Source organism: Metopolophium dirhodum, chromosome 5 (assembly GCF_019925205.1).
Source record: "Metopolophium dirhodum isolate CAU chromosome 5, ASM1992520v1, whole genome shotgun sequence".
Lineage (NCBI taxonomy): Eukaryota > Metazoa > Arthropoda > Insecta > Hemiptera > Aphididae > Metopolophium > Metopolophium dirhodum.
The window spans coordinates 12,910,806-12,971,753 of NC_083564.1; the positions used below are offsets into that span (position 1 = coordinate 12,910,806).

Consider the following 60,948-nt stretch of genomic DNA (forward strand, 5'->3'; position numbering starts at 1 on the left):
ATTCATATTGTACATACATATATATTATGTTGCACGAACCTGTGCGATTATATATAGCTGCTATTTGTGTTTCCAATTTTTATAAATATTTAATAATATATATTATATTGGTACGCAACGATTTATATTTAATTTCCAGTAATTCATGATTCATAACACAACATACCGGTCATATGGATTATGATTTATGATTAAAATAACATTGTTCATTTTAATACTTATTTTTTATTTTTATTTTTTTCATTAAATTGGTTAAGCAAATTTAAATAATATGACATATATTATAATAATATTGGTACCTACATATTAACACAGGGAGTGTTTAGTCCCACTAAAAAAATTGGGTTTTTTGCAAACTACGCACCCGGACGAACTTGACATTATATTGGATAGCATTTAAAGCCAATTTATTATTGTAGGTTACTTTAACAGTTTTGCAAGTCAATCTAAGAAAATGTCGAGTACTATACACAAAAATAATGATATAGGTAGTTTTGTTCAGGACTCAACACTCTGGGTCATGTATAAGAATGTATCAAAAGTATATAAAGAGTATAAAAATACACGCCCTGTGGGATTTAAAACCCACGACTACTCGTCAAACTCAGTTAGGTAACATATAATTCTGAACTGTCCGTTCCAGAAGAAACTGTCTGATTTCGGAATTCTCGTTTATTTATTTTTTGTTTTCTTATACTTCGTAAGTCGTAATCACCACTCCAATTTGTACAGACGTGTGCATACAAAAACGAATATGAATAATAAATAAATATAAACAAATTTATTTATTGCATCGATTACATTATGCTCATGACTATATATAGGTATACCCATTAATATTTTGTTAAAATAAATACCCACGTAAAATCAAAGTCTTTGCATGCTTAATTTCCCGTGTAAATTAATAACAAATTACCCTCATTTATTTGTCCCAATATAAATCGTTTGCGGTCTCGTTACGGTACAATAATACAATTAATACAGGTAAAGCGTTATTCTTGATAACATAATATATTAATATATGTATACAGCCCATAGATCGTCTCTACAGTAACCCACCTCTTCAATTCATTATTAGGATAAAAATATAGGTACACCCGGTGGAGGAGGGTTTACAAAATTTAAATATTAGTATACCAATTTACAGTGTCAATTGGTTTATATTATTATTCGTCGATAGTCGTTATTTCAGAGGTGAAAAGGGGTATAGAAACAAGACTTACATCTGCTATTATATTAGAGTGGGTGCATAAGTATACCTATGCAACAATTGCACCCTCTGCAGAAGTGAACATAAATGTAAAGACCAAAATTCTTACAACTGTTTAAAATATATATTTTTAGAAAATAACTATGAGGGGGGGGGGTGGTTTTGGGGCGCTTAGTTCTCTCAAGTCTCAGGAGAAAAATAATGAATCTCAGAATTTCGTGTTTGGTACTTTTAGCCCACTCCCCATCTCAAATGTAAGCTCTAGCTACACATATGGCCTGCTATAGGTACTTCCTGTATGTATCTGACTTTAGGTATACATTATGGGCTGCAACACATACGATTATTTTTAATTTAAGATATTAAACTTATACTGCTACCAATCGAATATTCGATCATTTTTACTGCCATCTGTGATCGATAATTAATTTATATTAGGTGGGTTAAAATTTAAAAACTATATATATATATGTGTGTTTTCGTTGTGCGCAAACGAGTTACAAGTCATCATTTTCAGGTAAAAAGTTTTGTGTGCAAACGAGTTGCACCAACTTTGTGTTAATATCTGCTTTGCTAAATGTCGAGGTGATTTCTCAGTTCACTGACACCCAATTTTCCGTTAGCTATATCGGTCAATGTCGATACCTATTAATAGACATAGATATTTATATAATTTACAAACAAAGTTGATTTAACTGATGTTCCATTAGAGTGCTTAACCTTTTTTTTATTTTAACTAAATATTATACATACTTATGTATTTTACTCCGCAATTATTTAATTAATGCACATTCGTTTTAAAGACGTAGGTACACGTTTGAGTAGGAGTCTGGGTAGGTTCATATATATATAAAATATATTTTACCTAACTGAAAATAACCACAAACATATTTAAATTATTATATTGTAGTATTAATATTAGATACCTATTATTATTTATCATAGTATACGTATACACTATACGTATTTAAGTGTATTACCATTGATTATAGACTATTATAGACTATATAGTACCTACCTACTTATTGGTATAACAAAATAATGACCTTAAATTGCATACTCAAAGCGCCGTCTTAAATTTTTATTTTTTTTTTATTTGAGCTATAACAGTGTTTCAACGACAAATCGTTATTTTTTTAAACTATTTTAATTAAATAATTTAATTTTTTGAATGATAATTGATAATTATTGTTCGCGTATTATGTAAGTAATTTAAATTATCGTACAAATCATATTATTATCTTATCACATGTGGCGAGTAACTCGTTGCAGTTTATAGAATATTTTCGATATGTTTACCATTGAAAATATTTCGCAATTTGTATACCTGCATGAGAAGTAACGTTCGATAATTTTCTTGATCGATTGAACGGTCAATAAATAGTCTTGCAACTTATAACTTATAAGTTATAAGGAAGTCTATCAACACAAAATAAAATCTATTTTATCCTAAACATCATATCAGAAGCTCATACAATCCATCATAGGACCCGTGTTTATCAGACGATCCACGGTGCAGACAACATTGTATGAAGAGCTATATAGTTATCAAGTTGGAAGAAATACGATCTACACGTACACCACCTTATGAGCCATGAACAAAATAATCGTATTCGGTGTGCAACGAGGTCAAATTCAGGGTGAGTTAACCCGAGAATTTATAAATGCGTTAAAGAAATTAGCTGCAATTTTTTGTAATTTTGATTCCATCGTTCACCGAGTTTGCCTTATTATTGCTCAGCCGTATGGAACTAGGCAATGAATCGTGGCAACGTATCAATAACTTGGAGAAGACTGCAGAATCAAGGAAAATACCAGTCGGCATCTCACACGGAAGTAAAACTGAAACCTTGAGGCAACAACCAGACATAATATTCCTTTCTAAAAAAATTTCAACAGACAAAAAACATTGTAAATTCCAAAAAAAAAAATGGCAGATTTTAGTTTTAGGGTACCTACAACGTATGCTCGTATAGATTAATGCTATAACTTTTAATAATGAGTTGAAGAAGCAATAAAAACTAGTTAGGACGTATCTTGTTGCACCGTACTTAAATATTTTTTGGACATATCTTGTTGTTGCACCAAAATTAAATTTTTATTTAATATGTATTTTTCTGGACATATCTTGTTGTTGCACAACAAAACAACAAGACATGTCCATTTTTTATTATAACTTCATACATAAAAGTCGGACATGTCTGGTTGTTACACCAATCGATGCAGGTTTTTTTTTATTTTATGACGTGAAATAGTGATTTTGGCCAAAACATAGACATGTCTCGTCATTGCCCCAAGGTCTTCAAATGCACTTACCTGTCAAAAGTGCGATCAGTGCTATCGTTGTGGGAGGGACGGATGTCCGTTCGGGTTCAACTAAAGAGTGGGAGTGTTTCTTATGTATAGGATGACATAGGTAAAAAATTTCGGTATTAGGGAGCACTATTGGACATTTTTTTCTCATTTTTATACACACGTAATACGTAGTACCTATAATATAGAATAATAATATTATAGTAAAAACCAAATTTTAAGATATTTAATTTAAATTTCAAATAATCAACATTTAAAAATGTCTTAAATTTTAAATATTTAAACAAAATGTATAGTTAGATGTGGAGTTTAAGAACAAAAATTAAAAAAATTGGGGTGATCGATCACAAGTAGTCATACCTATATTAACAAATTCAAATTAGTTTTCGTATAAATCTAAAAACAACGTTTCAACATTGAATCCAAATCAGGAACAAACCGAACATGACCCATCATTGCTTGATGATTTGATTGAGGATTTTAATATTTTAATCCGATCATAATATTTTAATAAAATGTTACCTACATCAAGAAAAAGATTAAATGCTTAAATACTAGGTGGATTTAACTATACTTTAAAGTGAGTACCTACGTATAATAATATATATCTTACCTAGGTGTATAATATATATTCTTATTTATTATTTGATAAGACGTAGAGCGCTATATAATGCTTTTTGTGAGCAACGAATATAATTAAGATTATACTTATCATTTCCTGATATATTATACAGTAGGTATACAGAATAGGTACACGTTTTTTTTCTTTTTATAATCGTTGATTAAAGATAAGTTAAAAGTTTAAACTCTAAAATGCAACATTTATCTACCATTACACGGTCAGGCTTGTAGGTATTGAAAGTTGAGAGTTATAATACATATCCATCAGATTTATTATTTAAAATTTATAATACCTACACAAAAGTTTGCAAATAATATATTATGTTCACCTTTTCACTGCTACGGACGTACCTACTATTACGTCATGCGCAAGTATACCGTTATAATAATAGTAAAATATAAAAAACCTAAGGTTTTACCATCTAAATGAAACCTTTTAAATTTTTAAAATTTAGATGAAAGAACAAGGAAATAAAAAATGTAAATAGGTACTATTTTTACATGTTGGCACGACGGCACATCGTCTAAATCCGTAATAATACTTACTCAGTTCAATAGTTCATAGACGATAATTTATAATAATTATTATCCATGATTTAATTTAGAACTGAAATCATAAAGGATAAAATACTCTTGTCTCCATGACCAAAGTATTGAATTCATAACATTTAAGAAGAACCCTGCACGCATTTGTCTCCGTCTTACAGACGCACCTAAATTGACCTATTATCAAATTAAAAAGTAAGAATAAAATGATCTAGTGAATCCGATAGGTTTTTTTTTTAAATTTTAGTGTTAAAGCGGGTTATGAACATTTTAAATGCTCATAAAGTCATAATTAGCTTTTAAAATTAAATATTAAATAAGTGGGTACCACGCTGCTGTACAGTAGTAAGTTGTTGAACATATTATCACTGTGTTATATATTTTGAATTCAACGATAACTCGTTGCCTGCGAAAAACGATTCTGAGTGGAGAGTTGTATCCTTCTATAAATAATCAAATTTGATAGTTAAAATAAAAATCGAAAATATCTAAATAGCGTAATTTTTTTGTGAACTTTTTTTTGATAAAATTTGAAAAACTTGTAGGGAATCTTCTATTGAAATTTCCAATGTAAGCTCAAAGGAGTCAAAATAGTTTGAAAATTTACCATGTATGGAAAAGCCTAATATAAATATCAAATATTTGGTGAAAATTTCAAGTGCATAATATTATTATTTGTTTTTGAATTACAACAAAATATCAAAAAACGATAGATGGAAATTTGTTAATTTACCTGGGAAAATCTAATACTTATTGTAAAAATTTTAAATTTAATCACTCATAAAAAATGAATGTTACTTTCAGGTAAACTTTTTTAGATTCTGAGTGGAGCGATAAATGTATTAATTTTTAATTTTTGTGTCTGTCGTCACGGTTTGGAGCAGTACAACTTCTTCGATTTTCTTCAACAGTATCTTGTTCGATGGGAAAGTGAATCTAGTTGGTCTAGTTCAAATAGTCAATAGTTTTTAAAAGCGCCGGGAAATACAACATACAAATTAAGGAAAACCATAATTTTTACGCAAAATCGATTTTGGTTTTTGGTGTAACTTTAAAACAAATGAACGTATATACATGAAATGTTCACTGGTTGTTTATATTTACATTTTATATACACGATAAAAATTTAAAAATATTTTGATTTGTTTTGAACTGATTAGGAACATTTTCAGTTTCCAATTTTATTAGTATTTTTTTCTATGGATATCAATAAAACTTTATTTGTTGGGTAAAAAAGCTTGACAATTTAAAAAAATTTAAAAGGCTCCTACTATATTGTTACAGTGATATTTGAATAATATTAAAAATCCTTAGTCACAGTTTTTATTTATAAGTATTTAAAGTTCAAATCTGGACAAAATACGGAAAAATCACGAAAATTAGCAAATTATTTTGAGTTGAGAATTTATAAAAATTTTTCTTTTTAAATCTAAGATTTTAAAATGTAATACAAGTTTATTCATAAGTTTGTCTATCTTTATTAAAAAAAAAAAAATGTCTCCAAGCAAATCAAATTAAATTATTATGAGCGTTTGAAGTTCATATTCTTAAAATATTGGATATTCACTCGATTTCTCATGTAGGTACAGTGATTTTGTTATTTTGTTGTTATTCAAAAACGAATAACTGCAGATATATGAGAATTTTACTGAATGTTTGTATTTTCATTTTCTACAAACCATATAATTTTGAAAATATTTTAACTCTTTTTGAGCTGTTTACGGACATTGTCAGTTTTCAATTTTTTTAGTTTATTTTCTATAAATATCAATAAAATTGATAAAAAAAAATTGTATTTGTTGGGTAGAAAAACGTAACAATTTAATGCAAGGCTCCTGGTACATTGTTAAAATAGAAGTTACATAGGCACAATTTTTTTTATAAGCACTTAAAGTTCAAATTTTGACAAAATGTATCACATTTAAAATTTAATAATTATTTTGTAGTTAAAAATTTATAAAATGTTCAACTTTTATAGCTAAGGATTGAATATTTAAAACAAGATTCCCCGTAAATAGGTTATATATAAATTACTTTATTCGCCTTAATATCATCAAATATACTTTGTAATATCATAGGCTGACTGACCGTTTTCACTCAGAATCGTTTTTTTCTTATATAATGATATTATATCTTTGAATTCAAAATTAACACCATCCATTACAGTGACCCATTTATAACCTACTGTACAGCAGAGTGACATCCACTTACCCACTTTTTTTGTTGTTGTTTAAGGTAGAACATTTTTTTAAATTTCTAACCGAAAAATAATTTGCAGTTTTTGGGATTTTGTCAACATTTGAACTTTAAATGCATATAATATGCTTATGTATCATTAATATTTTTGAACTGCTATTAAAGTATCTTATGAGTACCTTTGCATTACGTTATCCAGATTTTTACTGAGTGAAAAAGTTTGATCGACAATAATTTAATACAAATTTACAAAATTCGAAAAAAATTTTCAAAGCTATGAATTACTCAAAAAGAGTCAAAATATTTCGAAAATGTTACCATAGGCACCTATTATGGAAAATGCAAAATAAAAATATTTGGTGAAAATTTCAATTTTCTATGGTTATTTGTTTTTAAATCACACCAAATTCCCATTATTCCTTTGAATATTGACGCTTTCAATAACTACAGGGAGTTTTCAATTTTGAACTCCTGACCTACACAGTGGACCTAAATTTATTGACTTTTCTATAAAAAAAAACGCTTGCCAAGTCAGGGATCGGCATGTAAACTTTCATGATTTTTAGTTTTTAGAAATTTATTAACTGATATCACACCCAAGCGGAATAACAATTTGAATCCAGAAAAATGTCGGCGTGACAGCCCCACAAAAAAATATTTTCATTTTCATTTAGTGAGATAGATCTCCAAAATCGGAGAGTGGATTTCGTTGTTTGAGGTCTTGTTAGATTCACATTGGTTAGGAGAAGTGCAGTGAAGATTTTCAGAACTTTATCTTAAATAGTTAATTCACTACAGTACTTTAAAATAATTAAAACAAATTTTATTAGGCATTTTTTTATGTTTTTCAGCTTTACAGCTTTGTAGTGAACTAACAATTGGAGATAAAATTCTGGAAATCTTCAAAGCACTTTTCCTAGCCAATGTGAATCTAACAAGACCCCAAACAATAAAATCCGTTCTCCAGTTTCGGAAATCTACCTCGCTAAATGAAAATTTAGCGAAAAATAACTCTTTTTTTATCCGTGAAAAATTAAGTAATTTTTTTTTTTAAATTTTAATTCCACATTTAGTAACTGCTTGATAGTACCTTTTTAATGAGTTATCAACCAACTTTCTAGCTATTATAGTTTAGTAGAAGTATAAAAAAAAGATATTTTGGGACTGTTTAAGCCGACGTTTTTATGAATTCAAGTGGTTATACCGCTTGAGTGTGATATCAAATCCCTCTCTTTAATATTGTATATTATTATAGCTAGCTAAATTACCCACCTACTTATCATTACTGAACTACATATTTATTATTTTCCTATTTAACACAAATTCTTGAAGTTTTCAAAATTCAGACATTTTTCATTTCAATTACATTACCAAACTTACTTGATTAAAAATCAAGAAAGTAAAATATGCTGATTTTTCGACGTATTTTTACTACCACAAATGTTGATGACAAAAAAAAACATTTTTGTAAATACAATACATTCGTGAATTCATGATTCATTTGCTACGCTCAGAAATCAGAATCTAATATAATTAATACGAACCTTATTTTTAGGATTTTTTGAAACGACAGTGAACATCGGTGTCGAAGGTAAAAACGTTTATATTCGTTTCGGAAACGATAATTTATCCTTATCAACCGACTGATAATTTAATCACGTTTAGGTTGATAACGACGACATGGAATTTAAAAAGAGCACAATAATTTTTAAGACTATTTTATCGTAATCGTTTTCTTATTACTTCACAGTTCACTGTTGCAATGGTGTCCAACAATTACACTATTCTTCTGGTATGGATCGTGTTCATTCGATTGGTTTTTAATTATCATTTAAAATTATGTGTGTAAACAGTTAACGTTCACAAATGTTATTCAGTGTACATTTTCGTTTTCAGTTGGATTAACGATGGTTTTCATCAGAGCCTATTCAAATCGTAGTTGTAATGCTCTGTCCGTGGCGAGTACGCACTGTCCTCTGTTGAAAGCGTACTTGGATAGTCGTAGAAATCAAAAATGCCTAAAGTATTCAACCAGCACCGGTGCTTTGCCGAAAAACTGCAAAGTCGCGATCTGCGGAGGTGGAGTCATGGGAGCATCTGTCGCCTATCATTTAGCTCAACTAGGATGGGGTCCACAGACCATAGTCATCGAACAAGACAAGTAAACAATATTGTGACTATGCTTTTAGGTACCTATATAATATTATATAACGTATCACTAATATTTGTTTCATTCCCAGGTTAGGTGGCGGAGAGAATTCTTTTTCGTCAGACCTAGTTGGTGTGTTCAAACCCACACTGAGTCAAGTCAGACTCTGTCAATCCAGTGTCAAGCTCTACCAAGAATTAGAATCTCAAGGTCTCCAAACAGGCTGGAAGCAATGCGGTAGCCTTTGTGTTGCCAGAACTAGAGATCGCATGACTGTTTTTAGAAGAATGAAATCCCAATCTGTGTAAGATGATCAATTTTTATTTTCAATTAGTTTCGCTGTTTCATAATTAATTATAATACTATTTTTACACCTACTAGTTCTTGGGGCATTAAATGTGAAATAGTTGATCCTCAAAAAGCGAAAGAACTCTGTCCACTTATTAGAATCGACGACATTAAAGGCGCCTTGTGGATACCTGAGGATGGTGTTGCAGATTCTTACAAGATATGTCTCTCTCTATTAGAAGCTGCAAAACAAAAAGGTGCTTGGAAATTTTCTGATTTTAGATATGCATTATCTAGATTTAACCTATCTTTATCGATCTGTTCTTAGAAACAAAATTTATTTTTTTTTTTGCTGCAAAATTTATAAAATCTTTAAAATAAATAGTAAATTGTTTTGTCAATGTTGAGTATTTTTTAGTTTATAAATTTAACTAAAGTTAATTGTGTTTTTTAAAAAAAAAAAATAACAATTTCTTAAGTATACCCATTGTAAGAAAATTAACAATATTTAATTTATAATTTGTAGGTGTTGTTGTACTTGAAAATTGTAAATTATTGGAAGTAGTCTGTGATAATGGTAAAGTTGTTGCCATTGACACATCAATGGGATCAGTTGATTGTGATTATTATGTAAACTGTGGTGGTTTTTGGGCACGAAAAATTGGACAACGTAGCAATCCTTCAGTCAAAATACCTCTTCACCCAGTTGAACATTATTATCTCCGCACAAATGCAATTTCAAATCTTGACTCTCTAACACCAGGTGAATATAAATAACTTAGCATTTATAAATTAAAGTAACTGACCTCATAACAGTTAAATTATTTATTAATTTGTCTAGTTGTCCGAGATCAAGATGGCTCTATATATTTTAGAGAATTAAATGGATGTATTCTAGCTGGCGGATTTCAACTCGAAGCTAAACCTGCATTTGAAAATGCAAAATGTCCAGGTAATTTGAAATATTGTTCAAATAATTAAAGGAATTTGCTATAATTGATGGTTTTATTAAGGCTGTTGGAGCACACCGTAGTTTTTGTAGTTTTAGACCAATAAGCGGAAGATTAGTTTATGTACTTCCCAATGTCCAATTATTATTTTAAAAATTTGTATGAACTCATAATCTTTTTCTAGGTTATGTATTTTTGATTTTTGTATTCAATAAGGCTAAAAATGTGTTAAAATTTAAAAAAATTATAAAAATATTTTTATTTTATACATTTACATTCAGTTTTAAAACATCAATTATTTTTCTTACATAACCTAGTAAAGGGGATGATGACATCGTACATATTTTTAAAATAATAATCGGACATCAGGAAGTACATAAACTAATATTCCGCTTATAGCTATTTTGTACCGATTTTAACGGTGTTTTTACGATAACACAATAATGACCCAGATAATGGATTACACACACTAAGGTTCATTTACTACTCACACAATGACAAATATTTGCCAATAATATTTTTGCACAATTTCCTAAATTGTACTACTTTAATCATTCTATGCTCCAACAGCCTTAACTAAAATAACTAAAAATTAAAGTAAACCAAAATGTACAAGGACAGATTTTTATTTTTAATTTGTAAAACCTGCTTAACGAATATTGCCGCATATGGTAAATAATTATCCCAGACATATTAATCATTTATTTTAAAGATAATTTCATAAAACATCTTGATATTCTTCTGTTTCAGTAGTTTCAATTAGTACACTTATAAACATAAGTTTTCTGGTTTCTCATTATTAGTGTATGCTGTCAGCTAGAGTATTACAAGTTATGAACATCATACTTTGAACATTATCCACCTTACTCATTACCTATTTTTTGTTCCTACTTTAGTTTACAAAAGCAGTTTTTAAGGAATTGTAATGCAAAGTATTATGTATTAAGTCATTAATTAAATATTAAGTATATTTAATCAATGATTAAGTTATAAATATTCTTTTATATGGTTACTGGTTACAGATAATTCAGCTGGAAGACAGTTGCTGGCAGACTGGGATCACTTCCATGTGTTACTCGAACAACTATTACATAGAGTGCCATCATTAGCAAATGCTTCACTCGACAGCTTAGTAAATATTGCTGAAACATTTACCCCAGACTGTAAATGGATTGTTGGTCAAGCACCTGAAGTAAGTATTAATAGTTCTAAACATTTACTGATAGCAGGTTAAAGTAGTTATAACTTATAATAGAAAATAACTAATAATGATCAATTTTCATATGACTCATCACAAATCTCAAACAAAATTATTATATTACATTAATTGTTTTTTTATTTAAAAAAAACCTAAGGCAAACAATAACATTGTGAGTCATACAATTTGGTCAACAGATTTTCCACAATAATTTATGATATTTTATTTTTCCAACATTAATTGACCATTAAATTCAAAACATTGATATCCTATAACTAAAATATTATTAAAAATGTATATGATTCAGTATCTATTGCATAAAAAAATTAATTAATGTAATTGCGGGTCTTCTAAAAAAAATATATTAATCTTAAATCACTAATTACTATTTTCAAACAGTTTTACCTATACGGCTATACTGCCTGCTTATAATTGTATATACATTGCTCTCATAGTAAGTAAATAATAAAAACAACACAATAATGTAAACAATTGAAAACATTTTGTGAAATCAGTTATTAAATTCAAACTGATGTTGAAAATATTGACCTTTGTTGTGCAAACATAATTTTAATTATAAAAACAATATTTAAAATGTATAACTAATGGCTATACAATTTAAATTATAGATTGCAAACTATTATGTTGCTGCTGGTATGAAGACTGTTGGTATATCAGCTGCAGGTGGTGTAGGCCAAGGAGTTGCTCAAACCATCGTTAATGGCTATTCGCAATATGATTTGTACGAATTAGAAATGAGCCGTTTCTTAGGATTACATAATAACAGAAGGTTCCTTAGAGACAGAGTAAGAGAAGTACCTGGTATGTTTTTTTTTCTTAGAAGCAAACATTTTAATTAATCCTAAAAATATTGAGCTTTTTAATATTATGTAACTTGTTCAATCACAAAAACACGATTAATTTATACATAGACAATTTAATTTCCAGGCAGACACTATAGCCTACAGTATCCAAACAATGAGTTTATAACTGGACGTAATCTAAGAATGTCTCCAATATATCCAAAGTTGAAAGAAGCCGGTGCTGTGTTTGAACAAGTCATGGGATATGAGAGGCCCACTTGGTTTGAACCGGATCTGTTAAAAGGTATGAACATACAGTAGAATGTAGATATGAAATACCTTTTTTTGTTTCGATTGGATGCTAGTAAATTTTTATAATATACTGGTAAAGCACACAAAACCCAAAAAATGAGCATCTAAGAAATATAAAGGTAAAATCTATCTATTACTGTATGTTTAATATATGTTCATTAAATAAAATGTATTGATAATTCAATAACTGTTCGACATACTATTATATTCTATATACTAATGTTTTAAAAACTTTTTAGTACATTTACATAGTTACACCAATACGAGAAAGTTTATTACGGCTAAAACTAATACGTTTGGAAAACCTGATTGGTTTGACATTGTTGAGGCTGAATATGAAGCTTGTAGAGAAAATGTTAGTCTTTTGGATTATTCTTCTTTCACCAAATTGGATATACAAGTAAATAATATATACATTTTAATTTTTACAGTTAATTAAATATATTAATATAAAATATAAATACTAAATAGTAAATAATATTATGCATAGAAATTTTTTTGAAAACTCAAGTTTAAATTTGATGAAAAAAATTCAGAATTTGAGGCATACTATAAGGTTCTTAATTTCCATATTATTTTCTTGTCATGTTTTATTTACATTATTTTTAAATTTAAATTTAACACATTTCATGTCATGTTCTCGCATAATGAGAAATTAAATGCATTGACATTGATATTTTAAAATAAATTCCACTTGAGAACTATAGAATATTGTAGTTAATACTCATTAATAGAATTATCTAAATATAAATTCTAAAATTGAGTATCTAATATTTTCTGTTATATCAAGGTGAATGGTAACTCTTGGTATAACCCTTTAACCTCAACATTTTTACAATATTGCACCTATATATAATTAATAAAACATTCAAATGCTTTTAAATGTATTTTTCATTTAAGAAGTAGTTCTATTATTCTATAATTTTTAGTTATCTATTGAAAACTATTTTTATAAAACACATATTGAAGTTGATTAAATTTTTTCGCATGCATATGAAGTTTAATTATGTAAAACAATACTAAATAGTATCTAAAACGTTGTCTTTGATTATTTAACCTGTAATAAATCATTTAGGTTAGTTTGTATCTCACGGTTAATATAATTCTATAAATAATATATTAAAAACTCACAGTTCACAATATTTTTATTTTATTTTTTCAAACATATGTCTTTTAATAACTTTTGGTCTATGGATTTTAAAAAACATACAAATTGTCTGGCATGAGTGGTGTATATTGTTAGGATATTATGTTTTCTAAACAAAACACAACACTACAACAACTGAGTGTGTAGAACGATTATCCAAAAATCAATCAGCATAATATATTTTTGTGATAAAGTTTATAAAATGTATTTGTTTTTATATCCACCGACATGGTCAAAATATCGACACTCAGAAATATTACTGAACATCATATTTTTTTTCTAACGATATCAAAATCCGAATATGTATAATCGCTAATGCTTTTTTCGTTCTTCAATTCCAACTTATCGATGCGGCTAGCCGGACTTCCGATGTCTCGCAACCACACTGTCATCTCGGCGACTTTGTCTGACGGTCCTTGTATTGTGCCAATCACTGTGCCTTCTGGCGTGTTTCGACACCAACCCCTTAAGCCTAATTGTTTACCATGTTCCTGGGTGCATTTTCGAAAGAAAACTTTCTGCACACGTCCGTACACCTCGAAGTCGACGGTTTTAAGACTAGTCGACATGCTTTTCAATGAGCTGAAAATATGAATTTAATCTACTGTAACAGTATTAGTTTGAGGTTTGAAAGTCTTAGTATACTTTGGTGGGTTTCAGCCGCGTTCTTTGGTTTCTGCAACTCGGTCTACCGTCTCTGTCCACTGATAAATAATAATTGATAATAATATTATTATTTTAATCCAATCACTATCAATATTCAACCGCTCTAAAAGTTTATAATCGTACTGTAACCACGGTAACTAAGTATATGGATATTAGAATATCGTATCATACAGCTGGTTTCGAATTTAAATATTTCCGCGGGAAAATTAATTAATAAAGTAATAACTAATATTCTTCCGTAAAAGGTAGTTTCTAATATAGGCATATAGCTATTTCAATTTGACGCACTTCTTGCACTAAGTGCAAAACCTTATTCGAACTGACCAATATTCAGTGAACTGGTGCAGTAATTTGTATTCGATTTAATTGCACTGACAACATTCGTGTGCACTTTCTGCACCTCCTATTTTGTGAATGCTCATACTATTATGAACTATTCTCCATTACGTGGTCAAATTTAGTTTTATATTAAATTTAATAAAAACTGATACAGAACTAGTGCAAGTTTCATGGAGTTGTTGAATATACTGGGTGCACTTGTGAATTGTCAATTAGAAAACGCTATTAGTTTCGTTAAAGTGTAACATTAGATAGAATTAATTTTTGATTAGCACATTTTATTTTTAGTCCAAAGGCCGAGAAGTGGTTGACTTGTTACAATACCTTTGTTCAAATGACGTTGACGTTCCAATTGGCAGTATTATTCACACAGGCATGCAAAACGTTCGTGGTGGTTACGAAAACGACTGTAGTCTCATCAGACTGTCGGAAAATCAGTAAGTCTTTTAACACTTTGTTTTGTCTATATTTGGTTTAATAGTGACTTTGTTCTGTATTAGTTACATGATGATTGCACCGACGATCCAACAGACGCGTTGCAAGATTTGGATCCAACGTCATTTGCCAAGCGATAATTCTGTTTCCTTGACCGACGTTACTTCCATGTTCACTGCCATTTGTCTCATGGGTCCTTTTACAAGACACCTATTGTCTGAAATGACAGAAACTGATTTAAGTCCTAAATCGTTTCCATTTTTCACCTACAAAGAACTAGACGTAGGCCTAGCCAACGGCATTAGGGCTTTAAATCTCACTCACACTGGAGAGCTTGGCTATGTTCTGTACATACCAAATGAGGTACCTATAATGTTATCATGGTTATTCAAACCTATCATATTTATATTGTATTTAGTACAATCTCAGCATAACGTATTGTGTTGTCTTTATTTTTCACACATTTTCATTAAATCAAAACCATTATTAATTAATAATAACAGCTTTTTTTTAATATTCTAACTATTGAAAAAAAATCCATGTAAGGCACTACATTAACACTTGCTAAGTAAGCGTTGTAAATTGTAATAATTTATGCTCACCTAAATTGTACATTTTGGCTTTAAAATGAGTTATACAAATATTGGTTTTGTTAAATGATAAGTAAAAATAACAAATTATATACTGACATCTTCTTGCAATGTTACATAATAAGTAATGATAATTTAAATAATTATAGCTAATAATTTGTAATAGATATCAAATATTAAAATAATTGAACAACATTTATTTTCATCTAACGTTATTAAATACTACCTTATTCCAATAAATTGAAAAAATAATTATTATTTATTAAAACTTTCAACTACTTTACTTATTGATAAAAACTTCAAATTACTAAAAAAATAATGTTATTCTATTTTGAAAGTATAATAAACAAAATAACATTATAACAGATAATGAACATTCAGTTATGAATAAAATCAGAAATAAAATTATTAATTAATATTAAAACAATTTTTGTTAGATACCACTGACTGAAAAATGCTATATTTTCATAATATTTTTTTAGTGGAGTAATAATAGTTCTAAGTGGTTGGTGTTTTAGTTATACATTATATTAGAAAAATATTAAAATTTCATACCTTTTACTCTTATTGAATAAATTATTGAATTTCGCACAGATTATTTATGATGAACATTTTTATAGTTTGCTTTACATGTTTACAACTCATTAATTGAAGCTGGGAAAAAGTATAATTTGAAACATGCTGGCTGTTACGCAATGAAAGCGTTGAGAGTGGAAAAATTCTATGCATTTTGGGGCCAAGATTTGGATACATCGACTACGCCATTAGAATGTGGTCGATCGTGGAGAGTGAAGTTTGATGTGAGCCTTATGATATATTAATGATGATTATTAATTTATTATATATGTATGTGTATTATACATTTTTTTGTCATATTCAGAAAGGAATAAATTTCATTGGACGAGATGCTCTGTTACGTCAACAGGAAGAGGGGATAAAACGAATATATGTTCAATTACTGTTGAATGATCATGATCCAGACACTGAATTGTGGTCTTGGGGTGGTGAGCCGATATTTAGGGACAAGAAATATGTTGGTGCAACAACAACGACTAGTTATGGGTTCACATTTAAAAAACAAGTAATTTCCATGAATAGTATAATATAGTTTATTGTTTTGCTGGTTATGTTTAATATGAAAATTACTAATTAAAAATATTTGTTAGGTATGTTTAGGATTCGTTCAAAACTTAGATAAAAACGGCAATGCTCTACCTTTGACAAACGAGTATGTAATGTCTGGAGAATATGAAGTAGAAATAGCGGGCACACGATACCCAGCAAAAGTAAATATTAACAGTCCAAATTTGCCAACAAAATATCCAGACAAGGAACGCGAATCGTATCTTGCCACCAGGGATAAAATGGTATCTGAACCATTGTTGAGAAACAATTGACAAGTTTATGCAACAAATTAAATTCATCCATCCCCGAGTTTTCCTAAATATTTAAACAAGTTTGAGTTTCCTATTTTTACTTATCTCACCAATTATCTAGATCTTATATTGTTTTGATTTTATTATCAAAAAAAAGATAAAAAAAAAACGAAAGTATTACAGGCGTACTTGTAGCATCAATCGATGTAAGTGGTATAAATTATTCGAATAACCCAATGAGTAGATATTTTTTGATTCCCAGCTATTGTAATAGAGCTTGCGTTGGTAGTGTCACATGTAGATGATGTAGTAAAAAGCGTACAAAAATTTAATTTATTATAGATTTGTATTGTAAATCTTAAAAATTAATGAAAAAATTACACATGTAGTTTATATTCAATGAGATTCCCACAGGTTATTTATTTATCAATTATCAAGATTCTGTACAACATTTATTATTATAATATTATTATAACTGTAAATGCAAACTCTAGTCTTTATGTAATTCGTTGTCAACTTGTTTATATTACTATTATAGATGTTTACAAAATATTTTTAAATTGTAACAGTGAATATGAATCATTATGTTTCTTGTAAATTCTATAAACTGTTCAATTAGTGAATTTGGACTTAATGGTAATTATGTATAACAATAAACAGTATACATGATATTATATAAACATCTATATTTATTAATTATTTACATCACGTTACTTAACAAAAATGTTATAATTATATAACAATTTTTTAGTGTCATCATAGATAATGTTTGTAAAATGAACAGATTTAAATTGATGTATTTTTTTTTTATCTGACAACAATGGGTATCAAAGTGCATGTCCAACATAGGTATACCATATTAGTTTGAAAAATCAACAGTACATTAGTTATTCTATTTATTAGACTTGTATTATAGTATACACAGGAAACTTTACGACATGATTATTGACTGTTCTATACCCACCCTTGCAAACATATTAAAATATGCATTACCAGTCTAATACTTTAATGGGAATACTATTTAGTTTTTAATTAGTTTTAAATTAATTACACTTGAATAAGTTATATAAATATTATTGAAAAAAAATTTGACAGTTCTATTTCTAGTACAGTAATATTATGTTAATGAAATTATTATAATAAGCATTGATTAAATATACAATAGTATATTTAATCAATGCAATAAGTAAGCAATTGTTTTGTTTCATTCTATAAAAAAGTACAAATAAGAAATTTAATATCATCATTAAACAAATCCGGTCTGTTTAGTGTAAAATAATATCATTATCAGCGATTCTCTGCATTTTCTCACGTCAATCAGTAAAGTTTTAGATTCTGAGCAAAGCAATGAATTTATTTATTTGACAAAACACTTATTTTGTGTGTATATGTACATTATTTATAGTAGAACATTTTTCCTAAGTATTTGCTTTATTCTAAAATTCCAAATCTTTTCATGTAGGGAAGTGAATCTATTAGGAACTTTTAGGAGGTCAACTTAAAGATACTTTCCTGACATTTGTTAACTAGGTAACTGGTTTTGTGAAACATCGCTATCCTGTTATCCAAGTCCACCAAAATTCGCCACATTCCTTTTATCTCACTGTCTTTTATTTTTTTTTTTTACATGAGTTCTATGTTGTATAGTGTTATAATATGTATACAATTTAAAATTGTTATATGTTGATATAAATGTTAGAAAATTAAGTTTTGTTACAATGATAAATAGAATTTATACAAACATGAAATGTTTTTTGGTAAAAATGATTCGTTGGTACCTAATTAATAATTATCTGTAGGAATAAATTTGATTTTGATAGTTTTTAAAATTCCGGTGAATTTATATTCCTTTATGGCTTTACTTTTAGTGGCACATGTTTTTAGTTGATGAAGCGGAGTTGCTAACTCCTGTTGTTTTTTGTTCTGCCGTTTTACTAGTCCCCAAAGACATTCTATGTTTTGAGTGCTCCACTCATAGGTGGAGATTCGATTGAATTTTAGAGGGGCTTAAATATTTCTTTACGAAATCAGAATTTGGAGCTTTGAAAAATGTCCAATAATTTTAGGGGAGGATATGTCTCCTACCCACAAGCACCCCTCAATCAACGCCTATGGCTACTTTGAGGACATATACAAAGTTTATGCACTCAAATGTTTAAAACCCATTTTTTCATGTCCACAAGAGTTGTATGCCCGCCAATAATATAAATAAATGTTAATAATAATTATGTATTACCTATGTGGCTATATGTACTTCCAGTAATTTTTTTTATTTAAGGTATTAGTTACTATTATATTTTAACAAATATATATTTTAATGCCGGGTACAGATATTTTTATTTTCCCACTAGCTACTAGGTATATACAATTAATGGTTACTTATTAATAAATATTTATAATTCATACATTTTATTCGAAGTGGAAAATATTGATTATAGCGTGCTACGTATGTTTTTTTAATATTAAACATTGTAGTATAAAACCATTTAAAACTATTGCAAATTGAAATTGAAATATAAGTAGGTATGTACGTACGACGTATACGGTATACCTTAAAAATAATTAAATTTTTTTTTAACCGATATTTTGCGTAACGCTTTGCTTATCGCCATAGAAACGAATCAAATATAATAATTACCTAATTTCCACTATGTATATAACAATTAATATGGTTACTTATTAACACATATTAATTATGATTCATATCAAGTAGCGTGCTATATGTTTCAATGTTTGTCAATTTTTTTTTACAACATAATATTATATAAATTCTAATAGTAAGTACACGAAAATGCAAATTTTTCTTCCAAATATATGGAATATAAGTATAATAATTTTACATTTTTACCACCGCAGCTGTTATTCTAACGGATACGGAAGTCTAACCTTCATTCAAATATTGGCGTAATCGGTCATTTTAAATGTTGGCGAAAAGCCCGTTATCAATACGGTGTGTTATAAAAGCCACACTAGTCGATTTACCCCGATCTAATTAGTAGCGATAAAAAAAATGGTAAGGTTAGAATAAAATCAAGAAAAGACGAAAGGGATCAACTCAAAATCATTTTGCGATCGACCTGTTGGCTCACCCCGGGTGTGAAATACACAATGCAGGGCGTAACAACCAACAGGAAGGCCTGGAAAAAAAAACTGTGCTACTTAAACGTATGACAAAAATTGTAAAAACGATATGGTTAATAAATAATTTAAGAAATATACTCATATCATAAAATTCCCAAAAATAATATTTTGAAAGAAATTATTACGTTTTAAATTAATTTACTCGAAAAAATATTGATATTATAAAAAATTCTAAAACATAAGCTACTTGACTTAAATAAATATTTTTACCATCAAAATTGTTCTTACAATTAGATTTACATATTGGCTATTTTGAATTTTTCCAAAAGAATTTAATTCAATTTAATTTTTTATATTATATACGTGTAACGCAAGTGACTATATAATAAATATTATATAAAAAGTTATTTCATCTGTCAGGTCTTTCTGTTACACCCTGATAGTCTGATAGAGGTATAAAAGGGATCTTAGTGTAAGTGGCTTAACCGACACTGGTCAACACCTCAGACTGCGCTTTTCACGAGGACGCAGCTACGTAATACGTACCTATATACGTATATAATATGTCCGCGTTCTGAAATTAACGTTTTTACCCGACCGTACAAAATGTCCGCGTTATACATTATCAATTATACAATTGATCGTACAAAGTGACTGTTTACCACTAAGAACAGCAAGCATAAGGATCGAAAGACTTGTGGAATAAAGAAAAAGACCCCTAAGAATGCAATATAATAAAGGCATATAGCGGTACAAAGATGTTAAGTCCTATATGTATATATAGTAGTACATTATATTATTAAATAATAATATAATATCCGTTTTATAGTCGCCGATTATTATATTATTGTAAAAAAGTGAATTACTAATTTCAAAATGTTAAGGTTGCATATTAATGAAAAAAATTACTAATATTAAATTGGAAGTCAACTAGTAAATGAAAACAATTATTATTAACACGTTTAATATTTTCGCCTGCGAAAAATGCCTAAACGGTGTTTATAATCGATTAATTATATGATTTTATTGCATGATATGATAATCAACGATGAAATGAAACGCCTGGGAAATATTGACGGATGCGACCCTGCCCTTGGACGGAATCCGAGAGCGCGGAAAAGCTGTAAGCGGTGAACACGGCGGCCACGGTTCGAATTAAATAATATTATATTATTATGTGGAGCGATGCAAAAAGCGCGGCAAAATGTAATTCGAAATTGCCGGTGATATTCCGTGGCGCGCACGTTGCCGCAACTGCGCGTGACGGATTGCCATCGTAACTATACGACTCGTAAGGCGGTAAACCAAACGTATTATATTGTAATATTGTATGCCCCATTATAACTTCCACGTTTCGTCCACGAGACGACTGCACATAACCTAACAAACGCCGACGGACGGGAATTCCCTTTGGCCCTGTCCCGGTGGCCACGTCCAAAAGTGGCGCGGTGGACAGCCAAAAAAAAAATGGGTACCCCACAATATGATCACTAAGGTACCAGGCACGGCCTGCCCAGGTGGCCATCAACCACATGGATGGCCGCGTAGACGTCTGGGGGGGACGCACGCGCGCCGGCCACGCGAGACGACGTCAGGACGTACGCGGTAAAGACTGTTACCGCGGTCGAAACGAGCTTACGGTCATCGCGGTGCCGTGCGCCAAAGTAAACGGGGAAAATACTGTATAAAATATCGTGGGCCGCGGCCCCCTTGGCCCCGTCATCACTGTTCGCGCCGCGCTCCGACCGCGGTTGCGTGCGCGAGCGAGTGTGAGCCGGCCTGCCTGCCATAGTACCGTCGCCCGCCCGCCCGCTCCCGCCTTCAATGGTTAAACGTGTGCGCCGCTGCTGATCTGGCCCGTTTCGCGTGTTTTCTTTTCTTTTTACCGTTTTCGTTCTTTTACTCTCACCCCGCCAGCACGTCCGGACGTATTGTTTTCCGCACACGTCGAACACCGCGGTATCGTATTATCGCTACTGATCGCCGTGCACGGTCTATTAATATCGCCCGTTTGATATAAATCGATTATCGTGTCCATCCCGCCGCTGTCGTCGACCGTACGAGTGTACGACAACGCCGACAACTCTCCTTCTGCTGCTGTCAGACCGTCATATTATTATATATTATTATAATCTCCTAGTCGCCATGTCCACCGCCGTCGTCAACAACGTGCTTGCGAGCTGTCGGCGCTGCTAAAACCCGCTCACACTACATCCGATCGCTCGCTCTACGGTAACACCGTATCGCCGCCGCCGCCGCCGTCGTTGTCGAATCACGTGACAGCGCACACAGCCGTGACGCACCGCAATCCTGGCCGCTGCCGTTTTGCGAACCATCTTCATTTAACAATATTACCGTACGAGTTTCGCAGCCATCAGCCCAACCACGATGACGAACCAGCCACCCGGTGTCGTGTCCCCCGCAAAGGAGCCCGTTAGGGTCTTCGAGGGAGTCGTCAAACAGGTACGTCGTCCCTAGGTCTATACTCGGCCACGCGCGCCACGTTTTCCTCTCCTATCACTGTGGCCACCGTGGCCACTGCAATATTCATGACTTATACTCGTCCACAGCCGTTGGCCACTAGCCTGGCCAAGGCGGTATTTCGTGTGTGTAGCCGCGACCTTTCAGCGATGAAAACTTGACTAGACGTCTTGGTGTCATACTTACCCGTGTCGCGGACCGTTCTCCATTATCGAACATCCAACCAAATCGTCTGCGACTTGAGTTCTGATGTCTGGGTTAGGTAGCCGATATTTGAGATAATCCGATGTGCCTTATTGGGTACTCTGTTTTATTTAACCTAAATTATTCCCAATTACTGGGGGTTTTCGTCTACGGGTTATTTTATTACAGTACTGAGTATGCAAAGGGTACTTACTACAAACATTATTAAGTTTTATTTCAATGGGTGATAGAATGGGTAAGTAGAATTGGTGGATAGCTAGATTATATTGACAATATTAAACAATAATGAATGCAATACATATTATATTGATATTAATAGCATTATTCTGTTCAATTGATATGAGGCACACAATTATATAAAGGATGTTTGTTTCCTTGGGGTTTTCATTATTTCATTAAAAACGTGTGTAACAGGTATGCTATAAAATACACTATAATATACATACCAACAATTGTTTTAATCCAATGGGTATAAATGTAAATTGTATTTAACCTATTGGTAGATGGGAAATAGGTATATTTATTTCCATTATTGTGAAAGGCCCAACCAATATGTTGATAAACATTGCCCTACTTTCTCAAGTATAGTTTTGTTTCAAAGATAGATACCTACATTATTTTATTAGTATTAAAAAAAAATACTGAAGTTCACATGGTTATTAAATGTATCAACTGATATTTTAAATTATTTTTTATTTTAATTTAACATAATTGGCTAGGTGGATGAGTAGGTATTCCTCTAAACTAATATTAATTTAAGTGTTTTGAAATAATTTCTCATGATTTCAATGTTTTTGTGAGTACTTACCTATCTCCGTTCTATATTTATTTGTATAAAGCTTTGTTTACCAACCAAAGTATTAACAACACTTTAATGTATGGAAATATTTTCAAACTACCTTATTCTAATTCTTTTTGAATTCTACATAGGTTGGTATGATAGTTTATAAAATACATTTTATGTCTATATACTCTTCAAATAGTCTATATCCCAGTGTATTTATCCAGCAATAGAACACACTAAGACCCAAAAAAAATATTGGCATGTTCTCTTGTTGGCCTGAGTCTAGGTAATATGCTAATTTAATGGCATAGATAAATACTATGAATCAGAGTATATACCTAGGGAAATTCCAAAAGTATTTTTAATTTTTACTAGGTACTAATTATTTTCTGTAAATCTGCTATAATATAATTATATCCATTTATAATTTATTATTTAAATCTATGCAGGTGAATTCTGGTGATTCTATCACTATCCGCGAGGAAGTGTACAATGGTTATCCAAAAGAAAAACAAATTACACTGAACAACATCATTGCTCCCAAATTGGGCCGTCGTGCGTGAGTATTTGGATTATAGTTATATTTTATATTTAATCAAACATTTAATTTATTTGTTCTATAATATATTGCCTTTTGCCTTTGGCCAAACTCGTTTGGTTTTTTTAAAGTAATACTTATTAACTAAATTTAGTATTTTGCATGTTTTTCTACAAGCTGAATTATTTTGTATATTTGAATTTATATTTAAAATTTTGCCAAAAACAATATTATGCATTTTTATAACCAACCAAACGTATGGATATTTTTTAGACACTTAATGGTTTTTGTAAATCAATTATAAAAATGTTATAAATATCTCATGAATACTCATGAATGGACATATTTTTATGATCATCTCCAATTTTAATTTATATAATATGATTTTCTGTAATCAATTATTTAAATATTTTTATAGGAAAATCCTGAAACTTCCTGATATTATTGTCGTTGAACTTTTAAAAAACCTAAAAATAACCTATTCAATATTAATTTTAATATATTATTTTTTGTCAATATGTATTGTTCCGTATAACTTAATAAAAGGTTTAAAATTGATATGATAGCAAAAAAAAAAAAAATGGAGTGATAAAATTATTAGGTTTTTAAAAATGTGTGATGTAGGTACTTAGTGTGTTATTATTAATTTTAAAGTGTTATCAATACATAAATATTGTGTCAATAAACAAAGGTTTAAACGTGCGGTTAATATTATATTTTGTTTTATTATTTTTAGAGCAAATAATGATCCAACTTCCAAAGGTACTGATGATGAGCCGTTTTCATGGGAAGCTCGTGAATTCCTTCGTAAAAAGCTTGTTGGAAAGAAGGTATTTTTCAAAACTGCTGGTCAAGTATCTGGTGGTGGAAAGACGACTCGATACTATGGTGACATCTTTTACCCAACATTGGGTGAGAACATTTACTTTTCAATGTTGAATTATATTAATGTATATATACTTATATTTAATAGTTAAACAAAATATTTTATGCTTTTAGACAACAATATTGTTAACGAGCTTGTTGAAAATGGTCTAGTAACTGTTAAAACTGTGAAGTCAAATAACCCAACTCCTGATGTTCAAGCCCTAGTTGATCTTCAGAACAAAGCTAAAGCTGCAAAGGCTGGAAAATGGGATCCTAATGCAAAGGTATTATATCAATTTATATCTTTAAATTGCTGTACAAGTAAACAAATAATTTGTTTATTAATTTTGTTCTTGTAGATTGACTATTTTATACTTAATCTTCATAAATGTAATCTCTAAATATGACTAACATTTTTATTTTTGTCCTGCCTGCCCTGCAAAACATTTCTAATTTTTGAATATGGCCCTAAATGGTTTTTTTTTAAGTGAAAGTAAACTGGAAGCTTTTGTACTTGTGGCAATAGAATAAATTATTCTATTAGCAATAGATAATGATTAAAATTACTCAAGTCTTAATAGACATATTACTGGAAAAGCTCTCTTATTAAATTTTTAAATTTTAACTAATTTAAATTAATCACTTTTATTGTGTTAATGGGTATTTAGGACAAATGTATAACATAATAGTGCATATCTTCCTAAATATTAATAATACATGTTGGCTACAATTCAATATTTGGTGAATTAATTAGTGGGCCGGTACTTTTGTATTTAAATCTACTCGACCTGCTCCTATTCCTTTATATTATAATTTGACACATATGTGTAACAAAATATAATATAATAATTTATTATAGTACTGCTAAAATAAGACATGTATTTTCATATTATTAAAATATTTTCTCTGATCTAGAACACCGCAAAAAAAAATAATTCAATTGATGATGTTGAAGCATTTTTGAAGAAAAATTCTAAAAAACGTATGAAAGCTGTTGTTGAATCTGTTATTGACGGGTCCACCATCAAGCTGTTGTTGTTGCCTGAAGGAAACATGATCACTCTTTACCTTTCGGGAATCAAGGTAAGATATACTTTTTTTTCAAAACAATGTTATTGTGTTGTGTGTATATAATCATTTCTCTAAATTGGTTATTTACTTATATATAATAAACTCTGTATAGTGTCCGCCAGAAAGTGTAGAATTCGGAGATGAAGCAAAATTCTTTGTTGAAGTTCGTTTACTGCAAAAGGACGTCGAGGTTACTTTGGAAGGAGTGCTTTCTAATAATAAAACTCCATCTTTCTTTGGAACTATCCATCATCCGGTACATTTTAAATTAATTTTTGTTATGTTATTTGTAATAAAATTTATATTTTATAAAATCATACTTTTTTCATTTTTTAAAGGCTGGTGAAATTGCTGTTGAATTGGTTAAACAAGGTTTCGCTACTTGCCAAAATCGTAGTATGAAATACTTAGAAGGAAGTGCTGATAAACTGAGGGCAGCTGAGAGACAAGCCAAGGAAAAGAAATTGAGGAAATGGCAATCGTATACACACACAGGGCCAGAGGTATTAATAATTAGCTAAAGAGTTGGTGTTTAAGAATTATTGTTAAGTTTAAAATGTTTCTGTTGGCTTAGATTGCAGAAAAAGAAATTGTTGGAACGGTTATTGAAATTGTAAGAGAAGAAGCTTTGTTACTTAAGACTTCCCACAACGAAAAACCCAAAAAAATATTCTTATCTAACATCAAACCAGCCAGGCTAGGAGTTGAAGTACCAAGAGGGTATTTATTATTTCCACATCTCATAATTCTCTACATACATACCACAAATTTAAACAATTTTTAATTTGTTGTCTTTAGTGAACCATTTGGTGATGATCAACCACCTGCTCCACGAGCCCCAAGGACTTTGGCTAAACATTTTTACGAGATCCCTTGGGCCTATGAAGCACGTGAGTTCTTGAGAACACGTTGCATTGGAAAGAAAGTAAATGCTTCTGTAGATTACATACAACCTAAATCAGATAAATTTGAAGAGAAAATCTGCGCCACTGTTACAATTAATGGAATGTAAGGTTTTGTTTATTTTGTTTATCACTAGTTAAAATATTTTGGTTAAGAAATAATACTTAATGGATAATTTTAATTTATAGCATATTTATTATATAATATGTTTTTTTGTATTGCTCAGAAACCTTGCTGAAGAATTAGTAAAAGAAGGTTTGGCAACTGTTATGAACAATCCACGAGATGATCAAATGTCCCAGTGCTTTGATGACTTAAAGAAGGCAGAAGAAATTGCCAAACAATCTCACAAAGGACTTTACTCAAAATCGGCTCCCCCTAAACAACGTATCACCGATTGTTCTAGTGCTGCGGTAAATAAAATTAATTTTGTTTGAGAAGAAATAAATGTAATAATTATTTATATATTTAGGAGTCAGCTCGTGCCAAGGCTCTTTTGCCTAGTCTCCAGCGTTTTCCAAGGTTTGAAGCTTTGGTTGAGTATGTTGCCAGTGGTTCTAGAATGCGTCTCTACGTTCGAAGAGAGTATTCACTTATTACCTTCCTTTTGGCTGGTTAGTTTTATTTTATTTAAATTTGATTGAATCAATATTGTCTATAATGCATGTTGATTTGTTCCACATATTTATTTTAATTAACGCTAATATCAAGTTCCATTTATTTTATTCAATTAAAACTTAAATTTTTAGGTATTACATGCCCGAGTGGTGAACGACCAAACCAAGGTGAAGCACCCTCAGCAGCTGAAGCATACCATCAAGAAGCATTAGCGTTTACGAAGGAAAAGATAATGCACCGTGAAGTAGAAATTACTGTAGAATCCTGTAATAAGGGTGGAAGCATGATTGGTTGGCTGTTCGTGGGAAATCTTAATCTTTCTTTGGCGCTTGTAAAAGAAGGACTGGCCAAAGTACACAGGTCAGCTGAGCGTTCAGAATACTTCAAGCAATTGCAACAAGCTGAAAAAGAAGCAAAGGACAAGAAAATTAACGTAAACATAACATATACAATACTTAACGAGTTAAATATTGCATTCTTTAACACTAATTAATATTGTTCTATATGGTTTTGTATTTAGCTATGGAAGAATTATGTTGAAGAACCTGAAGAGGCCAACAATAACACCAGCAAACCTGTTCATGAAGAAGTGGTAAAGGAACGAAAAACCAACTATGTTGAAGTTCTTGTATCTGAGGTCAGTCCTGAGTTGCATGTCTATGTACAACCTGTATCTGAAGGACCTAAATTAGAGAGTCTAACTGACAACTTGAGGAAACACTTTGATTCTAATCCTCCTATTGCTGGTTCTTACAGTCCAAAACGAGGTAAGTTTTTATTTATATATACATATCTGTAAATTTTATATAATGGCTAAATAATATTCATGTTATTTAATAACATTTTAGGAGAAACGTGTGCAGCTAAGTTTAAGGAAGATCAACAATGGTACCGCGCCAAAGTAGAAAAGGTTGCTGGCCCGAGTATACATGTTCTGTATATTGATTATGGTAACAGGGACATAGTGACTGCTGAGGAGTGTGCTAATTTGCCACCGACTTTCAAAAATGACCGACCATATGCCAAAGAATATGGATTTGCACTTGTGAAGCTACCTAAGTTGCCTGAATATCAAGAAGATTCCATTGCTGTTGTACGTGATGAGTTCATTAACAAGACAATCAACATCAATGAAGAGTACACTTACGACAATCTTACTCACATTACCGTGAAAGATGCCGACAAAAAAGAGGATCTCGTCAAGAAATTGGTCGAAGAAGGATTCTTGTTGGTTGAAAGACGTCGTGAAAGATATTTGCAAAAATTGGTAATAAAAATAATATTTGTTGATCAATTTTCTTTGTATTAAATCATTTCATGTTTTTTTATCTAGTTGACAGAGTACATCGAGGCTCAAGAAAAGGCTAAGAAGGATCGATTACATATGTGGGAATATGGTGACATCACAGAAGATGACGCTAAAGAATTTGGTTATGCTAAATAAATGGTCTTTCTTTATCTCCAGAAGACTCAATATCCACTGGTCAGGCCTTTTACAACTGTACAAAAAGGTGTTTTACAAATTTATTAGTCAGCCATATTAATATCTAATTTTACATTCATTAATCTAAACGTTTGATAGATAATAATTATTTATAAATTGATTATATTTTATTATGAATAATATTTTATTTTATTCATCTCGTTTTTTGGTTGTTAACAAATTAAAGATTTTAAAATTTACGTACCATTTATTACTTGTAAAATTGTACTGAGACAATTGTTTCTATCTATATAAAAAAAAAAAAAAAAAATGTATCAATTTATTGTAATAGTTCAAATATTTTCAGTTTCACAAATTGTAACCATTTTTATGTCACAATTTCGGTTTTAAGTATTACATAATAAGTGTATAATTTGAAATAAAAAATTGTATCAGACATGTGGGATAAGATTGTCAAGAATTAAAAAAAAAAACTTAAGTATAGTTTTATTTGTTAACTAAATTGATTTGTTTAATTATAGGATTTTGGGAATTACTAAAATACATTGTACATATAAAATTTTAAATTGGCGTGATTATATGGACGTTATGAACTCTTTGAAGAGTTAACTTGTATTTTAAAAATAATGTAAAAATGTTTTATTATTACTTAAAGCTTTGCTGATACTTAATCTAAACCTTAAATATTTTGTAAAACACTATTATGTCTGATGTGTAGTGTAAAGACTGTTCAGATGGATTATATTATCGATTTACATTATTTTTGCGTTTTCATTCATAATTCCGTGTGTGAATCACTGTCGTTTTCCTTTAAAATAAAATGTGGTGTCGATCTTATTATTATTAATTATTGTGTGATGTACTCGCTGTACAGATAAGTCTGATTACAAGTTGCGACTGGTATTTCATTTTAATTATTGAATATTCAATAATCATCTGCTAAATGGTTATTGGTGGACGTAACCTTATTGCGTGCTATAAAATTAATTGACCTATTTGTACGACCTGTCTACTTCTATTTTTTACGAGTGTACGTCGTACATCAATGGAAACTGTCTTATCTAATCGTCGACTGTAATTTCGTAATTTTAGGCGTCTAATTTACATTTTACAATGATCGATTTAATTGTGTGCACAGCAACTGATTACATTGGCCGGTTTATAACTGCTGGTTTTAAAAATGGCCGTGAATAACAACTACAACGCCCCGACCGTGTGTTATCGTAAAGTTTTTACGGTAAGTGATAAATATTTCTGAACGATAGGCCGTCAAGGCTGAGCACCTGAATATAATATTTCAACTTTTAAAATGAAAATGTCCAAGTACATTAGATTGGGAATGTGAAGACAAATTACGTGATTACCTATTATTGTCCTATATTATGCAACCGCGCATCACTGGTTTTTTAATGTCTTCAGAGTAATCCCAATTTTCTAATATTATGCAAGGCATTAAAACCTTCAGCAAACAATGATAATATTCATCATGTTTAACTATCTAGTACGATATAACTCGTTTCACGTTTGGCACAAATCTCGACGAGTATAATAATAATAAGTAATAAGGAATTGAGTAGTTTTCTTTTTAAGATTTGGCCGTTGGAACACAAGCTTGTGGGCTAAAAAAAACCCTAAAAATATCGAAAACCTGAAATGTTTCGACTTTCATATAATCAATAAATCAAAATCTAATTTTCAAATAGGCTTGTCAGTTTTTTTTTTTTACATACCGTTAAAAATCATATTTAATAGTAGGTAGGTATTATTTCTTTAATATACAACACACAGTGACGCGATGAACAAGTTTGTTGCGATTTAATCAAAGTACACGTTTTTTTTAATTAGTCGACAATCTATAACCTAACCGAAATTTGATAAATTGATTAACTAGAACCATTATTCTAATGCATTAAAACATTTTCCCAAATGTAATTGGAAATCGCCAAGAACCGAACCTCTTTTGTATTAGTTATTACCCAAATAATGCTCATGAACTGTCGACTTGTATAAAATCGTCCTGTTTCTTATCACTTTATTTTATAACCCTAATAATTGTAAAATCCAGGTGAATGAATAATACGCAATAGATCGGAACGAAATCCATGTTCCTGATTCCATACTACGTGGGTAATAAAACTGGGAAAAATAGTAGGGAAATTTTTTTTTTTGTTTATCAAATTATTTACGATCCATACCAAAAAGGGGACGGAAGTTATTCGACGTAAGCATACAGATGGGAAGGTATCGAACTTGTAACGTATTGGACTGTTTGGGGAAATCCTAGTAACGTGTGAAAATGGGGGAAAACAAACATCGTGATCGAGCTGTCTCACAATGTCTAATCCAAGGAGTAAGGACTGAGGAGCCGTATTGATCGATCGTTAAAAGAAGATCAAGTCCGACGGCGGCGTACACGAACAACGAATGTTGCACGTGATTTTCAATGGGCATCGCCGCCTCAGGCAATGGGCATGTCGTTTACGCGTGACGCCGTGATGGTCATGGGGCACCGCGACGTTGCGATTTATTTATTCGAATACGCCCGGCAAAACAACGTGGTCCGTCCCGACGGTATAACCTCAAAACGTAGGAATGAATTCGTCTCGACGTTACGGAAATCGGAAAAAATTCTTCCGGCCCGTTTCCGTCGGCGAGAACGCTTGTAGGGCTACAGGGATAATGGCAAACGATGATATTATAATAATTAAATTACATTTTTACGATGGAAAATGTCATTGGGTCGGCGGCGGCAGCGAAAACAGCTGTTCGCTGGCCGTGACGTCATGACGTTCGATTATCGTTGTGCGGAGCGCCGCCCGTCACCGCGGCGGCGGATTTGGACTGGCAACTTTTCTTTCTTTCGCATCGCACCGTTCGACAAGCGCAGACCTGCTCCGCTCCGTTCAGCCAGCACACAGCTAGCTGTCCTTTTTTTCGTTCATTTTTCACAGTACTATTACGACCTTTTCCACCACCTCACAATGGCTGAAACTAAAGCCCCAAAGGACCCGTACGGTTTCTTGAAGGACTTCATGGCCGGTGGTATCTCCGCTGCCGTGTCGAAGACCGCCGTCGCTCCGATCGAGCGTGTCAAGCTTATCCTGCAAGTGCAGGCCGCTTCCACGCAGATCGCAGCCGACCAACAGTACAAAGGTAAGACAGGATGACAATATTGTACGACATTTTGCGAAACGATTACGCGTTCCGTTTACAAACGAGACACGTCTCATCGTCTTCGGTTTTTTTTCACGTCCGATTATCGGCCCGGGGACGCGGCGGCGGCGCAATCGATTCCATAGAATTAGGTTAGCGCGCGGCGGGCGGGGCTTCCGTCGTCGTCATCATCGTTGTTCTTGCTGTCGGTTTAGATTTTCGTCTTAAATCCCATCGTGTATCGACTACCCAAGATTTATCAATTATGTATCATGACCTATCATCACTCGTTGTCAGTGGCGTATATTTTTATTTTTTGGCCGTGGCTTCGTTCAGGTCGAAGAACGCCATTTTGCCCGACCCGGTCTGTTCTGTTTTGTTATTATTATTATTATTATTATTACTACATATTTATGCGTTTTGGCTCCATATCATATATTTCTCGTTTTCGTTTGGGTACATTTTTTTAGGTATCGTTTTTTAAGGTTAGGTTTATTTCGATTGCGGTTTTCCGTATGTGGCCTATCTCTATGATTCGCATATTTCTGGTCGTCGAACGGTAAAATTATAGTTTTTTTTTCCGCATTGAAAGCGTTGTGTTGCGGTGGGGACGAGTCGAACGTTTACAATTCGCGTGGAATTTTTGCAGTCATCTTTTCGACAATGCTATCAGGCGCGCCCCACGGTTCGTCGTCGCGCATAATATTTCCGTTTGTTCGATCGATATTTATCGAGTTCACAACACTGCCCCGTTTGACCGGAATTTGTTCTCTAAAACATAATACGCAGCCGATTACGATAATTAAGTATAATACGTTCCGATTGAGTTATGGCTACACTCGAACACAGTATAATATATTGTATTATACAACAACGCACCAATGACGTGCACTATTTGAGAATTGCCTATGTAATTATTAAAATATTTGACGATTTTAATCAATTGTTACCGTCCACATTTCAGGGCCAAAGGAATTGATATAGAATTTGATAGATAGTAATACTTAATACCTATAATATATAGATAGATATTTTTTAATAATTTTTTTCCTCGATCTTTCTGTTGATTTGTTGTGAATTGACAATATTCACGACAGATTTTAACAATATAGGTAATAATAGAATGACTTCGTAGTATCATATTATTAATAAATGAATAATTTATGATATGTGTATAATTTTAAAAATGATTGATTACAATTTAGAATTTGTATAGGAAATACTTTACTAAACTACCCAAGACTTTTAATCAACTGAATTAGCAGAAGAACTTTGACTCTGATTATTGGGTTGATATTAATTCTTTTATTAAGTACCTAATAATAATTTGCAAGCAAAAAATATGAATTTTTGATGATTAACACAAAACTTGCTTTCTTGTCTCATAAAATTCCTAGCTATTAATAATAATTGATGATTAACCTCTTATTATGTTAACATTATGTATCATTATTATTCTATATTTTAACTTTTAAATAAACCATCTAAACCAAGAAGCTTTTAATGATTTATCCTATCTCTAGAAATCTACTTTAATTGGAAAAATATCCATTTGACCTAAATAATTGTTAATAAGTAATAACAAATTGATAAGTATATTGAGTTAATTTATAACATAAAATATTGGTGTTCACTTCTACTATTAATTTAAATAACTTTATTTTTTTATAATAATTGTAGGTACTACAACTATGTATTAACATTCAAAGTTAATAGGTAGGTACAATTAATTTTGGGGATTAATTTTAGTTGATAACTTCCTCAAAAAATACCTAGATTGTTATTATTTGTATTATTTAAAGTTGTCTTGCACAATTATTATAACTAAAATAATTTTATTTCCGTCTATTAATGAAAACATTATGGCTCAGTAATTAACATCATAAAAATAGTTAAATAATTTAGCCTAGTGATTTAATTTAAAATATATATATATATATATATATTTATTGGCAATAATGGGAAACTTAAGCCATTGAATGATTTTTAACTGTGGGGGAGGATACTGTATGTTTTAAACACTTGTGTTTTAGTTCGGCATAATTTTCAAGTGGGCATCTGTAGGTATTTGACATGCCCGGATGGGGATGCCAGGCTCTCTCACCAGACACCGTGACTACCCGAAGAGAAGTGCCGCCTGTGGCTCAAACCAATGACTATGCGCGTCATGACCGACGCCTTAGTCCGCTCGGCCACTTCGTCCTTCTAAAATTAATATAATATTATATTACCCATAGTTGGTAAATACTAATATGCTGTGTAATTTTTGATGAACCAAAATAAATACAATAATAGTAGGTGCCTACCTATATTATTAATTAGGTTTATACATTTTTTGTATTTTAGTATTTATTACAACCATTAGTTTACCAGTAACTAAAGCATAATTTTTTTTCCTACTTGATTAGTATTAAAGTAATGTACCTAATTATTATAATAGGTGGTAGGTACCTACATCATTTTATTTTTTGTGCAAGATTTCTTGTTTAATCATACGTTTTTCTAAATCGCTTCTAATCGCTTTAACTTCAATGCAATTATAACTTAGGATGTGTACACAAATTATAGATTTGTACTATATTTACCTGTTATGTTTTTGCAAATTTAAAATAATAAACTAATCTATTAATTTTGACTTAAATATTTGTGTACTGGGTGTTTTTACACAGATTTGTGAGGAGAGGACAGTGATGACGTAATAGAAAGATGTTAAGCAAAAAAACTTGCTTTAAAATATTAACTTTTTGGTATCTTAAAATAAAAAAAATAAAATTTTAATAATGACAAATTTAAATAGTTTTTAAATATTAAGTACAGTCCAATCTGTTAAATTGGGACAACCGCTTAGTGGGGATGTAACCGACAGTCTCTAATGGAATATATTGCATGTGAAATTCTTTGGTTAATCTGGACAGTCTAATAATAGGAACAAATAGATCGCCGCCAGATGTGTCCCATCGGCTGTATTTTAAAATTATTTTTTTTTTTTCCCATTTTGGTTCGCCTAGCATTAATATTGTGTTTGTCTATTATTTAGGAATTATGGACTGTTTGGTGAGAATCCCAAAAGAACAAGGTTTTGCCAGTTTCTGGAGGGGTAATTTTGCCAATGTCATCAGATACTTCCCAACACAAGCATTAAACTTTGCTTTCAAGGATGTCTACAAACAGGTGTTTATGGACGGTGTGGATAAGAAGACCCAATTCTGGCGGTATTTCGCTGGTAACTTGGCATCTGGTGGTGCTGCTGGAGCAACATCTTTGTGCTTTGTATACCCACTTGATTACGCACGTACAAGGTTAGTAAAGATTTTAGCTACTATTGCTATGTAATATTAACTGTGATTTTTTGAATGTAATAGATTAGGAGCTGATGTTGGTAAAGGACCAGCTGAAAGGCAATTCAAAGGTCTTGGTGATTGCTTAGCCAAAACCGTCAAGTCTGATGGACCCATCGGTTTGTACCGTGGTTTCATTGTGTCCGTCCAGGGTATCATCATCTACCGTGCTGCATACTTTGGATTCTTCGACACAGCTAAGGGAATGTTGCCAGATCCCAAGAATACTCCATTCTTAGTTTCATGGGGTATCGCCCAATTCGTAACAACATTCGCTGGTATCATGTCCTATCCATTTGACACAGTCAGACGTCGTATGATGATGCAGTCTGGCCGTGCTGCTGACCAACGCATGTACAAGAGCACATTGGACTGCTGGAGTAAACTTTACAAGAACGAAGGTACATCTGCCTTCTTCAAGGGTGCATTCTCCAATGTACTCAGAGGTACTGGTGGTGCCTTGGTGTTGGTCTTCTACGACGAACTCAAAAACCTCATGTAAATTTCATTTTTAATGGAATTGAACAATATTGTGCAGTTTTAATGTAATTCAATGGACACTGTTGTAGCATAAACATTCCTAACAAGTGCAACGTTTATTATTCATAACTGAGCTTCTCATTCCAATTTTTCATGTATTATTCTATACCGTATTTGTTTTAATTTTATCAGTTATGATCCAAATTTCTTAGAAAACCTACTTATGTAAACAAACTATTTAGGTCCGTGTAATGGTTTATTTTTTATACTGTGTTTATTTCATAATTAATAATAAACAATAAACCATAGTTTAAAAAAAAAATGATGTGTTTTATTTGTATAATCTGTAGAGTATTAAAATAAAATACTTTTAAACATGGATTTTTTGAATGCTTTTATCACAGTTAATTATGTTAATGTTTATAATTTTTTTGCTAGTTTAATTAAACATCTTATTACTATGTAAAATTGACATCATATATTGTTATATTGTTATATTTTATAATATTATAATATAGTACATGTTGAAGACTTTGAACGATCAAAGTATCAAACCCAATTGATAAGCAATAGTACATAATTTGTCTGTACCTGTATACTAGTATTACTCTGATGTCTGTTTGTGGAAAGCTTAGGACAAAATAAAGGTAAAATAAATTATTAATAGTTTTATTCTAATCAACACAAGATGGGTACTACCATTGATTATAAATACTAGTGTTTATAATCAATGGTGCTACTATAGTTAAATTGTAATTTTTATATTTCATAGTTTATGTGATATTTTGAGAATATTAGAACAATACTAAAACCAAACCACAATAATTATTTGCACTGCTGCATATCAAAGTAATTATTTTAGATTCTGGATGGAATGATGATTCTATTAGTTTTACAATGATTCATTGCAAGTATGTTTTTATTTAGAAGTGAAAACACTAGGAAAAGTGCTTCAATATTGAAGGTGATTTTTTACCAATTAGATCTAGTTTCTGCTTAAAGGGTTCAAAAGCATAAAAGTAGTTGATCACTCTGCTCTCCAGTAGTCTGTTGTGTTGTGTATCTTGTCATTGTAAATGTGACTGTTGTGGATGTCATTTTGGAAACTATGTCCGTAAACCGCTCAAAAAGAGTCAACATTTTATGGTGTATAGAAAATGCCAGGGGCGTATACAAGGAGGGGGGATGTGGGGGTCAGATCCCCCCCCAATAGGCCTTTTTTTAAATTTTCTAAAATAGTGTTCTTAATGACTTAATGTAAGGAAATTACAAGGAAAAAAAATGGCAAGGATTTTTTGTAAATTTTTATTTTAACACATTCAACAATTAATTAAAAATAATTTACTTATTATTAATCAGTAATCATATATTTATTTCATATTCATATAATCGTATTATGTGATATTTGATAATATGTATATTATATATACAAGTATAATAAATTATTATAAGATAATAATATGTGGCAGACCAGCCACGGGCCGTCGCCAGTCGCCACCGTCACCGATATCAACGCGGCGGAGACGACGCCCGCATGTCCGTGCGTATAATAATACATTTTCCTATACATTAGAAAAAGAAATATAAAAATAGCTTAAATAATAAATATTATTATCTAAAAACAAAAATCAACAACAAATATTATGTCAGTTGCACGAAGAAGTCATAACAGATGTAATAGTACCAATGCCGATTGCCGAATTGAGTTAATTGTGCGAAAAATAAAATATAATGAGGAAACAACAATCTCTGAACAGTTTTATAACTACTTGTAGAATTTAAAATAAAATGTATTGAATATATATATGTTTTATCATTTATTAGGTATTTAAATGTGCACATACCTAGGTTTAGGTATTTTTGTTCCATAATAATTTGTTTGCAACTGATCCCCCCCCCCCCATACAAAAGTTATGTATACGCCACTGGAAAATGCTATTATAAACATTCAGTGAAATTTTCAAGTATCTACAGTCATTCGTTTTTCAATTACAATAAAATAAGAATATTGTTACATGAGAAATCGAGTGAATATTAAATGTTGTAAAAATATAAATTTCAGACGCTCATATAAATTTAATTTAAGCTTCTTGTAGACATTTTTTATTTGATAAAGGTAGACAAACTTATGAGTAATCTTAAATTACATTTTCAAATCTTAGATTTAAAAAGAAAAATTTTTATGAATTCTCAACTCAAAATAATTTGCTAATTTTCGTGATTTTTCCGTATTTTGTCAAAATTTGAACTTTAAATGCTTATAAATAAAAACTGTGACTAATGATTTTTAATTTTTTTCATCTGCCTTTGAAACAATAACTTAGGAGCCTTCTATTAAATTTTCAAGCTTTTTTACTCAACAGATAAGATTTTATTGATATTTATAGAAAAAAAAACTAAAAAAATTGAAAACTGATAATGTCCGTAAACAGCTCAATATTTTCAAAATTTTATGGTGTATAGAAAATGCTAATATAAACATTCAATCAAAATTTCATGTACCTACGGTCATTTGTTTTAGAGTTGCACCAAAAACCAAAATCGATTTTCTCGAAATCGGACTTTGCGTAAAAAATTCCCGTTTTTCCTTTGTTTTTCACGTCGCTTTTGAAAACTACTGGGAAAATTTTACTTTTGACCTATCAGAAAAGTTACTGTTGAAGAAAATCCAAGCACTTTTACTGTCCTAAAAGGTGATGACAGACATAAAAAAAAAAAAAAAAAACACGCATCATTGTAAAATCAATACATTCATCGCTTCGCTCAGAAACTAAAATAATAAAAACAAAATTTGTGATAGGAACACGATTACTGCTATTATTAAAGTCTATATGTAATTAATAATTATTAACAAATACACACAAATCAGTGGCGCCGAACTAGGTAAGTAAGTATTCCATACAACCAAGGGCTGATCCAGAGTTAGGAAACTGTGGGTCAGGACATTTCAAGGGGCCACTTATTAAAACCAGATTAAAAATCTATACTTGTGTACTAGGTATATAAAACAAAAAAAATTAATTTATACTGTATGTGTGTTTATTCGAGCCACCCAATATCTGAAAAGAGGCCAATTTGACCAGCAAATATTAATTGTGGATCAGCTGACCTGAACCCCCCATCTGCGTCAAATAAACTAAATAAATGCTCATAGTTTTTAAAAAGAATGCAAAATTATCCATCGGTTAGGTTATAAATTAAGGCTGATTTTTTAACATGCACTATTTGATAATCAAAACTATTATATATGGTTATGTTAGGTTTATTTTTTGATCTTAAACAGTGAAAAAAAAGTTATGGGGATCTATACTCCCAGCGGATTGACCGCCAACATCAAATTGGTACTATCGAGGTAAACGATTTATATTCCAAATCATTATTTTTCTAATTCAAAACTGATAATAGTCAAAAACATTGTGTGTTGATGTTATTTAAATGTGGTTTTTTAAATGAATTTGTAATTTTGTACACTATAAATCAGTATAAAATACAAGTTAATTAAAAATCATCCATAATGTAGCATTGATAAGTTAAAAAAAGCGTAATTTTTATATACCTTTAGATAACATTGATTTAGTGCATAGTAATAAATACAAAATGTATTTAGTTCTTTTGTTATCTAATATTATAATATTAATTAATAGGTACCTATATCTTAATTTTTTTTATTATTTTATTCGAAACATTATTTTTAAATATTGGGATCAATAAAACTACCTATTTTTATTTAATTATTTATTTAATTTAGTTCATGCTAGTAACAAACAAATAAATGTTTTTTAAAGATAATGTGAAAATATCCATCATTCATCGATTAGGACGGTTAGGTTATAATTATAAATAATCTATGGCAAATGACAATCGTCTGAGACGAACAGCGATTGAAATCGTACTAATACGTACTCACATATTTCGTTCCATTATGGTTATTATAAGTTAGGTGCTTATTTTTACAAATGTCATTAATCTCAATACTTCCAGAGTTCCAGACTGAACTTTTGAATCGGAGATATGAAGACGCGCGCTGCATTTTCCTTGCGGAAATGCGCTGCTCTGACACTAGACAATATTATACACTCGAAAGGAATCGCCGAAGAATAAATAATTACGTAAGTTGTATTTCTACTTTTTTGACGCGGTAAACCTAATGTAAGCATTTAATGTCAGGCAGTACGCCACTCATGGCGGGGGGAGGGGGGTCACGGGGTTTGAATCACCCCCCCCCCCATAGACCGTATTTTTTTTCACTATTTCACGTATTACGCGTATTACAATTTAATATTTTTTTACCAACAATATCACGATTATGCTTTGATTTGCAACTTCAGTATCTTGTTCGATGGCAAAGTGAATCTTGTTGGTGCATTGGGGAGGTCAAAAATCCCATACTTCAATTAGTGTTGAAAAGCGCAGAGAAAAAAAAATAAGGTAAACCGGGAAATTTTTACACTAAATCGGTTTTCGACCAAATCGATTTTGATTTTTGGTGTAACTCTAGAACAAATGACCGCAGGTAGTTGAAATTTTCACTGGTTGTTTATATTATCATTTTCTATACATGATAAAATGTATTATTAATATTATTTGGATTTACTTTGAACTGTTTACGGACATTTTCGGTTTCCAATTTTGTTTATTTTTTTTTCTATAAAAATCAATAAAATTTTATTTGTAGTCCAAAAAGCAAGGCTGGGCATTAACAAGTTATAATAAGTTAAAATCAAGTTACTTTTAACTAAGTTAATTAACGAGTTACTTTTTTTCTTATGTTATTCGGTAACTTACGAATTAATTAATTTTATTGCCACGTTAAGTAAATTTTTTTCCTAAGCCACAGGTTTAAAATAAATTCAATTTTGTAAAAATTAATTTTATAAAAAAAGAATCAGAAATATTAAATATATTATATAGTAAATAATAATTTATAATAATATAGTTATTATATTGCATATTCACAAAAAATATTATATAACTATATATTATAGACGGAAATGTTATGAGCGTTACTGTTAATATTACATTCTTACAATATTGTATCGTACACCTATTGTTTAAAATGTTGAATAAAAATATGGGTAACTATTGACTATTAACTAAGCTAATAGTGACACATCTCATTCAAAATGGAGTAATTTAAATAAATATTTTAAATAAATATTTTAAAGAAACGTCGCGGGCCGTGGTAACAGGCCGCGGGTCTATAATATGTACAGATAAGTTTATAAGTATAACAAGCATACAAATCAAAAATGTACAGGTTAATAAAAAATTAATTTTAAAGAGAAAAAGATTTATTGTTGTTGGCGATGCACAATATACTATAAATTAACCAGTTACAGTTACCAGTTAGTAGTGTAAAACGGTAAAGAGAAATGAGAATGGACTGAAACTGGAAAATATTGTGTTTTGAAACGTTTGGTTAATTACTAAAATGGTAAAATACATAAAAATTTGTAAATATTATGACTATGGGGGTGTTGGGGGCAAATCCCACTTTTGAATTCTAGTAAATTTTCAGAACCCACCCAATAGAAAATTCATGAGAACGCCACTGATGCCAGGCAAGCTGATATACCAGCCAGACGTAGAGTAGTTTTAAAAATTCCAGCAGCATAACTTTACGTTAGCGATACTTAACCCTTATGAAAAATGTACAGCTTGATTTGTTGGATATTGTTGGACAACTTGGAAAATTTGTTGGGCATTATTTTGGCCAGTAGAGCATTTGAAACTTTTGTGCTGCCACAGCACAACTTTACGTGATCAAAATATCTGAAGAGAAAAAAAATCCAAAAAGGATATAAAAAAGCAGTTGAATAAAAAATTTATATTAAGTCATAGAAGAAAAAAAACTTAAATCAAAAAACCCAAAAAGGATAAAAAAATTACTGTTGGACAATTCTCTGAATTTATTGGTAGAAAGTCATTCTCCCCGGGGCACCAATTTCCAATTTGGGCCCAAAATGGGTGTAAATATTAAAAAATTGAGTGAATAATAAAATGTATATAAAATTAAAAAAAAAAAAAAAGTTGGGTAAGTGGATGTCACTCTGCTGTATAGTAGGTTGCAAGTGGATCACTGTAATGGATGGTATTAAATTTGAATTCAATTATATAATATCATTGTATAAGAAAAACGATTCTGAGCGAAATCGGTCAGTCAGCCTATGATATTACCAAGTATATTTGATGATATTATTGTGAATAAAGTAATTTATATATTTACTTATTTATTTAGAACCTTGTTTTAAATTTTCAATCCTTAGCCAATAGCTATAAAGGTTGAACATTTTATAAATTTTTAACTACAAAATAATTATTACATTTGTCAAAATTTTAACTTTTACCAAAAAAAATTGTGCCAATGTATTTTTAATATTTTTCAACTGCTATTGTAACAATATATTAGGAGCCTTGCATTAAATTTTCACACTTTTTTACCCAACAAATAAAATTGTATTGATATTTATAGAAAAAAAACTAAAAAAATTGAAAACTGACAATGTCCGTAAACAGCTCAAAAAGAGTCAAATTATTTTCAAAATTGTTTGGTGTATAGAAAATGCTAATATAAACATTCAGTGAAATTTCCAAGTATTTACGGTCATTCGTTTTTTAATTACAATAAAATAAGAAAATCATTACTCGAAATCGAGTGAATATCAAATGTTGTAAAATTATGAATTTCAAACTCTCATAAATATGTAATTTGACTTTCTTGTAGACATTTTTTTTTTTGATAAAGGTAGACAAACTTATATGGATAATCTTGTATAACATTTAGATTTCTTAGATTTAAAAAGAAAAATTTTTATGAATTCTCAACTCGAAATAATTTGCTAATTTTCGTGATTTTTTCGTATTTTGTCAAGATTTGAACTTTAAATGCTTATAAAAAAAAAATTGTGACTATGGATTTTTAATTTTTTCATCTGACCATGTAACTAACTATATACCAGGAGTCTTCTATTAAATTTTCAAGTTTTTTTAACCAACAAATAAAATTTTATTGACATCCATAGAAAAAAATACTAATAAAATTGGAAACTGAATATATGTTCCTAAACAGTTCAAAATAAATCAAAATATTTTTAAAATTTTATCGTGTATAGAAAATGCAAATATAAACAACCAGTGAAAATTTCATGTATACACGTTAATTTGTTTTAGAGTTCCACCAAAAATCAAAATCGATTTTCTCGAAAATCTCGAAACAGACCCTAATTGTCTCGAAATAATTTTCTCGAAAACAGATTTTGCGTAAAAATTCCCGTTTTTCCAAATTTATATAAATTGCTACAATATTTGTTTTCACTAGACCTGTTAGTCTTGAAACCTGAAGGCTGCAAACGTTCATTATCTTATCTTATGCAGTGTTTAAAAGCTTGTCGGAGAACAACAATGATACAAGAACGATTTTCAAATTTATTGATATTGAATATCGAAAGTAATGTAACAGTCTTGACACAAAAACAATTGTTGATACATTTTCAGCAACTAATAGAAAATTTGTATTGATTTAATATTATTTAATATGTACATTTTGTATTTGAGTAAAAGTTGAATTAAAAATGTGCCGAAATATATAATTATTTATAATTTTAATTAACATTTTTTAATTCACTACCTAGTCTTATATGAATTTATTTGTGTATATTATTTGTAGCCAGCCGGTATATTAGTTAGGTATGTGCTGCTGATAAAATTCTAGCAAAAAATTGACCCTAGTTGCGCTAGTACCCTAAGTACAGCGTGCAAGATAAAACTAATTTTGTTTTATATCTAGGTGTAATGTCGACTCGTTCACTTGGTTATTTTTAATTGGATACTTAACTTATCATATCACATCACAATTATTAAGCATGTTTTAAATAAATAATAATTGTCAAAAAAGTTATAAAAATTAGGTGAGTTTTTGTACCTACCTAATATGACTTTTTGGTAGGTAGGTGGTATTAACTATTCTTGAACTACCAACTGAAAAATGTCAAACCGCCTCTGTGTCAACCTACAACCACCAACAACCCACCACCGATTTAAATCATCTTACAAATTACTACAAATACATTTCATCACGATTTTAATTAGATGATTATTTTTTAAATAATTTAAAAATGTGTTCATTGCTATTGTCAATTTAGATTTAATTTGAGAAAACATCAATTAATCTCAAATTATTAAACTATTATACATTTTACTACATTTGTTACGAATACTATTAATTTAAAGAAACATAGTGTTTTATTTTTTTTGACATTGCTGACTAGCAGATAAAAAGGTGCAAACACTATTTTAGTCGCAGCCAATAAATTGAAGTCCTTGGGTAAATAACTAGGAGGTTATAGTATCATTTTTTCAAAACTTCAAACTCGTTACTGCATATGGTTATTAGCCATTTTTTTGATGTGGACACACCATTATTTTTAACTTGCAATTCACTATTTCATGTGAGGGCTCAAAAATAAATAAAAAATGAACTTCGTTTTTTTGAAACTCGGCGACCCCATTAGGTTTGTGTGGGGCCTACGGTTGGTACGCATTTTTTATGTCAGGCAGATAGATCGTCACAAAGAACCTGGGTGGTCACCCATCTGTGAGCCTGCTCGACCGCTGCACACATTACTATATTAGTGACTGCGTCCAATCACCGCGCGCGCTTCACCAAGTCACCATACAACGAACTCTAATACCAACCACGTTAAATTGTATATTATATGTTTATATTTTATATATTTACCAGTTTAAATTCTTGCCAAATATATAATATGTAACATTTGACATAACAAAAAATTGTATACAATATTACAATCCTTAATATTAATATAGCAATAGTACTGAATAATAAAATATATAATGGTATAATATACAGATTAGTGTAAATTGAATCATTTGTTGGTCGTTGCCACATCGATAAAATCAAATATTTTATAAACTTCATCGTCATATTTAAAAGACGGTTTTGAAAGGATTGAATATAGATACTTGTATATTTTAGAAAATTAAGGTTTCAGAATTATAATAAAAATATATTGGACTAGGTACGTTATGTTATTTGGCAAGACTTAAACAGTTAACTTAACTATTAATTAATCATAGAAATAATAAACTAGGTATAGGATCATAGACAAATACATTTTTAATGTTTAGAAAACCATGTAAACATTCAAATTAATAATTATATATATTTTTATAATGTATTTACTATACAGAGTGTGACAGTATATATGAAAAAAAAGAAAATTAAATATGTCCATTTATGTTCAATTATTACCTAATAGTCGTTAAGGATCAAATGTGTACCGGTTAATAGGTATTTTTTCATTACTCAACATTTAAAAAAACCCAAAATATATAGATCTATTAAAAATTTGATGTAGGTATACTAATAGTATGTATCATAATAATTAAAAAATATAAAATGTATCAAAAAAGGATAATGAAAGGATTGCTGAATCAAAAAACTTGAAAATTTAGCCATAGACCATAAGTCATTTCATATTAGAAGTTCAAAAGTAATGAACATATAAAAATTAAAGGCACAATTTTTTTTATAAGCATTTTCATTGTCAAATGTTGACAAAATCCATCATAATCGTGAACATATCATATTATTTTGTATTTAAAAATGTATATAATGTTCAATTTTTATGGCTAAGAACTAAAAGTTCAAAACAAGGTTAAAATATTTATAAATATAAGTTATACCTATTTAACTATTGCAAATAATAGGTAACAACTTGGCAACAAAAAACAACGGTAAAACCGAGGGTAAAACGGTAATATTTACACGACACCAGTTTTGAATTAAATTTATTTTGATTTTTTTTTTTGTTATTAAAAATGATTAGGTGACCTTAATGAGTTATCTTAATCAAATACTTAAAGTACCTACACTTTATATAGACCTGATATTATAATGTTTAAAATATTTTACATTTTGTAGAGTCTGTACAGTACATACCTAATAACTTATTATTATGGCAAAATTACATTAAAAATACAACATATAGGACGCTATACCAAATAGGTATGTGATTTTTATTTATTAGATTTACCAAATTCGTTACCAAATGTATTCATTTATTTTTCCCATTGTTAAGTTGTGTTTTGTTACTTTTGTAAGTATTATGATTTTTTTTCCTTCTTTTTATTATGTTTGTGTTTTTATAAAAAAAATGTTTACCTATATTATATTAGCACTATAATTATTAGCGTATTATAAAACCGGACTCGACAAGAAGAATAATATGAGTTCTAATATTTACTACGATTACCATAGGTGGTCTTAGGATTTGAATTTTGAAAGGAATTTAGTCTCGTATACATTTTAAACAAAATATAACGAGCCCATGGCTGATGGGCCTTTCGCTGATAAATTATTCAACTAAAAGCTGTTTTTGAATAAATCTAGCTTATCAAATATATCCTAATTCCTAAGTGCACCTATAATTGTATAATTAATTTTAATTAATGCAATCTAAACTACGACCTGCAGCCACATCTTAATTGGTTGGCAGAATATCACTTCACGCGTGAAACTTAGCAGGCTAAGTACTGTGTTGACAGCTATTTTAAGTCGAGGAAAAATAATTGAATTAATTTAAAACATTACTTTGCTTTACTTTAATTTGAACACTACCTATATATAAATACCAAACTTAAAAAAGTTAAATGCTTATTGGAAACAATTGACTGTCGAAATATTACATTATAAAGAAACTAATTCTATTCGATTAAACAGTGTACAGGCACAATCGTCGTCAACAATAAACAATACTAGCCAACACAGTAAAATATAAATTTTATATAGTGTTTAACTGTTTATACGTCATAATAATATAATAATAATAATGGGGGACGGAGTGGCCGAGCGGATTAAGGCGTCGGTTGCGACCTTCAATATTAAAGATATAAATACTAAAATAAATTCGGTATAAATTATATTATACATTTTAAACTTTTAAATAAATGTATAAAAGTTTAACAGAAAGAATTTATCATTTGGACTACTTATTTAATCTGTAAATTAACTATTTTTTTTTCTATACCTATATAGGTTTAGACTTTATAGATCATATATTTATTACAAAAATCATGTAAAAACATGTGCAAATTTTAAAATAAAATTTAAAGTTTAAATTTAGAAAAAACTTCAAAATGCAACAAACATTTTTAAATACAAAAAATGACCTTAAAATTTAAAATGTCAAAAAATTCAATGTAGGTATGTTATAAAACGAGTATTACGTAGCTAGATTTGGAAAACAATGCAAAGTGCATCGTAATCGCAACCTCAATCATTACTGTTGAAATATAAAATATCACAAAATAAACTTTTTTAAATTAAAAATAAAAGCATTTATTTTTATTTTTTACAGTGATTTTTATTCCACTCGATTATGAACGTCGGAACTAACAACTTTGCTTTTATAGATTATAAGGTGTAGTGGTTGGACCAAGTGCAATGCTGCAAAGTTATTGGATAAAAAAATTAAATGCTCATAGACGTCATACCTACAATAGTTTCAACTTTTCAAGTTTGTGGTATCAATGGAATAAGCTAGAAATATTTAATTTTATAAATTACCTATAATTATAAAATCAACGGTAACATTTTATATATTAAAAAACTAATAGGATAGTGAGATAAAAATTGTAAAAAGGAAAATATTTTACCCCTTCCTTGACAAATTCCTGCGGACGCCCTTGGTTACGACGCAACCAGTTCGATGCCGGAGGAGGGCTGCATTTTTCTTCTACTAAATCCAATTGGTAAAAAATCATATTGAAGCATTTTTCCTAGTGTTTTCACTCCTAAATAAAAAAATAGTTTGCAATGATTCATTGTAAAACTAATAGATTCATCATTCCATCCAGAATCTAAAATAATTACTTTGATTTGCAGCAGTACTAACAATTATTGTGGTTTAGTTTTAGTATTATTCTAATGTTCTCAATATATCACACAAGACACAAATTATGAAATATAAAAATTACAATCTAACTGTAGTAGTACCCATTTTGTGTTGATTAGAATGAAACTATTAATAATGTATTTTACATTTATTTTGTCCTAAACTTTCCACAAACAGACATCAAAGTAATACTAGTACACAGGTACAGACAAATTATGTACTATTGCTTATCAATTGGCTTTGATGTACTATATTATAATAGTATAAAAAATAACAATTTAAAAATATATTTTTTTTTTTTTTATTGGGTAACCCGCGGCAACATAGGCCATTGGGTGTGGGGGAGGGCACTGTAGGTTTTTAAATTGGGTAGGTTGGTACACGTGTGTGTTGTGTTTTGGCAGAATTTCTATTGGGGCACCCGTAAGTTTCTGCCGTGCCCCGGGTGGGGGAGGCGGCACTTGTTCTCCGGACACCGTGACTTGCACTGAGAAAAATACCGCCCGGTGGTCAAGGATCAAACTCGGACCGGCTGTGCCGAATCCGTCGCGTTGGATCACTCGGCCACCTCGTCCCCCTAAAAATATATTATGTCGATTTTATATAGTAATAAGATGTTTAATTATACTAGCAAAAAAAATATAAACATTAACATAAATAACTGTGATAAAAGCATTCAAAAAATCCATGTTTAAAAGTATTTTATTTTAATATTCTACAGACGATTACATATATAAAACACGTCATATTTTTTTTTTTTAAACTATGGTTTATTGTTTATTATTAATTATGAAATAAACACAGTATTAAAAATAAACCATTACACGGACCTAAATAGTTTGTTTACATAAGTAGGTTTTCTAAGAAATTTGGATCATAACTGATAAAATTAAAACAAATACGGTATAGAATAATACATGAAAAATTGGAATGAGAAGCTCAGTTATGAATAATAAACGTTGCACTTGTTAGGAATGTTTATGCTACAACAGTGTCCATTGAATTACATTAAAACTGCACAATATTGTTCAATTCCATTAAAAAATGAAATTTACACGCGGTTTTTGAGTTCGTCGTAGAAGACCAACACCAAGGCACCACCAGTACCTCTGAGTACATTGGAGAATGCACCCTTGAAGAAGGCAGATGTACCTTCGTTCTTGTAAAGTTTACTCCAGCAGTCCAGCTAAGAGCAATTTGTGATCTAAATAGAAAGAAGTCTGTGTCTAAAACATAGTAGACCTATAAACTAAGTATTACTTAGTAATAAACTTAGTTTATAATAGGTCTATGCCACGAAAATTAGAGATATCTCTAATCTTTATGGTCTATGCTCTAAAACACGGACTAGGATATTATACAGGGGCACAGGGCACGATATGAATATTGTGGTTACGAAATGTAATACAACAGGCGGAGTTCGGGGGGATATTTACCTTTTAGCATTACTAGCGCCATCTTAGTGGATACTTATGGAACTAGAACACATCATACAAATTTCTAGTTTCATAAGTATCCACTATGACGGCGCTAGTAATGCTAAAAGGAAAATATCCCCCCCAAACTCCGCCTGTTGTACAACATTTCGTGGTCAACCCCTCACACCATCCAACCTTGTTGTGTCCAGTCCTGTATATCTTTAATCGTGGTCCGTGCTATAAAATATTCTCTAATGTGTTCATGGATAACAATTTCGTTTTTGATTACAGAAAAATGATAACGACGGTGGTCTAATCAACTTACTATAGACAGACCCACCACCCACGACAGCAGCTGATGCATGGTAATATCAGCGGCGTATTTACTTTTTTATTGTAATAATAATATTGAAAAAAAAACATTGTCGAGATAACAGTAAACAAAGTTTACAAATTACAGGATAGTGGAATACAGGTTTAAGATTTGCACTTTGCAGCTGGATACTGACAAGTGACAACTGACTATATAGACAGTTGCGAGGTAGAGACGCAATATTATATAATACGATAATTGTATGTTAATACTCAGTGTGCATTCAATATTACAATACGATTGTTAATTGTCGTGTTTACGTCCGTTTGTTATTCGCATACGACGAGTCACGAGCGCTATAAAACAATATTATGTCATAAATATATCTACATACGTATTGTATATCATAATGTACCCATATTATTAAAATATTATATCAAGACTGGAAATTTCCGTACCGCTGATCGTTGCCCCACTCCGGCCAAGACATTAAGGGTCCGCCACCTACTTGACTGCCTACGCTCGCGTATTCCATTTCAGACTTAAAATATAGTCATAGTTCATAGTCGTCGGTTCGTGGTTGTGGTCTCCGTCGTGTGTTTCGTGCAGTGCGGACATCGTCGTCAATGGCATTTCGAGAAGCTGTTGTGCACACGTCTCGTCGTCTCGTGTTAGTCCACCGAGAATCACGAAGACAATATTAATACGATATTTTCGTATTACATTGAAACTTGCAGGTGACTGTCTACCGGCTTCGGTGCAATGTCCGTCACCGTACAGCAGATATTGTCCGACGCCAAGCGATTGGCGTCCAAACTCAAAGAACACGACACAGCAGCCGACGCGTTGTTGTCCCAAGCCCAGTTCGTCTACAAGAAGATCGACGCTATGAAACAAGTAACTAGATAATAACTATATTATTATTATGTAGGTGTATACCATACAAATGGGTCCCCTCATAGGTAGACTTTGGGTTGGTGTCTGGTGATGGAGCTTTTGACTCCCTCACCATTATATGAATTAACCGTACGAATCACCTTTCAGTTATACAAATTATTTTTAGTTAGCTTTGAAACATCTAGAATTTTCCATAGATTTCCCCTTTGGCAGCTTATTAAAATTATCTTATTTCCATAATTTTAGAGTTACTGAGTTTACAAAATAAGAATTTAATGCAAAAGCTTATGTATAAAACTACTATTTAATAGATACATAACAAGCCTCCACAAGCAATACAATTATATGAGATTCCAACAATCAAATCTTAAGTTCGCCTATGAGTACCAGTTGTCGTTTTTTTTATTCAGGTCTAGTGTCTACTGATAATTATAATGTTTTTCACTGTTGCTTATCTAGTATACAGACGATTTGTCGGAACTCAACGACATGGAAGAAGGAGGTCTACCACATGAAGAACTGGTCAACTCGATACGCACCGAGAGTCGACAGTTACAAGAGATTGTACGAGAAAACCGAATATTAAGAGCAATGGTTGCTGAGCACCAGACTGCGCTCGAGATGATCATGAGCAAATATAGGTCACAGGTTTCGCATCTTGTTGCCCAAACTAGTGCAGACCAGCTTGTTAACAACCTCACAGCGAAGGTGAAATTAGTCATACTTTATGTTCAAGGAATAGGTTAATAAAATTTATTTTCCTTATTTTCATGTCTTTCAGACAATTGAAGAGAAAAATGCGTTGATTATTCAACAGGAAGAACGTATCAAAGAAATGATGGCTGTAATGAGTCTTGCCTCTCGTTTAGAAGCTGAAGAAGCTAGTAAAAAGGAAGAAACTATTGGCAGGTTACAAACTGAAAACCAAGTACGTGTAACTTAGTATTTTATTTTTTTTGAAAACAAAATTGGCTTTGTTAATATAGTGTAACTCATACTTTATTCATCATAATATGTAGTAGAGATATACTGCAGCTATATCATAATATAATATTTATTATATTATAATATTTGACTATGTTTCTATTTTTAAATTATTGGCACTACTTTTCTTGTCATAATTTTTTGCTTAGTTAATTATTTTTTGTACAAAATAATAAATTAACTAACATGCTTGAGTAGACTCATTTTTGGTAGGTATTTGTTTACTCTGGAATTGTTTCCTTTCAGGCTAAGAAACAATTTATTAATGTAGTTTGAATATAGTTAGATGAGTACATTATTTTACAAAATGTAAAAAATACTACACTAATATCATACATTCTTAACAGTTAATTTTTTACCACATCAAAACTATACATCTTACCTATTTAACAATTTCAACTATACATTAAATTATTAATTATTATATACCTACTTAAATATACAAAAAAAAGGTTAATTTTTCATATTTCTCAAATCTTATTAAACATTTGTATTCATGATCTTTTAATACATCATTCTGTTGTATTATTGTTACAGAGTATTTTCTACAATATTAATATGAATAAACAATTTTAATTTTATTGACATTTTTCCATAGGTAATTTGTATAACCACTAAGTTAGGATTTATTCAAAGTTTGATAAATACAGTTTTAAATTTCATTAATATCTTCATATCATTAAATCTATGCAATATTTTGTGTATTTTTAATCGTTCTTCCGTTCGGAACAATAATAATACAATTATGACAAAATTAAATTCAAATAATATAACAGCAAGTTTTTTGTGATTAAATGACATTGCGCTTCAATAGAAACCCAAAAAATGTAGTCGTAAAATAAAATGTAATTAATGTAGTAAATATTTAGATTGGAGGTATTTATAGCTTCATATGTAAGAAACTAGCCAGTGGTGCCGAAAGATTGTTAAATGCAGACTGGTAATGAAATAAAAAAAATTGTTAGTGAAAAATGAAATAGGTACTCCATTTTTCCTAATACTAAATAAAATAAACTCAAATATATTTTCTAATATAAATACTATATTGTGAAATACTATATTATTCATTTTGTAAAAAATAAATATTATTTTTCACGCTGTTTGTTGTAAGATTATTATGGTTTTATGAAAATACAAAAAAAAAAAATAGGATATTTTATAGTTTCAATATTCACTCAATTAATGAAATGATAAATATTTTTAAATAACTCAATAATTCAGATAAATATGTGTATTGTGTATAACATAAAGTTAAATACTTGAAAATATGTACATTGTCTTGTAATTAATATTAATTATGATAAATTATTTAGGAAATTGAGATTTAAAACAATTTCATATAATTTTAATATTTTTTTGGTTCAATTGTTGGATATATTGTATAATATATATGTATGTATTTTTTTTTTACAGACACTTAGAAAACTATTGAAAATATCCAGTGATCTGTCAACAGAAAAAGAACCAGACACGATATTGGCAACTACGTAAACTTAAAACATTACCATTGATAGCTATATCAAAGTACTCTTAAAATATTTAGTTAAAATGCCATTATTAATTGTGTCATTATAATAATTAAGGAAATACAAACAAATCATGAACACAATCATTTGGACTTAAATTTAGATAATAATAAAATAATTTTGAAGAAAAACCATACATTAACATATAACATAATATTATATTCATATATTCAAATCAGGAACAATGTTGTGTGATCATCGTGTATATTGTGAAGGAAAACTAAATGTATGAGATCCGATGGCACCCACAATTGGCAGTCGACCCACATTTGGTATGATGTTATAGGACAGGGTTAAAGTCACGTTTTTATTTCCTCTGTAAAACATAATAATAACTGAATTATCTAGTTTTATTATAATTTTAGTTTATTTTTTTGTAAAATATTAATGAAGAGATAAAATCTGAATACAATTTTCTAGTAGAAATAATAGAAGCAAAAAAAAAAATTAACAATGAAAATGATTAATTTAAGCAATGACTTAATATAGGTATAAGAAAAAAGAATTTTATTTATTGTCAGTATAGTCAACATTATAGCATTTTTAAGTATTATTTATACAATGACATACCATTCTGTCATTTTAATTTGTATTAACTGAGAATGAACTTTTTAAAATTAATACAGGTAATCTATATTGTCCAATTCATAATTGAAAATCAAATTTATAATTAAATTTTGATTAGTGCATATTACATTATATACTAATATGATTATACCTAACAATGTATTTGTTATCTATTTGTTAGTGTTAAAGTAGACCTAAGTATTTTTATGTTAAAACAAATATATATATTATATAAACGCTTTTTGTAAGAAATAATTATGATATTCAATTACCTTAAACCATTACCATCATCCCAAAAGTAATACTTTGTCCTCATATTTTTAAGGCGCAAGTTGGAGTTCTCTCCTCTCAAAATAATCTTGTCCCACAAAACTACCTAAATAAAATAATAGAACATAACAAAAAATACGTATTACGCAAGTAATTAAATAAAATACAGTGGTTCCATCTAATGTGGGCAAAATTGGCAAAATGGTCTAGTCCCATTTCTAATGTATACTAACTAATTTCGGTTTATATGGCCGATTCCTTAATGTGGGCAAATGAGTTTGGCCTCAACGTGTCCACATTAAGTGGAATCCACTGTAATATGACTGTTATTATTAACATAATATGTGTATAGTTTACTTGATTCAAGGCGTTTGTAGGTGTCTCATATTCTGCTGTCATGTAGACAAACAATTGTTTAACATTCCAATTGAACAGGCTAGTGAGATGTGCACAAATATGGTTAAGTAAATAATACCTTACAATGATTGAATTTTAAAATATAGTTATAGCCTATAGGCATTACAGTATAGTAATTATATGTATATATTAAGTTAGTTAGGTAATATATGTTTGTTATGTAATTAATAACTTTCAATTAAAAAAAAAACTTACGTTATTTAAAAAAGAGTTGACTCTTGGTACCTTGTACGGGATTTTCAGTAATACAGGAAAAATATATTTGAAAAACTTTCTTTAAATGCTTGAGTTTTAATGTTTTTAAAGAAAAGTATTCTTCATAACACTCATCATAAACAAAAATGAGAATATGCAAAACATTAAAAAATTTAGTCAACATGAGTGCAACATGGGGTAATTGATACTAAATTTGAATTAATTGTTAGATATATTAAATAATATCTAAATGTAGGTATAGTGGAAAATTCTCATTATGTTGATTTTAAAATAAAATTAGTAGTAGGTATAAAAATATTTCTATATATTATTCACAGAACTTGAAAGCGTGAGGATCAAAAATTTTTAGAGAGTAATACTATACTAACGCTATACAATATACTTGTACAACACAATTTTATTAATATGTTAATATTGGTATTCGTTTAGTATGTGACTTACCAAGACAATTATCTATAATACGTACAGACAATCAACGGGGGTACCGTGTTAACATTTTTTGAATGTGTATTCAATATTCATAATTTTTTTTTTTTTACTGATATTAAGTTTAGTTGATTTTGATATTATTAAATGTAATCCTCAAATCCTATATTATTTTATATTTGTATCACTAATTAATTAATACAAATAAAATTAAATCATTATTTTTGACTAAAAATATTATACGAATACCTAATACCGTCCAGTAGCCGCTAAGTCACATACTAAACAAATACCTTAATATTATACAAATTTGAAAAGGATATCTGTATCAAGGTTGAATGTTATGTGACCCAAGTCATTGATCTTTTTGGATACACCATACTCTGGTAAGTTTTTCCTGAAAACAAATCCATCAATTAACGCTACCATCGACAAAAAGGTGACGACGAAGCATCACTTTGTCTACCCGAGATGAGGTCGGGTCATTCTCCAATATACTTACACTTCAATTTTGAGCGTCTGCATCTCGGTACCAGTCCGGTAATCGACCAATATGGTGGAAAGAAAACATGCGAACGTGAGAGTAACGAGTACGCTCAGCGTGTAGGCCAGCACCGAGTTGCCCCGGGACAGTAATGAATGCATGGGCAGCTGATTTTGTCTGACAAACGATTTTTCAATAGTCCACAAATAAAACTCTTCGGCGGATGTACTAAAGCGCGGTCAGTTTAAGACGAACATCGCAAAAAAATAAATACGTACACAGTTTTTCGTTTTAACGGGTGATGGATAATGGATAATATTATCAAATACAATTTACGGTGATAACAGCGAATCGTGACGTTGAGCATCTCATGCCGTTAACCGGGTAACGAAAAACAAAAAATACATGACGTGGTTGCAGCTGCAGAACTACAACAGTCTGTCGCTGAGGCGCGTCATCAGAATAGTGTTGCCGATTGTGGTTTCCATATTCCCCTAGATAGCGTTCAAAAACCCACCAAAAAATAATTACTCTAAATCTAAAAAACCTGGAGCCAAATATTACACAAAATATTAATAAAATCCAATAAATTTCCCACTACGTTTTTTTTTTAATGAAAATATTTATTTTAGAGACAGAGGCTAAAAATAGGTCATTACTTATCATTATAAATCGCAATCATTATTCATTATATTCACATGGATTTATAAACAATAATTAATTCATATTATGTTGAATTTCAATTCAGACCTGGTCCATTTCAATCGCCCCCCCCCCCACTTTCGAAATTTGAACTTCTGACCACACCAAACGTTTGTGCATCGTTTGTGCAGTAATGTGCACCAAGTCCAATCGTTTGTGCATAAAAACTGAAAGCTCTATCCCTAAAACAAAATGGGGGGCCATTGAAACGGTAGCCCCCCCCACATTGAATATTTAGATTTTTGAATGTGCCAAACGTTTGTGCATCGTTTGTTCAGAAATGTGCAGCAGATCCCGACGTTTGTGTACAAAAACTCCCAGCGCTATCCAAAAAACAAAGTGGGGGGGGGGGGGGCATTGAAACGAGACACCCTCTTTTTGGAAAATTGAAATTTTTAAGGTGCCAAACGTTTGTGCATCGTTTGTGCAGAAATGTGCACCAGGTCCCGACGTTTTTGCACAAAAACTCCCAGCGCTATCCAAAAACAAAGTGAGGGGTATTAACACGAGGGTCCCCCTTTTTTGAAATTTTAAATATTTGTCATATTAATAAATGTTGTTTACGTACCTAATAGGTTTAATAGAATTTTACTATTGCCATGTATGACAAATAAAATCTTCAAATATTTTTAATTTATCAAGAAAGCATTATCTTGTTCTAATGTTTTTGATTTCAAAATTGTATGAATAAATACAGTTTTTTCTTGATGCATTTCTTTACTTAATATTTTATATTATATTTTGCTAATGAAAATGTGTTTATGGACAGGTACCTCAACTCGACGTTGCTGTATGTCCGGTCCAATAATGTAAGTTATAAGTCATTGTGTATATTTTAATACAATAAAAGCATAGTAAAAAAATAATTAATAGACTATATTAATATAGTACCTACTTAATTAATTTAATATACCTAACCATACCTATATACATATAAAAATATTATAATAATATAATATTTATGTTTGAATTCTTTAGAGCAATGGCGTATCAGACGTCGCTCCCAAACCGGCCGACATCCATCTGCATAACTGTGAGTTGAAAACGTCTATATTTAAAAATTGTTATAGTATAATATTTATCTAATAAATTAATTTTCTTTAGCATTCCGCAATAATGAGCGGTATAGTTTGTAAACTTACCAAAGTTATCTGGTGGATGTCGATACGTTGGTGAGCAGCCGTCGCACATAGGTCTGATGTACCTATGGAAAGTTATTATTGGATCGGTCATAATATTACGTTGAGAAGTTATCTGTCCATAAACTTATTTTCAGATTTGTAGGCCAATTCCGTTGCCATTTTTTAATCATTCTTTGTTTTTATTAAGGTTGAGGTGTAACAGCATTTTAGGGGCTATTGTAATTCCCACTTCCAGGACTTTATCATACATACAGCCGACAGCCCGATGACCTACATTTTTGTGTATTCTGGTCAGTGTTGGGAAGGAACGCGTTCCTTGAGGAACGCGTTCCTTTTATAGGAACGAAGCTCGGAACGCGTTCCATTTAAAATATAGGAACGAGGAACGGGAACGAGTTCCTATTTTGAAGGAACTTGAACGAAAATTTCCGTTCCTCAAATAATGAAAAAATTTTAACACGTTGAGTGCCACAGTATATTTTATGAAGCGCATATAGTGTGTTTCCGCGCCAAAACTGAGCCGCGACGCCGTCGGTCGACTGCGTGTCGTGTTCCAGGTCGTTTCCGGTTCCGCGCGCCAAATTAGTTCTTCTCAAACAAAACAAAATGTCAGTATAAAAATATTTTTTCAAATAAATTGAATTAAAAAAAAAACAGATTGTTGTATCATACTATGTCCTATACTCCTATGGGCTATAAGCCTATAACCTATAGCATGTCTCTATGTGTGGTGTATCGTGTATAGTACACACTATACACTGTATACTATACTACTATAGTAATATACATGTATAATATTATGCAATTATGCAATATGAATGTATATATATAAAGTTTCAAGTCTACGCTATACAACTTTTGAATTATAACAAAAAAAATCTAAGACAAATCATTTTTGTTAAAAATCGGTGCTCCTAGAAAGGAGTGAGTTAACCGATTTCAGTGGTGGTCAATGGTGTTTTTTGCGAAAAATTTTTAAGTCAGAAATAATCGGTTAACTCTCTCGGTTCGATTATTTCTGACTTAAAAATTGTTCGCAAAATACACCATTGACCACCACTCAAATTGCAAAAAAAGGAACATGAAGGAACGGGAACGCGTTCCTTTTTAAAAAGGAACGGGAACGCGTTCTTTTTTCGGGACAGGAAAGAGGAACGGGAACGAGTTCCTTTCTTACAGTAGGAACGAGGAACGGGAACGAGTTCCTTTTTAAAAGGAACTTTCCCAACACTGATTCTGGTCTACCCTATGATGGCGGCGAAGTAACGATCACGTCACCGTTTATCAGATTGCCCAGTTTGAAAGAGTCTCCAACAATTTCATCGGATAGGTACGCCATAAACCGTGGCATAGCGCTGGGCCAGCATAATTTTGTCCGGATCAATATCTACAAAAATGACGTCCCAATTATTAGAAGCTAATAATATAGGTACTTAATATTTATTGTAATATAATATAATATTAAACTCATTATACCCAGTTATTACGATTAAGTAGAAATAATATTTTTCAAATAATATTACAGTGTCTTTGTCGAACAGTCGGCGGTACGAAGTTTCCGCTGTGCCACAAAACGGGTCGACGCCGGTCGCTGAACATGGGAAGTCCTCAAGTCCACCCAGCATCGTATTGATGAATCAACAATACATCTTACATCTTACATCTTACATCTATCATTGCAATCTTATAATTATTCACCTGGATGCATGTAATCCTGAATGTACAGTTAATTTATTACTACCCATCTACAAAGTCAACACTGTATTAATAAAAGTATTTATTGTTAAAATAAAATTGAGTTCTATATTATTTGTAGGTACTTAAAAATTATTTGGGTATAAAGGAAACATATTTTAATCATACAAAATTAGATAAACTAAAAGACAAAAATAATAAGTAAATACGTCGTGTTAAAAATAGTTTTTAATTAATATAGGTAGGACAGGTACCTATTATGTAGGTAGGTACTTATCCAAAACTCGTTTATCAGGAATTAAATAAAAAGGGAGGTCAATTAAAAAAAGGTGGGTAAGTGGATGTCGCTCTGCTGTACAGTAGGTTACAAGTGGGTCACTGTAATGGATGGTGTTAAATTTGAATTCAATGATATAATATTATTGTATAAGAAAAACGATTCTGAGCGAAAACGGTCCGTCAGCCTATGATATTACCAAGTATATTTGATGATATTATAGTGAATAAAGTAATTTATATATAACCTATTTACGTGGAACTTTGTTTTAAATTTTTAATCCTTAGCTACAAAAGTTGAACATTTTATAAATTTTTAACTACAAAATAATTATTAAATTATAAATTTGATAAATGTTGTCAACATTTGATCTTTAAATGCTTATAAACAAAAATTAAGGCTATGTATTTTTAATATTTTTTAACTGCTATTAGAACGATATATCAGCAGCCTTATATTAAATTTTCACGCTTTTTTACCCAACGAATAAAATTTTATTGATATTTATTTTATAGAAAAAAAAAATTAAAATAATTGAAAACTGACTATGTCCGTAAACAGCTCAAAAAGAGTCAAAATATTTTCAAAATTTTATGGTGTATAGAAAATGCTAATATAAACATTCAGTGAAATTTTCAAGTATCTACAGTCATACGTTTTTTAATTACAACAAAATAAGAAAATCGTTACATGAGAAATCGAGTGAATATCAAATGTTGTAAAAATATGAATTTCAAACGTTCATAAAAATTTAATTTGACTTTCTTGTAGACATTTTTTTTTGATAAAAGTAGACAAACTTATAAGTAATCTTATATTACATTTTCAAATCTTAGATTTAAAAAGAAAAATTTTTATGAATTCTCAACTCAAAATAATTTGCTAGTTTTCGTGATTTTTCAGTATTTTGTCAAAATTTGAACTTTAAATGCTTATAAATAAAAACTGTGACTAAGGATTTTTAATTTTTTTCATCTGCCTTTGAAACAATAACTTAGGAGCCTTCTATTAAATTTTCAAGCTTTTTTACTCAACAGATAAAATTTTATTGATATTTATAGAAAAAAAAACTAAAAAAATTGAAAACTGACAACGTCCGTAAACAGCTCAAAATAGTCAAAATATTTGGAAAATGTTATGGTGTATAGAAAATGCTAATATAAGCATTCAGTCAAAATTTAATGTACCTACGGTCATTTGTTTTAGAGTTGCACCAAAAACCAAAATCGATTTAACCTTTGCGTAAAAATTCCCGTTTTTCCTTTGTTTATCATGTCGTTTTTGAAAACTACTGGGAAAATTTACTTTTGACCCCCCATAGTACCAACTAGATTCACTTTCCTATCAGAAAAGTTACTGTTAAAGAAAATTCAAGCACTTTTACTGTCCTAAAAGGTAATGACAGACACAAAAAAAAAATGGAAGTGACTCTGCTGAACAGTAGGTCACAAGTGAGTGACTGTTATGGATAGTGTTAAATTTGAATTCAATGATATAATATCATAGTATACGAAAAACGATTTTAAGTGGAGACGATTTGTCAGCCTAGGATATTGTATACTATATTTATATTGATATTATTAAATATTATTAATACC

The 60,948-nt window shown here is 30.4% G+C and overlaps 5 protein-coding genes across 5 annotated transcripts; 4 read left to right on the top strand and 1 right to left on the bottom strand.

Moving 5' to 3' along the window:
• Nucleotides 1–8,559: 8,559 nt before the first annotated feature.
• LOC132944950 (pyruvate dehydrogenase phosphatase regulatory subunit, mitochondrial) lies at nt 8,560–19,533 on the top strand. The gene is made up of 15 exons (XM_061014522.1): nt 8,560–8,678; nt 8,783–9,047; nt 9,127–9,339; nt 9,417–9,580; nt 9,850–10,086; nt 10,165–10,275; nt 11,296–11,465; nt 12,101–12,293; nt 12,420–12,578; nt 12,826–12,986; nt 15,027–15,175; nt 15,239–15,536; nt 16,384–16,563; nt 16,644–16,844; nt 16,930–19,533. Exons 2-15 carry the CDS (start codon nt 8,794–8,796, stop codon nt 17,158–17,160), a joined length of 2,721 nt encoding a protein of 906 aa, XP_060870505.1. The 5' UTR covers nt 8,560–8,678; nt 8,783–8,793; the 3' UTR covers nt 17,161–19,533.
• A 2,510-nt stretch (nt 19,534–22,043) lies between these two features.
• LOC132945275 (staphylococcal nuclease domain-containing protein 1) lies at nt 22,044–29,890 on the top strand. The gene is made up of 15 exons (XM_061014973.1): nt 22,044–22,683; nt 24,139–24,248; nt 24,964–25,139; nt 25,227–25,378; nt 26,010–26,177; nt 26,278–26,421; nt 26,504–26,668; nt 26,740–26,885; nt 26,964–27,173; nt 27,295–27,481; nt 27,541–27,682; nt 27,818–28,119; nt 28,207–28,453; nt 28,535–28,953; nt 29,020–29,890. The coding sequence occupies exons 1-15, from the start codon at nt 22,609–22,611 to the stop codon at nt 29,128–29,130; spliced, it is 2,754 nt and encodes a 917-aa protein (XP_060870956.1). The 5' UTR covers nt 22,044–22,608; the 3' UTR covers nt 29,131–29,890.
• A 2,089-nt stretch (nt 29,891–31,979) lies between these two features.
• On the top strand, nt 31,980–36,765 carry LOC132945276 (ADP,ATP carrier protein 1-like). Its single transcript, XM_061014974.1, has 3 exons — nt 31,980–32,283; nt 35,321–35,582; nt 35,646–36,765. The coding sequence occupies exons 1-3, from the start codon at nt 32,112–32,114 to the stop codon at nt 36,121–36,123; spliced, it is 912 nt and encodes a 303-aa protein (XP_060870957.1). The 5' UTR covers nt 31,980–32,111; the 3' UTR covers nt 36,124–36,765.
• A 12,986-nt stretch (nt 36,766–49,751) lies between these two features.
• On the top strand, nt 49,752–53,237 carry LOC132945013 (FGFR1 oncogene partner 2 homolog). Its single transcript, XM_061014618.1, has 4 exons — nt 49,752–50,644; nt 51,104–51,352; nt 51,426–51,572; nt 53,042–53,237. The coding sequence occupies exons 1-4, from the start codon at nt 50,510–50,512 to the stop codon at nt 53,117–53,119; spliced, it is 609 nt and encodes a 202-aa protein (XP_060870601.1). The 5' UTR covers nt 49,752–50,509; the 3' UTR covers nt 53,120–53,237.
• LOC132945014 (signal peptidase complex subunit 3) lies at nt 52,845–55,899 on the bottom strand. Its single transcript, XM_061014619.1, has 5 exons — nt 55,553–55,899; nt 55,372–55,447; nt 54,349–54,435; nt 53,994–54,097; nt 52,845–53,470 (listed from the first exon to the last, which is right to left on the bottom strand). The coding sequence occupies exons 1-5, from the start codon at nt 55,693–55,695 to the stop codon at nt 53,350–53,352; spliced, it is 531 nt and encodes a 176-aa protein (XP_060870602.1). The 5' UTR covers nt 55,696–55,899; the 3' UTR covers nt 52,845–53,349.
• Between the last annotated feature and the right edge of the window lie 5,049 nt (nt 55,900–60,948).

Coding starts and splice junctions, on each gene's coding strand:
- LOC132944950 (XM_061014522.1), top strand. CDS start 8,794: ATGGTTTTCATCAGAGCCTATTCAAATCGTAGTTGTAATGCTCTGTCC. Junction 12,579..12,825: donor TGAACCGGATCTGTTAAAAG/GTATGAACATAC, acceptor AAAACTTTTTAG/TACATTTACATAGTTACACC. Junction 15,537..16,383: donor TTCTGTACATACCAAATGAG/GTACCTATAATG, acceptor ACATTTTTATAG/TTTGCTTTACATGTTTACAA.
- LOC132945275 (XM_061014973.1), top strand. CDS start 22,609: ATGACGAACCAGCCACCCGGTGTCGTGTCCCCCGCAAAGGAGCCCGTT. Junction 25,379..26,009: donor AATGGGATCCTAATGCAAAG/GTATTATATCAA, acceptor TCTCTGATCTAG/AACACCGCAAAAAAAAATAA. Junction 26,422..26,503: donor TTGGAACTATCCATCATCCG/GTACATTTTAAA, acceptor CATTTTTTAAAG/GCTGGTGAAATTGCTGTTGA.
- LOC132945276 (XM_061014974.1), top strand. CDS start 32,112: ATGGCTGAAACTAAAGCCCCAAAGGACCCGTACGGTTTCTTGAAGGAC. Junction 32,284..35,320: donor AGCCGACCAACAGTACAAAG/GTAAGACAGGAT, acceptor TCTATTATTTAG/GAATTATGGACTGTTTGGTG. Junction 35,583..35,645: donor CTTGATTACGCACGTACAAG/GTTAGTAAAGAT, acceptor TGAATGTAATAG/ATTAGGAGCTGATGTTGGTA.
- LOC132945013 (XM_061014618.1), top strand. CDS start 50,510: ATGTCCGTCACCGTACAGCAGATATTGTCCGACGCCAAGCGATTGGCG. Junction 51,353..51,425: donor TTAACAACCTCACAGCGAAG/GTGAAATTAGTC, acceptor CATGTCTTTCAG/ACAATTGAAGAGAAAAATGC. Junction 51,573..53,041: donor GGTTACAAACTGAAAACCAA/GTACGTGTAACT, acceptor TTTTTTTTACAG/ACACTTAGAAAACTATTGAA.
- LOC132945014 (XM_061014619.1), bottom strand. CDS start 55,695: ATGCATTCATTACTGTCCCGGGGCAACTCGGTGCTGGCCTACACGCTG. Junction 54,436..55,371: donor CATTCAACCTTGATACAGAT/ATCCTTTTCAAA, acceptor ATTTGTGCACAT/CTCACTAGCCTGTTCAATTG. Junction 53,471..53,993: donor GATGATGGTAATGGTTTAAG/GTAATTGAATAT, acceptor TATGTTTTACAG/AGGAAATAAAAACGTGACTT.